Source organism: Diospyros lotus, chromosome 4, assembly GCF_014633365.1.
Source record: "Diospyros lotus cultivar Yz01 chromosome 4, ASM1463336v1, whole genome shotgun sequence".
Taxonomy (NCBI): Eukaryota; Viridiplantae; Streptophyta; class Magnoliopsida; order Ericales; family Ebenaceae; genus Diospyros; species Diospyros lotus.
In genome coordinates, this window is record NC_068341.1 from 11,845,416 (window position 1) to 11,917,504 (window position 72,089).

A 72,089-nucleotide genomic window follows, 5' to 3' on the forward strand; every position below is an offset into this window, starting at 1 on the left:
TGTCGTTGCAGAAATCACCATCAACACAAGCTTAGATAAATGGTTATATTGAATCCAAGTGAGCTTACAAAGGGTTTAACTGAACCCTACATTTATATTGAATTGAATCCTAGCAAGACAAAGAAGAAAAAGATATGTTATTTGGGATTATCGTTCTTACGCGGTCCTTTATCGCTCGTGCCATCGATTTTGACAAAAAAAGTAAATTATAGATGGAGATTTTGTCTCACTACACAGTATAAGAAATCGAACGCATGACTTATTAGTGCAAATTCTAACTTATCATGACCCAACCACTTGACCTGTACCTTGAAGGGAAAATATGTTACTTGCGTAGACAATTGGTGGTGACGATTTGGCAACTTAGCTGTCAAAAAATGATAAAGAAGAGCCGGAAAAAAGCAATTGGTGATGACGATGGCTAAATGAGGTGAGAGCAACAATAAAGACTTTCAAGTAAAAAAAAAGGAGAACATTTTAAATATAAAGGTATTTTAGTTATTCTTAAATATTTAATTAAGTTTAACTAACAATAGGAGAATTTTACAATATGGTCTTAAAATTCTAGAATGCTCATTATATTTTTTTTCAAGTGTCAAAACAATTCCATCAAACTTGAGGGTGTTGTTTGCAATTTACTAAAAAAAAAAGATAATTTCAATCACAAAACAGCAAGAAGTAGCTGTGGACGGTACTGTCTCTGATTTGATGCTAATATGCTCATTCAGGGAACTGTGGTGTGGTGGTTGCTTTTGGACTAGAAAAAGGGTGTTGATTTTGCAATGCTGTTATATGTATATGTAAATATATATATTATTCAAGTAGAAAGCTGTGCACTTAAGAACACATCCAAAATTAAACATCTCGTAAATTAAAATGAGAGTTGTTGGAGGAATTGGGGTTGGTGGTGGGAAGGGGTTGGGGGGTGGTTTTGTTTTGCGTAGAGAAAGTGATTTGTGCGTGGCTTAAGATTAACTTAAAGAGATTTTAGAGTTAACAAAACTCAAAGGCCTTTGCCTGCCAGCCAGCCAATCCTTTTCACTTCTTGCAGTTGGATCAAAGACAAAGTTGATTGCCTTTTACTTACCTTCCATCTTGATTTTTGCTTCCAAACTGATATTTTCATTTTAACTTTTATAAAGAACTAGTATTATTATTATTATAAAAATAATATGACAAAGGAATTACAATCATCAGTTTATACGAGTTTTATTTTTTTGGGGCATTTAAAGTTTTGTTTAGTTGACGTTGCTTTATCTTAGCAAGTCATTAACCAATTAGTAGTTGGTGATTGGATACTTACTTCAGTTCCCTATCCCCGCCCTATTTCTCCATTTAATTATTATAAGTATAATTTGAAATTAGTTGTCCGCAACGAAACGTGAATGGGAAGGTTCTCCCACTTTCTCAGAAGAGAAGAGAAGGGAGCGAGGGAAATGCTTCTCAACGGGTCTTAATCGCCTTTCCGTAAGAGGCATGGTTGCGTGCGCATTAACTCTCGCGGACTCGCTTCCACGTGTCAGAGCACGTAATTTTTCACCCAACGCCCCGACTTTTCATTCCCGAACTACCCCTCACTCAACCCCACAAAATCGCGAGTGCCGCTCTTTCCTCACTCGACCCAGAGAGTAGACAATCACAGTGAACGCGCCTCGACCGTTATGCTCGTAATTCTCCCCGTAATAACGGTCATATTTCCGGCCTTCTATTCTCTCTCCCTCTCTCTCTCTCTCTCTCTATTACTTCTCCTTCTACTACTACTACTGCTGCTGCTGCTTGTGTCTGTATGTTAGGGTTTTGAGGCGGTGAGATGAGAGTGAAGTGAGCTATAATGGTGGTTTCATCGAAATGTGGGGCTCACATTACCAGCTCCAAAAGGCCTCCATTGTTGTCTTCTGGCGGCGAAAATGGCGTAGTTGGCAATCGGAGGGCCAAATCCAGAGAAGTCATCTCTCGCTACCAGACGCCCATCGCTTCTCGAACGGCTGCTGCGATGTCGCCTACTCAGGCTTCGCCGGCCTCCGCGGCGATCAAGCGGTCGCAGTCGACAGAGCGGCGGCGGCTGGGGACTCCGAGGCCGAGTAATCTGGGGAATTCCAGTGAAATTTCGACCGCCGCGAAGATGTTGGTTGGTTCGACGAGGAGTTTGTCGGTTTCATTTCAGGGAGGGTCGTTTTCGCTTCCCATGAGCAAGGAGAAGCCGGCGACGGAGAGGAGGAAAGCGACGCCGGCGAGGGATGCGACGGAGAATTCGAAGCTTGTTGATCAACGTCGGTGGCCTGGAAGATCGCGGGATGTGAATTCTCTCACGAGGAGTCTGGATTGTACTGGTGATAGGCAGAAATTGGGTGGATCCGGGACTGGAGCTGTAGTTAGGGCTTTGCAGCAATCCATGATTAGCGAAAGAAGTAGATTGAAAGGGAACTCGACCAACACGGAGATTGATAAATCTGTTTACCATGCTGTTGATGCAAATTCTGATTCTGGAGCGGTACAAGAACGTGGGAATGTTTCTCGGGTGCGTGGAGGCCCACGGGGGATCATGGTTCCGGCGAGGTTCTTGCAAGAGAGTACTCACCAGCTCCGGCAAGTTCCAGAACCAGTTTCTCCCATGTCGAAGAACAATGGACTGAAAACAGTGGCTCCACCAAAATTCAATGCATTGAGCTGCAGGGGATTACCTTCCCCTGTTCGTGGGGCTGCCCGTTCGCCATCACCTAGCAAGATTGCAATAAATTCGGCTTCTTCTCCATCAGGGACTATTCCAAGTCCATCTCGAATCAGGAATGGTGTAGCAAGCAAGGTGAGTAATGAATTGTGGGACACTCCATCGATTCTCAGCTTTTCTGCTGATTTGAGGAGAGGGAGGGTTGGAGAAAACCGGGTTTTTGATGCACACCTGCTGAGGCTGCTGTATAACCGTCACTTGCAATGGCGATTTATAAATGCTAGAGCAGATTCTGCAATGTTGGTCCAGAAAGTGACTGCAGAGGTACAGCTCTTTGAATCCCATTCATTACGTCTGGACTTCATTTGTACCACAGCAATTTTATTTATGCTGTTGTGATGTTGGTCCAGCAATTTCATTTATAACTGAAAGCATCTTGTTTTAATTGTTATTTGGGACCATGGAATTTAATCTCTGTTGCTCCTTTGGACTTCCGAATCAAGTCAAATCTAGTGGTCAAGCTTGCTTAGACTTGAATATCTTTCTGATAAAACTTTTCACTGTTGAACACTCTAGAATCATATAAAATGGAATTTCCTCTTAGCTGCCAATTTTGATCCAAAGTGCAGTATACAAACACTTGGCTGATCACTACTTGTAGAAAGTTGCTGATAGTTGTACAATCATGAGAGATTTCCATAGATGGAAGGCCAACTATTTTGTTGTTCATTTCCTTGCAATCCTTAAAACCTCATTAAACCTTGAAGATAATAATTTTTAAAGTTGGATGGGTTGATGGGCACATTATTTTCTGGTCTTTAGGACATATGGAAGTAGACAACTTTGATTGCATTCATCTCATTTAACGTTGGCTGATCACTACTTGTAGAAAGTAGACAACTTTGGTTCAATGCTCTGTTCTTACATTGTAATCTAACAGATATTACACGAGTGAAATTGATTCATGTTTTTAAGAGATTCATTTTTTTCACTTTTGTTTGTATTCGTTTAACCTTTTTCTTACTTTAATCAAAGTTGGTTTCTTATAAAAAGTATGAACTGAAAAATTGGCCAATGTCATTATAAAGCTTTCAAGTCAAGTTGCATACAAAATAAAAGAGAATGAAATACAAGTAGAAATTTGAAAGATCTTTGTCCCCTAATCTTTTAAGTTAATTGATATGAAGTAATGCAAAATTTGTAAATATATGGATCTAGACTAGTTTTGGCCCATTCTCATGTAACACATATGAGTTGTAATGAGCTTGGCTGTTATGCTTGCCTATGATGTAAATGAATTAGAATTTTGAAATATGGCTTTATTTATGCTTAAAAACATAGGTATATTCTTGTGTGTAAGGAATGAAAATTCAATCTCTTTATGGATATATTTGCAGTTACAAAAGGGAAGTATGAAATGTCATTTTCTTTTTGCTGAAGAAGTGTCATATCACATGATAGATAAAGTAGGAAAATAAAATTTTGTTCTTCGTTCTGATTGGGAATGCCAATGTAATGCCCATTCAGGAGGGTCTGTATAAGCCATATGATTTCAGTTTAATAGTTGTGGGCCTAAGAAATGTTGTGGGTCTGTATAAGCCATATGATCACGAAGCACTCCTTTTGGTATTGTTGATTATCTGATGCTATTAGCATGTGAATAGCCAATGTTTTCTTCCAGACATGCATTTAGTATTCTTTGTCCAAGTTCACCAGAACAAGAAAACATAAGTGGACTCTATCAAATCTAAATAAGGTTGCAGGTGAAAGGGTAGTGTAGTGAAGTCAGGTGACCTTCTCACTAATCTGTTTTTTCTCTCACCTAGCATAATGAGGTACTGGAAGGATTTTTTTCTGAATATTCTTATCTGTACCAGGAAAGCCTATATAATGCCTGGGTGTCTACTTTGAAATTGCGGCATTCCGTTAAAGCCAAAAGAGCAGAGCTACAGTTGCTGCAGAAAAATTTGAAGCTATATTCCATTCTGAAGGGACAAGTAAGATCATTAATGCACTGAATTACTATATTCCATTCTTAAGGGACAAGTAAGATCATTAATGCACTGAATTACTTTTCTTTCATGGTTTAACTTTTAAAGTTTTTTATTTTCTTTTTTGGGGAAAATTACATGTAGTAACCCTAAGGTTTAGGATAATTGTAAGAACTACTCCTGATGTTTGAGAAAATATAGTGAGTACCCCTAAGGTTTAATGCTATATTACAATTTTCCCTTTGCCATTAGTTAACCCCTAGTTAAACATTAAAAAATGGCCAAAATACCTATTTAAAGGCTTTCTCCTTAATTCTCTCTCGACCAGCGGCGATGACAACAACACTGTTCTTTTTTCTTTTTTTTAACCTGGGGTATCTAGACTTACGCCCAACTAGTCCCCAGGGGTGGCAACATTTTTCCCTAATGCACCCCTAGGTAAATCCGGATGCGGACCCAGCCTATACACACTCGAAGTAGACTTTCAGGAAACGGCTGCCCTCCCTATGGACCCTCCTTTACGTCATGCAGATGGAACCCCCCTAAGAGGCGACATAGCACACCAAGACTACGCCTCCACAAGGATTCGAACCTCCGATGCTCTTGTTAACCTCCTCCTGCTTTACCGCTGAACCATGCCCGTGAGGGCAACATTGTTCTTTTCTCTCTTCCTTACATGATGAACAAAGACCAAATAAACCCAAGCGTCTTGGTTCATCGCACAAATGAACACAGATTTGGTTTGGGTTCATCTCTTTCCTCTTTCTTTCTTCTCATCGAACCTAGATCTAGTTTCAATAAAAAACCTAGATCAAACACCATCTAGGTTCATGATCGAACCCAAATACGTAATGGTCACCAATTGCTAATGACTATTGGTTTTTTTTTTTTTTGTAAAATAAAAGGAGAGAGAAAGAGAGGAAAAAAGAGAGAGAATGAAGGGTAAAATGATTATTTTGTCCTTTTCTTTATCAAAAGGGGAGGTTATTGCTATTTCTGAAAGGTGAGGGATGGTTCTTTCTATTATGTCAAACCTTAGGGGTGGTTATTGCAATTTTCCCTTTTTTCCTTTTTCTGCTTAACTTTTTGTAGTTTCTTTATTTTTTTTTTTTACCTTCAAAATTCATGTTCTATTACTACTACTCATATTCTTTTTAGCAATTTGTTGAACTTGATCTTGGAAATTTTTGTTTTGTTGACAAGTGTCTATAACCGATTACTGTCATGTGCATGTGATGCTTTTCCTGTGGCCCGCTCCTAGAATTAGTTTTAAGAGTAAATTTCAGATAGACGCTCTGAGTGATCCTCAATCTCAAAGACACCTCTTCTAGTTTCAATTTGGCATTATAGTTGCCTATGTTTTTCTTTTTCCAAGTAGCACCTCTTGTTAAGCTGGAGGCTAACATCAGTAGTAGACTTATTCAAATTACATTGTTTTGGCATAGATATGGCATGTGGATGTAGATGGTGATGCCAAAATAATATAATTTGGTACAATGCTATTATCTTCCACTTACCAAATGGTGCTGATAGAAAAGAAAATAAACCATAGGGACTTCTGATGCCAAATTGAAATAACAGGAGATATCTTTGAATCTAACTTAAACCAAAATTACTCTATATGCAAATTAGTCTAATTTTGAAAACATGAGATAAAGGCTGGATATGTTGTTGTTGTTTGAAAACATAAGATAAGGTTTTCTGATTCACACTTATATAGGTACTCACTGCTAAGCCTTTAAATATCTTTATGCATTTTATTTAAGTCCATAGTGGATAAGAAAAGGAAAGAAACTACAATGTGAATCAGATATTAAAAAGATTGTATTAGTAATAGCATTTTTTAATTTTAGTTTTTTTGTTTGTTCTACACCTGCATGTTTGTTACCTTGATTTTGTAAAGTTAATTCTTGTGCATTACAAGTTATGTCCTAACAAATTCACCTTCCAGTTTGACATCTTCATAAAATCTCTTCCTCTCTCTATCTATCTCTCTGAGAAGCTTGATCTTTTCATAAATCTCATCACTTCTTTCTACATCTGTTATTTTTGGCACTATCATCTTGAACAATAAATAGTTCTTATCTTCCAGTTTGGTTACTGTTATTTTTATCAAGTGTTCTCAGTGATTTTTTTTTTTTTTTTTTGTATTTTCTTTGTCAAATTAATACCCACCTACATAAATAAATATCTCATCATTCAGCAAACCACACATTCACACCTGGCACTTTGTTTTGCATTTACGTTGTATCACACCATCTTTATGTTTTTCGTACCATTATGTAGTTCATGCTTTTTACGTGCACATGTAAACCACCTTTTTTACTCACAAGCATCTTAAGAATTCAACTCAATACTTTCTATTGAATGCTGGTTTTGCTTGATAAGCTAGGAAGAATATCCAAATCAATCTGGTAATGTAAATTTGCACCTGCAAAACACCATTATTACTCACTCTCTTCTAAAGAAGTCAACTTTGAGGCTTGATTTTGCCCCTCTGGTATCTCATTTTGAAGAGCCAAAATATGGATAATTGGGAAATCATTTAGGAGATAGCTTCATCATCACCAGTCATGCTGCTACCAGGGTTGTTTTCTGTTGTGTGAGCAGCATGAACACTCTATGATGGTCTTTTGTGTTTTTTAGAGTTCTGATTGCATCTAGTTTATCAAAAATCTACTTTTTGTTAAAGGTTACAGATCTTGAGATGTTCAATTATTCATGAGTCATTAGTGGGCTTTGTTGGTTTTAGACATCTGGAAGCCCTTTGTTTTGAATCTAATCATATTTGCTGAATGCAGATTCCATATTTGGATGATTGGGATCTTATTGACCAGGATCACTTAGGCTCTTTGTCAGAGGCTATTGAAGCTTTGGAAGCCAGCACTCTTCGGCTTCCTGTTGTTGGTGGCGCAAGGGTATGTGCTTCTTCCTTCTATCTTGAATGAGAGTCGCTGAATTACTCAAGTGCATGAATGATATGGCATTTACAGGGCATTGACAAACCATTGTCTTTCTTGGTTCATGACAGGTGGACATTCAAAATCTAAAAGATGCCATTTGTTCAGCAGTTGATGTGATGCAGGGAATGGGATCTTCGATATTCTCTTTGTTGACAAAGGTATTCCAATCTTTAGATTTTTCTTCTCCGTTTGTTGTGGATGAGTTAAACTTCGAATATGTTTTGTTAGTGATCTGGTTCTGTTTAGTTATATTTTTAGCTTGGACACAACATATACAACTGGAATATGATGCGTAGGGTGGTAATAGCTTCTCATAAATTTATAGAGCTAAGTAGCTAACTATATGTTTTGGTTCACAGCATGAACCAATGTTGTTTCACTTTTACAGTGAGATATTGTATGGTTACTTAGACCTGTTGGATTAGAAGACTCTGCAGAAGATGTGCAGCAATAGTAGTTAGGCCAAAATGATTGCTTCCATTGGGAATTGGAATGGGGAAAGGTCCAACTTAAATTAATATATCTAGGGGTATGATCAGACTATCTTATTCTCAGCCTGTAATAGGTCCAAACATGGTCTGACAAGTCAGACTAACACCAGGGCATGTTGACCAACCATTACTACTCTGGTATATAAATATAGATTTTGAGCTACATCCAAATTGGATTGCAGAAATGCTGGTGGAGACGGTCTTTTAGCTTGGTACACAACTGGCTGAACCTTTAGCTTGGGAAACAGAGAGGCGTGATGAGATAGTTGCTTGTAGAGGCAGATTGTGCAGATGTCTGGATATCTCAGGTTGCTAAGGAACTGGGAATCTTGAGCACTTGTGGTTTGATAGCTTTGCTTGGGACGTCACTGCAATGGCAATCAAGTACCAATGGGATCACTTGATTTGGAGAGTACAAAGTCCCTGGCTTCAGTCCCATTGGGAGTAGACTCTAGGAGACAAGGTTATCTAAAGTATAGATAAAACCATTTGGGTTCTGTTATGGTACATTAGATCACTTGTGGCTTGGTGGCTCGCCTTGTCATGCCAATGCAACAGATTATCATCATTATCAAATGCAACTTATCCTAACAAAGTTAGCCTCTCGGTGGCAGATACTCATAATGGCAATTGACTTCTAAAAGTCATATTGATAATACAAATTCATGCAAAAGAAGAATGTGGCAAAATTTTACACCAGATACCCTTCTTGACACAAGTCTCTAGCAGGGGAAAGATGAGATAAAGCTTCAACACTCACCATCTTCATATGGAAAAAGTTTCATGAAATAGCGATGAATGAAAATAATTGGCATGTCGCTGCAACAGATATCTAGTGCCAATAGGACAACTTGATTTAGAAAGAAAGTTCTTGTTCCAGTCCCATTTGGAGTAGACCTAATTTACCTTGGGGACAAGGTTAATTAGAGTTGTGGTTTTGTGGCTTGCCTTGAGACGTCACTACCAACATATATCTAGTCCCAATAGGACATATTGATTTAGAGAGGAAGTCCTTATTCCGGTCCCAGTAGGAGTAGACTCTTGGGACAAGGTTAATCTGAAGGACAGTAAAAACCATTCAGGTTCTATTACTGGATATTATAGTGCTGCAGAACCATTACCCTGATCATTCTGCAGAGTTTTATCTTTTATAACTGCCTTCCATGTATCAGCCATTACCCTCTCATGCCTGTACTTTTTCCAACAAATTGTTAATAAATTGTAATGAATTGTTTGTCTCTGAATAGAAAGTTTTTAAACTGGTTCTCTAGGTGAGAGTACTGAGGCGAAATTCCCATTTGATACCCACTTTATTATGTTAATAAATTCTAGCATGGATTTCACAATTTTTCATCTACAGCTTATATCTTCATGATTAGGGTAAAACACATATTCCTGAAAATGAAAGCAAAGCAACAACAAATAATATTAAATAGTGCCACAAACCAAAGCGACGGTTACTAGATCAGATGTCCAACCAGGGATGCTGGTTGTGAGAGGTTGTTATGCAGTCCAAGGGAAAAAATGAAATTAAATATATAGCTGCCCTGCAATTTGGTCGCATATTTTTACATTTTGTAAGTGTGAAAATTTTAGTTTCTAGTAATACTTAACAGTAAGTTTTCCCCTCAGCCTTAAGGTATTCCCATAGCTTATATTATGGTTGCTCTTGGATTACTTTGCACTAAGTGAACTCTTTGGCTAGTTTAAGAGTCTATTTTCTACCTATCTTTTGCTCTTGGAGAGAGATTTGTGGTGACAAAACCTCTTCTAGTTCTTTTTTTTATGAGGATTGCTATGATTTTTTCACAGTTGTTAAGTATTGAGTTTTGAGCCCTATGAGTCTTGGAATTTGATCCTTGCTTGTGGAGATTCACAACATATGGCCTTAGAGTTTTTTGTTCTGCCCTCCTGTTCATGCCACCAAATGCATTCATTACTAATTCATAGCCATTGCCCTTAGTCTTGATATTCTTATTTTCCTCTCTATCTCTAATTCTTACACTATTTTTTTTTTTTTAATTCACCTGGGGTGTCTGAGCTTTGTCCAATTAATCCTCAGGGGCGAGTGACCTTCCCCCCTGATGCACCTCCCAGGTAATTCCGGAGACACCTCCCAGGTAAATCCGGAGACAAACACAGTCTATACACACTCAAAGCTGGACATTTGGTGCAGTCCATGCGGGACTTGCCTTCCAACCTTACTATTGCCTTACAGCTAAATGCTACCTTCTAACAATAATTTTGCCTTCCAAATCACCGTACTGATTCGAACCCCGATACTCCATGTGAAACTCCAGGTGTTTTACCACTACACCATGCCCGTGGGGGCTTACACTATTTTTGTATATAGCATTTGACACAAATTGAAATGAGAAGAAAAGGAGAAAAAAATGTATAAACCCTTTTCCATAGTAACCAAAGATTTTTCTAGAAATCTTTATAAATTTTATTCTCATTTTTTTAAAACAATCAAACAATTCTAAGAAATTTACTCTTGTTGAGAAAAACGCACCTCATAAAATATGAGAAACTCCATGATCTAAAACTGAATATTTTCTTGTATTAATATTGAAAACCACTCCTATTTATAGACTAAAATAATCTAAAACTAAATCTAACTAGTATTGCATAATTATCATAATTATAAATACTTGTGGAATCCTAATTAGATTTAGTTTTAGATTATTTTAGTTTATAAATAGTAGTTGTTTTCAGTTTTAGTCATTGTACAAAGTTCAGATTTCTTGGTTGATACAAAAGAGAATTCAAAGAAAGATTCTGATGGTTCTCATATTTTGAGATATCTTTTTGGTAACATGGTATCGGAGCCAACTCTGATCTAAAGCTCTCTTGTTTCTCTCTCTAGTCTAGTGGTTCAGATCATTATTAATCTACCTTCATGTTATGTACTTGGTTTGGATCTAGTTATCTTCAGAAACCTGATTGTACAGAATATTTTTACAAATTTTGTCATCCGTCAGAAGCTTACTGAACAAATGACAAGAAACTGTAAACTAAGCTTACTCGAGTATCAAAGGGAGATTAGTTGATTGAATAGAAGCTATATTTTATTTCTGTGACAATGAGATATATTTTTATACACAATACAGCACAAAATATCTCCAGAAAGATAGGAACAATTATCTCCTAAACTATAGGAATAGATTTACAAGTTTAAATTGAGAAATTTGATAGAGTTGTTGGGGCTATCTTCTTCATACTGTTTTATCTCCTTATCCTCACTTTATCTCCTTGAATTTCTCTTAATCTCTTTTATCTCCTTATCCTTGGCCATAAAAGATAAACCCGATCATCTATTTTAATCTTTCCAACTCTCACCTTCAAGCTGGTGAATAGATGTCAATCATTCAGTTTGCTCACACATAGATCAAATTCTGGTTTAGCCAAAGCCTTTGTAAGAACACATGCTTCTTAAGACTTAGTAGAGATACGAGGAAAGAGTGACAGCCCCACTTTCTATTTCAGACTTAATAAAATTTCTATCAATTCTCACATGCTTCATCCTATAATTTGAACTGGGTTGTGGATTATATTTATCACTAATTTTACTATCACTAAACAGCTGCATAGGAACAGTTAAAGGTAGATTTAAATCAGAAATCAACCTCTGGATCCAAATAAGCTCACGAATTCCTTGCGCTATGGCTCTTAGCTTCTACACTGCTGCAAGCTACAACATATTACTTTTACTTCTCCAAGTAACCAGATTTCCCCAAACCTTTGTACAATATCCAGTTGTAAACTTGCTATCTTCAATAGCTACTACCCAATATGCATCTAAGGAACCAACTATATTTCTGTCCATGGTTTTCTTGAATGGAAACCCTTTACCTAGACTTCCCTTGAGATATCTCAAAATCTGATTCACTGCATCCAGTGTCTTTTAGTGGGAGCATGCATAAACTAACTAATAATACTCACATTGAAAGCAATGTCAAGCCTAGTTAGAGACAAATAGATTAGTTTGCCTACTAGATGTTGATATCTATTCCGATCCATTGGTGGATCTTCCTCCAATACTTTTTGCTTCCAATTTCGTTCTAAGGGTGTTCCAGCTAGTCTACATCCAATCTTACCTATTTCTTTAAGTAAATCCAAGGTGTACCTATTTCCCAAGCCCGGATAAAGGAGGAGGGTTGTGTTAGGTAACCGACAGCCAACGTAAAACTTAGTCGGATCCAAAACATGAACTCTAGACAAATTATGAAAAATCGTTTGGGCGTGGGCGTAACCCTTCATAGCGACGCGCTACACTGCCCTCATGTAGTGACAAGTGAGCTAGGGCCGCTGCATCAGCGCCCGGATGTAGTGATAAATGAGCAAGGGTTCCCGCATTTGCTTGGACGGATGTGGGTAAAGAAGCTAGTACAAAATCAAAACCAAAATCAAAATCAAAACCAAAACCAAAACCAAAAACAAAATCAAATTCAAAGTCAAGGCCAAAAACAAAATCAAATCCAAAGTCAAGGCCAAAAACAAAATCATAGATTAAGGATTGGGTCATGGAACATAGGAACATTAACAGGCAAAGCTATGGAAGTGGTGGATGTGATGATTAGGAGAAAAATTAATATTATGTGCCTTCAAGAGACGAGATGGGTAGGGAAAAAAGCAAAAACTTTATCAGAAGCTGGATATAAAATATGGTACACAGGAACTGATCGAGCGAAAAATGGAGTGGGGATTATTATGGATAAAAGCTTAATAGATGAGGTAGTGGATGTAAAGAGAATAGGGGATAGGATTATTATGGTGAAGATTAGTCTAGGAAGAATGACTATGAATATCTTTAGTACATATGCACCACAAGCGGGGTTAGGTGATGAGATAAAAGCAAAATTCTGGCAGGACCTAGAGGGACTCATTCAAATGATACCAAGAGGAGAGAAAGTGATTATAGGAGGTGACTTAAATGGGCACGTGGGTAGAGATGGAAACGGATATAGAGAGGTACATGGAGGGTATGGATTCGGGGAAATTAATAATGAGGGTAAATCTATCCTAGATTTTGCTATGGCATATGGGCTCATTATAACCAATACTAGGTTCAAAAAACGGGACGAACACTTAATCACATATAAAAATATCACCTCAAGCACCTAAATAGATTACTTCCTCATGAGACAAGAGGATCGGTTATGTTGTAGGGATTGTAAGGTGATACCGGGAGAGTGTTTGACTACTCAACATAGACTTCTAGTACTTGACGTCCAAGTAAGAAATTGGAAGAGAAAAAATCACATAAAACAAAATCCAAGAATCAGATGGTGGAATTTAAAAGGGGAGAAACAACTAATCTTCAAAGAAAAATTAAGGGGTAGAAGGGAATGGAATGGAGAAAGACAGACAAACCAAATGTGGAAAGAAATGGCTAATGCTCTGAGAAGCACGGCAAAGGTAGTCCTTGGAGAGACAAATGGTAGAGCACCTAACCTTAAGGAGTCTTGGTGGTGGAATGAAGAGGTACAATTGAAAATTAAAAATAAGAAAACTTGCTATAAGGCGGTATATCAATGCAACAATGAAGAAAATCAAAAAAATTATAAAGAAGCAAAAAAAGGCAGCAAAAAGAGCTGTTAGTGAAGCAAGGTCAAAAGCATATGAGAATCTATATAAACGACTTGATACAAAAGATGGAGAAAGGGATATATATAAATTAGCTAAAGCAAGAGAAAGAAAAACACGAGATTTAAATCAAGTGAAATGCATAAAAGATGACAATCAAAATGTTTTAGTAAATGAGGGAGCGATTAAGGAGAGATGGAATGAGTATTTCACAAAATTATTCAATGATGGTGGTGACACAAGAGTTAGGTTGGGACATCTTAGTAACTCCGAAAGGAATGTGAGCTACACATTCTATCGACGCATAAGTTCAAATGAAATAAGGCAAGCATTAAAAAAGATGAAAAATCATAAGGCAGTGGGACCAGATAATATACCAATAGAAGCATGGAAATGCATGGGAGAAGAGGGCATCTCCTGGCTAACGCAACTATTTAACGCCATCCTTAAATCAAAAAAGATGCCAGATGAGTGGAGGAAGAGTACTTTGGTTCCTATATATAAGAACAAAGGAGATGTTCAAAATTGTGAAAATTATAGAGGAATTAAGTTAATGAGTCATACCATGAAACTCTGGGAGAGAGTAATAGAGCAGAGGCTCAGAAAGGAAACAAAGGTGTCAGAAAATCAGTTTGGTTTCATGCCTGATAGGTCAACAATGGAAGCTATATATTTACTGAGGCATCTAATGGAAAGGTATCGAGATCATCAGAAGGACCTATATATGGTGTTTATAGATCTAGAAAAGGCCTATGATAGGGTCCCTAGAGAAGTATTATGGAGGGTTTTAGAGAAGAAATGAGTCAAAATAGCCTATATACAAGCCCTTAAGGACATGTATCATGGTGTAGAGACAAGGGTCAGAACATGCGGAGGGGATACTGAACCATTTACAACTACAATAGGACTGCATCAAGGTTCTGCACTAAGCCCATACTTATTGGCCCTAGTAATTGATGAACTCACTAAAGATATTCAGACAGATGTGCCATGGTGTATGCTATTTGCAGACGACATAGTGTTGGTGGATGAAACAAAAGAATGAGTGAACACTAAGCTTGAGTTGTGGAGAAACAATTTAGAATCTAAGGGATTTAAATTAAGTAGAAAGAAAACATAATATATGGAATGCAAATTTAGTAAAAATGCAAGAGTGGATGATGTTATAATAAAATTAGAAGACCAAATCTTACAAAGAAAAGACCATTTTCGATATTTGGGATCAGTGATTCAAAAAGATGGAGAAATCCACGAGGATGTCGCACATAGAATTAAGGCAGGTTGGCTAAAATGGAGAAATGCATCGGGAGTGTTATGTGATGGTAAAATCCCATTAAAATTGAAAGGAAAATTTTATAGGACAGTTATAAGACCAGTCTTGCTGTATGGCTCAAAATGTTGGGCAGTCAAATACCAGCATGAACAAAAGACGAGTGTAGCGGAAATGAGGATGTTAAGATGGATGTGCGGACATACAAGAAAGGATAAAATTAGAAATGAAGTTATTCGTAATAAGGTCGGAGTAGTGCCAATCGAGGAGAAGATGAGAGAGACTAGACTAAGATGGTTTGGTCATGTGAGAAGGAGACTAAGAGACGCTCCTGTGAGGAGAGTTGATGAAATGGAACAATTAGTCACAAAAAAAGGTAGAGGTAGACCCAAGAAGACTTTGGGAGAGACATTAAAATTTGATATGAAATATATAGATCTAAATAAGGATATGACAAAAGACAGAAATACATGGAAGTCTAAAATTCATGTAGCCGACCCCACATAGTGGGATAAAGGCTGGATATGTTGTTGTTGTTGTTGTATTCTACTTCTTGCAATTTCCATACCTAGGAAATATTTGAGAGCTCTTGGATCTTTCACTTTGAAAGTTGCCTGCAGTTTCATTTTTAGATTCTCAATTTCGAGTTCATCATCTCTCGTTATTATCATATCATCAACATAAACAATAAGGCTTGATTGTTTTCCATACTCACCCCTTTTTATAAATAGAGTATGATCCGCTTTCCTTTGATTATAGCCAAGTTGTTTCATTACAATACTAAATCGAGTGAACCACGCCTTTGGAGATTGTTTTAAGCCATCAAATGATTTTTTAGTTTACATACCTTGATAGATTCCTGGTCCTCAAATCCCGATGGAGTCTTCATATACACCTCCTTCTCTAATGTGCCATTCAAGAGTGCATTCTTGATATATTATAGCTGATGTAATTTCCAATCCAAATTTGTAGCAACAAACAGTAAAATTTTATTAGAGTTCAATTTAACTACAAGTGCAAATGTCTCCTTGTGGTCAATCCCAAATGTTTGAGTGAAACCTTATGCCACAAGTCTTACTTTGTACCTTTCAACAATGCCATCTGGTCTATATTTAACTGTGAAAACCCATTTGTTAACAACAATCTTTTTTCCTTGGAGAGCCTTATGAATATCTTTTGGCACTTGAATTTCATCAACTTTCGTAATAAAATGTCTTGAAATCACTTGATAACATGGAATATATAAGATAGTTCGAAATTGGATGTTTAGTACAATTTCTTATCCCTTTTCTTATAGCAATTGGAAGATCCAAATCATCCTCTGCTCCTTCATTATTTTCAAATCAAGTCTTCTCCTCCTCTTGAGAGTTTGTTATGGGAGGACCTGCTATTGGCTCGGATTCATGACTTTGTATCGGAGCTCGTGGTCTCCTAGCCAAGACTAGTTTAGGGTTTGTATACAACTCTCTCCCTTGACTTGAGACTCGAGTAGTGGAGGAGTATTAGGCTCGGTTTGAGGCAATTCAGGTAAGGCTATAGGTACAAAAATAGTTGAATCCCAATGTTTGTCTTCTTGATTATCATGCTCCCCCTAGATAGAAGGTTTGATGTTCGTGAAATGAAACATCACAAGAAACAAAAAATCGTTTTGAAGGAGAGTGGTAACACTTGTAGCCTTTTTTATTAGGTGAATAACCAAGGAAGACACATTTAAGTGCCTTAGGATCAAATTTACCTCTAGTAGAGTGGATAGTATGAACAAAAACTTTACAGCCAAACACCCGAATGGAGAGGGAATTATGAACTCTAGAGGAGGGAAATGTAGACAACAGTTTGTTGATAGGAGTATGATATTGTAGAATTTTTTATGGAAGCCGATTAATGATATAAGCAGAAGTAAGAATGGCTTCCCCCAAAAAAGAATGTGGTACATTACTTGCAAACATAATGGCCCTTGCAACTTCAAGTAAGTGACGATTTTTTCTTTCTGCAATGCCATTTTGTTAAGAGGGGGTAGGCACTAGAGCTTTGGCGGAATATACCATACTCTTCAAGATATTAGTTTAGCTCATGAGAAAAATGTTCTCTCCCATTATCTGTTTGTAGAATATGAATTGAAGACTGAAAAACATTGGTAATGAATCTATAGAATTGTTTGAAGATGACATTCACTTCAGACTTTTCTTTCATTAGGTAAACCCAACAAACCATTGGCCCCCAGTTAAATTAGGTACTCTATATGAACCCCATACATCGCTATGTATAAGATGAAAGGGAGTAGATGGTTTATAGAGGTGGGGAGGAGGATGTGTTCTAGGTTGCTTTGCCAAAACACAATGTTCACAATGAAACAAAGAAGGATCTTTATTAATGAATTAACTAAGGATGCAAATGTTTCAAATAAGAAAAACTTGGATGACCTAGGACTTTGCCAAAGTTTAATGTTTGAATCTCAAACAATAGAAAGAATAGTAGGTTGTGTCTTACGTGTCGAAGGAGGGTTAATACTTGATAGGTAGTAGAGACCATTTTGCTTCTCGGCATTGTCAATCGTTCTCCTTGATGATAAATCCTAAAATTAACTGCAAGAAACGGAAAAAAATTATGGAGCAGTTAGAATCTCTAGTTATCTTACTTATCGTAAGTTGCACTTCAAATCTGGAACATAAAGTATTGATTTTAATTTTAAACCAGAAAAATCCATATCTCCTCTTCCTTCGGCCTTACACATTAATCCATCTGCCACAGTAATTCCAATATTCTCCTTACAAGGTTTATAGTTTATAAGCCTTGTTATTGAACTTGTCATGTTATCAGATGCGCCAGTGTCCACAATCCATACATCCTGCAAACTTTTATAAGATAAGGAGGAGGAGATAAGTCTCATACTACCTCTCTAAGTTGTTAGTGCAGCAGGACTTGATGAGACAGGTTCTGATTCTTTATGATCCGTCCTATATAAGTTTGGTGCATTCTTTTCTTTGCCCACTATTGTATTTCACATAGCAGTAGTTCAAAAAGTTGTGGGTATGCAATGGTGATTGTGTACACCGATCCTATTGGGTCTTACTTACATTTTCTTGACACTAATTTATTGATCCAGTATCTGAAAGTTGTTCCTAAATGGGCAAATAGAAATTTTGGACCCCCATTTAGGACAAACTTTCCAGATAAAAAATTCATTAATCTTTATTTATTTATTGATGGGACAATGAGGAGAAAAGAATGAAGAGAAAGAAAGGTGTTAACAAAATCAGCAAAGAATAAAGGGGGAAAAAAAATCCAGAATCCATTATTTTCTGGATGTCCTTCTGTTTCATGAATGTGTTAGATTCCTTTTTTTTTTTGCTGTGGAATGCATTAGATATCGATGAGCTCTTTTAAAAATTACAATAGTTGAAGTCCTAGCTTACTAAACTTATAGAAGTTGTGACTGGTCTTGGATGCTATCTTGAACTCTTAAGTCTTTTGCCTCTTTAGCTTTAAGTAAGAGACTGACTAGCCATTGAATATACTTGAACACTGCAAAGATCTCATTGGTATTTTCCCATCAACAGGTAGATAAAGTGAACTCATTGGTGTATGAGCTTGCAAACTCAACTGCAAAGGAACACGCTCTGCTTGAACACTGCAAAGATCTCTTGTCCACACTAACAGTCATGCAGGTAAGGGCAAACTTCCATTTCTTCAAGCCTCTTGACTTTCAACTTTTTAATGTAGGATGCATTTCATTCCAACATGAATTTTCATTCATGAGGGAAGACTCGGTGTGTGATTCTTTGAGTTTTCTTTCATCTTCCTAACTGTAGCGATATATTTCCCTTTCTGCAATTGTTTATTGTTACTAGGTGAAGAATTGTAGCCTCGGAACACATATACTACAACTCCGGCGCACACCCTGAAGCCTGACAACAGAATTGCTGAAGCTGCTGATGTGATTTGATCGCTCACTTTACAAGCTAACATTACGCAAAAATCACTATTGCCGGCCACAATGGAACAGCCGGCGATCGGAAAGTGTTTTTCTTTGGCTTGGAAAGGCTGAAGTGTGTTCATTTGCACCCCCTTTCTTCGGCTTGGAAAGGCTGTGTTACATATCAAGTGTGTGGTTTATTTTGTTTGTATGCATATAGATGTGGCTTCTTGATTTCAGAATAGATCTTAAGAAAAGTATTTGACACGTTTCAGACAGAATATATGTGTATATAAATATGTATAGATAATGTTTTCAATTTCTCAATTTGAATTGCTCCTCTCGAATTCTTTGTCACCCCCTTTTTGAATGCTTAACAATCATCTCATCTCGTATAAAAACTTAATAAGTTTTTGAAGATAAGTAATATTATTATTTTTAGTCTTCATATTTTTAATATATATAATTATTTAATAATAATAATTATTATTTAATAATTGATTGACAAATGTTGTTACACTTTATGAGATATTAGCCATTCTAATTCATAAACTCGTGTGTGAAAATATTACTTTATGAAAGAAGAGCACTTAATTATAAATCATAGTTACCATTAATAATATTTAAGTCGTCACCCTTTCTAGAAAGTAGAAGCGGCGAAGGGCAGGATCAAAGAATCTATTGGCATGATGAGCTCACTGCCTTTATCTTAATCTCTCTCAGTTTATTAATTAGTTTTGCCTTATGGTTGCTAATTATTTATATATCATCGCCACTCTTATCCTTGTCTTTAGGTCAGTAAACTAATTCAACTTGAGAACTCTTTGATAATAAATTTATGATCAATTCAACTTGTAGACTTTTGACAATTAAGTTATAAAAAAATGGAAAAAATAATGTGGATGCTGAGGCTGTTTGATACATGCCCAATTATTGTAATATATATATTTTTTATTTTTAAATAAAGAGATTCAATAATAAATTACCTTTATGAATTTTCTTCTTCAATTGGCATTATTCCATTTGTTTATTTTTCCAGCTTTTGAACTTTGCAAGGAGAACCAAAAATTAAATGAATCATCTTTGTCAAACAGTTATAATTTAGAATGTTATAAATTACTAATATAATAATCTTTGTTATATAATTCCAAGTGTTAGGTAGTTAATTATTAATATATTCAAGCTACGAGTATAATTAAAATAAGAATATTGTAGCGAATATGTAAATATATATAAAAAAAAAAAAGAAGACAAAATACAAATAAGATCATATTTAATAAGCTTAGAGAGTTACGCCTACTAAAAATAAAGATAAAGATATGTAAGATGCAACTAAAAGATTAAATACCGGAAATGAATTAATAAATATATTTATATATATATATGTGTGAGATAATTAGGGATGGAATGGAGTAAGTTTGTAATATAGGCAAAAACAATCTTAAAAAGAAAATTTTGATAGGAAATTTTTGTACACAAAAGTTAATGATATAATATATATATATATATTTTAAAAAATATATAATATAATTTATTAAATAAGAAAAATGAATTTTTAAAATACCCTCCCTATATTTTGTTTCAAAAAATAAAAACTAACTCTATTAACAAAATATAAACTAAAGATCTTCATTTAAGTTTTACCTTTAAAAAGTAAAAATTCAACTACATCTATAAATAGCCACCTGATGAATATTTATTTAAAATATTATACATATATATAATAAAACAGACCACAACTTTTCTACTGTATTTATAATAAAATGTGGTCTTAAATGTATAAGCTGTTGTATGATTATTTTTATTATTCTAAAGAGAATCTACAACTACTACTAAACATTTTGAATTGAAAGATTCCTTTGAGGAAAATATGTACTGATTGATAAACTATGGATAAATTTCATTAAGTCCCTCAAAATTTATCAGCTGGGGAGTTAATATTTTTATAGTTTTATTTTTTATTGAGAAATCTTTTGACATTATTTTTTGATTAAAAAATTATATTTATATGTCAAATAAAATGATCATAATGTTCAATTAATTTTAAACAATTACACACAATTTTACTATTACAAATTAATTAAAAATAAAAATATTAAACTTACCTTTAAGGAAAGTGGTGTCAATGGATGATTTTGAGAATAAATAATAGATAATAAAAAAAGTGAAAAATATGACCATTAACGTAGTCGGTCCCTAAACCTAAGCAAAATCTCAATTTATTTTTAAAGAAGTGTAAAAGTCAATTAGTTCATAAGCTAAGCAAAACCCAATTAATGTTTGAATTAAATAAACAAATTGATTTTCAATTTATCTTTAAATCATAAAAGCAAAGTAAAATTATAACTATTGAAACTAAAAGCATAAATATATATAGTGTTTAGAAGAAATTCAATAAAAATCATATTTACTTAAAAAATAAGAAAATTACAAAAATTGTGTATTGAAAAATCATATTTACTGAGAAAAAAACAAAAAATTCAATCAAAAATTCAAATTTTGGAGATTACTTTGATTCCACAATTCAAAGATAAATTGAAAATTAATTTGTTTTTGTGATTCAAAAATAAATTGAATTCCGCTTAGGTTATGAATTAACTGTCTTTTACACTTCTTTAGAGACAAATTAAGAATTTGATTCGATTTAGTGGTTACATCTGCACACTTTTTTCCTCCATATGGTGCGACATTCCTCCACTTAAAGATAAGTTTGGTATTTTATTTCTAGTTGATTTATTATAATAATAAAATTATGTATAATTGTTTTAGATTAATTAGAGTATTGTGATATTTTTTGTTTTATTTTATTTTAGCATGTAAATATAATTTTTTACCCCAAAAAATTAATATCAAATTGAGGTTCTCGATAAGAAATAAAAATAATAAAATGACGAGAGAGAGTGTAACACCCCGCTTTTTCTCTTACTGAACGTGTCACTATACTGGAGCCCAAATATGCATAAATTATTTTTTTCTTTCTTTGTCGGTACATAACGTAAACCTTAAGTACCGAGTTCCAAACAAAACCCCCAACAAATCATTAAAAATGTGGAAGTGATAATCGAAACCTGATATGGTACATAATCAATTCACTTTATTTATAACATAAAAATCCGTACCATAGTTAACATCATATCCTCAATATTGAAATATATAAATACATGGAGATTTCGTAATGTTCTAACAAGACTAATCATCAATAAAGTATCAGCTAAAATATCTCCAAGACAGCTTGCTGAATCATCGGCCATGCCATCACGTGCCGTCATATCTCAACCTGCTCATACCCTAACTGCAAGTTTAAACTGGAACGTGGAATGTTCCAGGGGCATAACCCATTAGAAGATAAAACTTCTAGTGAGGGTCCAAAACATATATATACGAATGCATGATACAATAACATGAACAACATTTGCCCTTAGTGTAATTTCCCTAGCCCGTAAGCCAGGCTAGGAATCCTAGACAAATCCCGAACCTCTGCAGGATAAGCCAAACTTTATTCCCTCAATGCCCTTGGGGAATTACGGCTACACTCTGGGGGCGACATCCCATTCCCATGCACAAATATTAATGTGACAATAATATCGTGTCATGCAATTATCACGACTTTCCATGTAATATGACAAAATGAATCATATTTTTCATAAATATTATGCATATATAAACAATCATATCTTTCATAAATATCATGTATAATAAACAATCATTTCATGTAGGATAGGAAAACTCACAAAACCATGTTTAGTATAAAATTACTCACCTTCACCCAAAAATTTAAGACACCTTGAAAAGCATGCATTGCCTCGTTATGCGTGCCCCACCTCAATTTTCGTGCTAACTCTCAAAAGTTGCACCAATCACATCATCTTGATCACCTCAAATTCCTTCATTTTCTTTCATTTTTCCTCTCCGAAAATTCCAATAAATACCTCGGGACTATTTTTTCAAATCTAATTTCACAACAATTCATTATAGGCTATGAACTTCAAGGAAAAAATACTAGACTTACCCGAATATTGCGTTTTCATGCAAAACGAGGCTCTTTGGTGTGGAAATCGAGACATTGGGAATCTCAAATCCCAATCTTTTTGCATGAACCTCTATAAAATAATTTTGCCAATTTTTCCCAAGCCCCACGCGCTAGCGCGTGGGCTGCGCGTGCTAACCAACGCGTGTGGCCCACGCGCCGGTCATCTTCTCCGACGCCGGCCATACCGGTGATACTGGTTTCCGATGCCACCTTGTAGCCCTCATCCAGTCGATCCTTTTGGCATTCCTTGGAGGCTGAAAGAAACACCAGAGCACAGCCAACCGACCACTTGAAGTCTCGGATCGGCCGTCCACCTCCAACTCCGGCGAGGCTTCGAATCGCCTTCAAACTTAAACCAAAATACATGAAACTTACTAGAAATGATCTACATCTCATGGGATTCAAAAGCCCCTTTATTTTGGAGCTCCAATTAGTTCGATTTCGACCTCGATTTGAAGCTCCATTTTCTTCAAACTTTCGGCCACTTCAAGTTCTATTTATAGGCAATCATCGAGCTTCAAAATGGCTTTGGTTGCCTTGCCCATCACCTTAGGAGGATAAACCTCCCCTAGATCGACCTTGAGGCTCCCTTATCCGACCATAATCTCGATTTGCAAGGTATCGACCATTCGGCCGAATTCTTTGGTCGATTTTTTTGCTTTTTCAGGCCACTACGATGGCTTTTGTCGGACAAGCTCTTTACAAAAGATGCTCCCCCAACCAAGCCTTGTGCAACCCTGTGGACAAAATCGGCCATGGATGACCAGCCATGTGCTGATCATTGGCCAACTTTGAAAAATTACATTTTGGCCCCTTAACTTTTGGTCTTTCTCATTTTGGCCCATTTTCACTTAACCCTTGACTTTCCATAATTTCATTTAAGACCCTCAAGTCCTAAAACATCAATTTAACCCCTGAGGATTCCGAAAAAATATCCTTTCGGCCTCCCTCTAGCAATTTCAAAAAATTACACTTAGGCCTGAATCTTCAGTTTGGCCTCAAACCCTCTCGTTTCTTCCTAAAACCACTGAAGGGTTGTTCCTTATGAAAAATCGATGCCCCCTCAAGCTTTCGTTGACTTCCGGGAAGTCGTCTACAATAATTCGGTATTGCAGCCTAATTGGCAGCTGCATTTTTGCTGTACCAAAAAATGTTCCCGATCCAATTTCTTTCGGCACCATAAATCCTATCTCGGGGTGCTTGTTAATGCCACATCATTATCCTTTGGCATCTCGGCTCCAAGGTACTCCCGGCAGTCGATTTGATCAATTTTTTGGGCTATTTAGATACTAATTTTCTCTAAAATCTTATTTCTCTAATAAATTATTTATTTTTAATTAACCCAAATTTCTCGGGTATTACATAGAGTGAAGTAGCAAAACTATAAACTTTCAAAAGATTTAATTTAATAAATTGTAGCCATAAATAAATTAAATGAATAGAGAGAAGGTAAGAGGTAAATAAATAAATGATAAATTCCCTTTCTTTTCTTAGGCAACAAGGTACGTAAAATTCAACAAACGAAAGACTTCAACGGGTCCTTTGGGATATGCGGGGAAACGCAGCCTCGGCGGAATCCATTACCATCCATTAATTAATGTAATGTATACTTCAAACCCCCACCCATTAATTGCTTTCTTTTTTTGATGAACTTAATTTCATATTGTTTTTGTCAGTTTCAGTTATGGCCAGTCGTCTCCATCTTTATTTAAATAAGCATATATATAGCTAGCTAGGTGACCACGTCAAATTAAATTAAATTATATATATATGTGAGATAATAATATAATTATGGTACCTTGAAAAGGAAAAATATTTACAAAATTGTAAAAGTACTAATTAATTAGTAGGATGTAATTGTTAAGTGTGATATATTATTTTTACTACAATATGATCTTCTTTAATTGCCCACAATTCCATACCTAATATTTATAAGCTCAAATTCGTTTTCTGACCTTTTTTATGTATTTTCTTACCAAAAATTAAAAAAAAAATTAATAGGAACAATGGCAAAAAGAAACATTTTTGATAACTATTAACTAACGGGTTCGATTCCCCGCTTCTCTTAGGCTCAAACGGTCGGAGAAATAAATGTTAAACCAAAGAAACATATATAGCCAGCCCACATAGAGATAGAGCTCATGTTATGCCCAAATGGAGGAGAAGAAGGTTCATTACATTACAATTTTGTTTTCTAAGACAGAGAGACTGAAAGGAAACAAAATAAGGAAAAAAAAAAGGGAAGAAAACAAAAATGGACACGCCGGAAGTTCCTAAATACATCGGAAAAGGTGAGAATTTTATTCACCTAAAGGTACTACTACATTACACTCGCCGGAAAATTTAAGCACCAACCTATCTAATTAGTTTAGCTCTCTGTAATCTACACAAAAAGATTCAGAAGCTTCGGATCTTGGGCTTTGAAATTCTGGACGCCGCAATCACCTCCTCCAAAGCTCATCATGGTCCCCGATTCTTCCCACTTCAACCACATGCCCGCCCCCGCCGGCTGCTTCTCCGGCGCACAATTCATTGCTCCGCCTCCTTTTCCGGCTCCAAAGATGATAGGATTGGACGGTGTAAGAAAAGGTCCAGGGGATTCGTTTCTTAAAGTTCCGGCAACAACTGGCCGCAAAGTGCCGCCGGTTAGAACGGTCTCCACGGCGGACTGGCACTCACGCCAATTCCCGGTGGAGAGGAGTCCGACGGCGCCGCCTACCGGATTCACCGTACGACCACACGCTTCGTACAGCAGCGATTGAAACAAAGCTACGCAACAAAACGTAAAAGGCAGTATCAGAGTTAATGACCTAATAAAGAGTAAGACTAACAAGTAGCATCAAGGATGATTAGTGACCGTATATGTATGGACAAAAACGAAAAGGAAAGTAAAAACAAAACGAAACCCACTGAGTCAAATCAAACAAAAACACCATCAAATAAAGCCGAAATCTTCTTGCGATGATCAATTCGCGGGGGAATAGAAAGGGTCGGTTGTCTTCCTCTTCTTCTTCTTCTTTTTCTTTCTTTCTTTCTTACGGTGAATATTGGGAGTAATTAATCCTACAAAAACATAAGATTTGGCTTGTCGCAGGTTCGGAAACAGGGCGAGCTAGCTAGCTAGCTGTATAGCTACCATAAGATGTGGATTAGGAAAACATGATGATGGATGAGAATTACCAGGTCGGTTGCTTTCCGGCACGGCGGCGATGAAGGAGAGGAGATCGCTGCGGCCGAAGAACTTGGAGAGAAAGAGGGTGGCGAAGCCTTGGGATTGGGGGCTGGGAATCCAATCCAAACAAGGCCTAAGAATGCAGGGTTCGCTGCATCGTCTTCTCAGGACACGGCAGCCGTTGCAGCTCATCTTCTTCTTCTTGGTTTGGGGCTCTGATTCTGCAAAAAATTTCTTGAGATCAAAGGAAGGGAAAAGAAAAGGGAAACAGAGAGAGAGAGAGGGGGAGAGAGAGAATAGAAGAGGAAGGAAGGACGCGCACAGGGGGGTTTAGTTTTGGATGGCATATATAAATAGTAATTCTATCCATTTTTTTTTTTATGTTAATTAGTTAATTAATACCAGGGCTAAAATAGTAACTTTGAACTGGGAGAGAGAAACACAACCCCAAACTTTTTCCATAGTTCGGCTAATTTATAATCATCCAGTGAAAGGAAAATCATTATTATTGTCTTCTACTTCTACTAGATACTAGATATTAGATATTTATATTTGGAAAAAGAAAAATCATTATTAAAAATAATATATAGTATTATAATTATATAATAATAGTAATAATAATAATTCTGTGGAGTTTTTATACAAATCAAATTTTGCAATATTATTAATTAATATGATATGTTTTGTTGGTATATAAAATGAAATTATAAAATAGAGGAAATGATCATCATAAGCAGAAGAAGAAGACGAAGAAGAAGAAAGGACATTAGGTGGGGTAGAGTTAACTTAGCTAGGGTTAGAGTGTGGTGGGGTTAAGGATGCGTAAGAGTAAAAGTGAGCAGTACTGGTGAGTGTGACCTTATTGTTGGGAATATATTTTCCAAACAATGGGCACGAGCGGCTTCCCATCAGAGCATCTCCACCGTAGGTTTGGATTTGTTTGGATCAATTAACAACTCAATTCCATGCCGATTAACTTCGCCCCCTTCTCCACTTACTTTGCCCACCACCACGTCACTACTCAAAAGCATCCATCCATCCATCTACTTGGGGGGAGGGAGAGGGAGGCTTACCACATTTTCTTCATGTCCCCATTAACGAATTCACATATATATATATATATATATCCATACATAATAATACTGTCAATTCTTTTTTCTTTTTCTTTTTATGTTTTTAATAAATTAATTGATTCTAAATAACAACTTTTAAACTCTGATAATAAAAGAGAAAGTCTATGGGGTTTCTATGATTTTTCCTCTTGATTTTTTTACTTCTATAATTCTTTTTAATATTTTATATGTTACTAAATGGATTGGAAGGCCATATTATGCATTTTTAAAATATAGACAAAATTTATTGCAATAATAAAATTGTTTTTAATTTTATTTAACTTCAAAGATCATGAGTTCAAGTCAAAAAAACAATCTTTTGTATTATTATACGTTTTAAATTCAATTATATAAAGGATATTTTAAAAATTTATTTATTAACAAAATTTAAAAACACTAAACGTATTTAAAAACAAAAAAAAAAATTACAAAAAGCTTAAACACTAGAACGATCTACACGCCCAACCACAAAGGGTGTAATTGGAATTTACCCTTTACATTCAATTCACCTGCACAAGTCAAAATTGAAACGCTGACTTCCTTCTAAAACACGAAGCTAACTATTGGCCTAAAAATGGTATTTTATTAAGGTTGAGTCATGTGTTTAAATTTTTTAATCAAAATAAATATTAAGAAAATAAAATTGTTTGTTCATAATGTATTTTTTAACATATGAAGGGCACTTTGCCTGTTTTATTGTGGCTGGCAGTGAGACATTATCCATTAACTAAACTAAACAACAGAATGATTCCTAGGGATTCACGGCGTATGCGGCGACATGAGCCGTCTAAAGGATCCGTTGCCCCAACAAACGGCACGCGCTCATTTTGTCTACAGTTTTCGCTTTTTATTTTTATTTTTGGTACTGTTGTTGTCATATTATTATTAATTTATTATTTTTGCTAATAATATCTTGATTTAGTAATATGACAGAAGTCCTAAAACTCTCACGTTTTAGATATAAATTTAATTATTTGTAAAAAAATTAATTTAAGTAATTGATATAAATTAATTCTTTACAATTTTGTAATTGTGATTTGGGCTATTACTAGTCTGGTTGTTTTGTAAGTGAGTCACGTAGATTTGATTGATTTAAAATTTATTTTATATAATGATCTCCGTGTACTTGACTCGTTTTAATATTTATTTAAAATATGATTTGATATTAAAAATTAAGGAAAATAATGGTTATGTGAATTGACTTAAAAAAAATAAATAAATAAAATCCTACAGTAAATGATTAGATCAGTAGCAAGGCAAGGCTTACCAGTTATGAATCTAATTCGAACCTTATTAAATTATATTATTATGATAAAAAATTACCTTTTTTTTTTTATTGAGGCAGGCAGGCAGGAAGCGTACTGAACGAAGGAAAGATTCCATTGGGTGATCCGCTGGGAGACGCGGAAAAACGCAGCCTCGTTGCTGTCGTTATTTTATTTTTAAATATTTTATGTCATCTTCTGCGCTTTTTCCTTGTTTGTAAATTTGCTATTTTTATTAAGGAATCTGTGATGACGTGGAACACACCCCCAATGGAAGACAAAAATGGGAGCATGCTGACGTGTAATCCACGGCTGTAAAATAAAGTCATGTTTTATAGAGCACTTGAAGTCCGATGTCATAATGGAGAAGCCACATTTTCGTCGTGTGGAAAGTACCATCTAATAATGTAGTGTCTGACTTTTTAGTTTTTATAGTTAATTTTTTTTTAATAAATATTTTATATTTTTAATATGTAATGGTTAATGACTAATATTATTACTTTACCCAAAGGTGAATATCAATGTGATTGAACTTGTAAAAAAAAAAAATTAATTTATAGAAACATAATCATAAAATTCCTTTAAGGCTTGCGCAGGGCAGACTTAAAAATTTAAGGAACCTTAAGCAGCAACAACACAATCAATCGTAACACTCTTTTTTTCTCTCGTCTTGCTGGAGTATTAAATAGGGTCACTCACTATTTGATCGACAACTATGTGTTTATCATCTCTTACTTTTGGTCTCTTTATTTCTACTAACAATTGCATCTCATGATCTTACGGCTCCCGTTAGCATTCGTCGTCTCCTTTTATTTGCATTCACGATCTCTTTTCTCTCGTGCTTCTCCTGCGTTAATGCAACGTAAACAAATGAAATAAAGAGAAAAATTTATCATGTAATAATTTTGATTCCTTCTAAGATTTTTTCTATTTCATTATTTGTAATTATTGTAATTAGATATTTGGTGGGTTAAATTAGAATGTAATTAAATGATAATTGAATACAAATTATGCCCATAAGGAAATATTGTTATAGTTATTTGACAATGACAGACGATTATTAAACATAATAATATCACCGTGACGCATTGGATGAAGAAATGGTAATTAATAATTTATGAAAAAGTTGAATTATTGAGTGTGGTTAGAGGATGACGCCGTTGGATGAATGTCACGCTCACACTCACTCAGTTACCTTAAACAATTACAAGTCGTCGTAGATCTTCCACAGTTTCTTTACTTGGGGAAGGAAACGATTAATTTAATTGGATATATTAATATTAAACTATAATACAAGAGTTATCAAATAAATATTAAATAAATATGTCATTTTTTAATGTATTGTTTGCGTGTATAGTTCAGTTCCAAGATGCAGACGGATTTTTTAGCAAAATATGTGTGTTTTGAATCCTGAAATTTAAATTTATTTGTATTTTAAATTCTTAATTTGATTGTGATTAAATTTTAAATTTAATTATGATTATAATATTATTAAATTTTATTTTAATTAAAATTTATTTCATCTAAAAGAATATATTCATAAATTATCTTTTGATCACTATATAATTTTCTGTATATATCTATAAATAATTTTAAGTTTATAAATAGGCATTCAATACTCTAGAAATAATCTTAATAATATTTTGGTAGCACTTATATCACTTTTATTGTAGTAATATTAGCTTAGTAATATTTTATTATTTCTATCAGTAATTTTTTTTTTTCAATTTGAATTTTTCACGTAAAATACTATATTTATTTCAATGTTTTAAAAATCGAACCGACCGACCGATTCGACTGGTTAAACCAGGAACTGGTCTGCCATCCAGTTCGATTATATATATACATATATTGTTGAACTTCATTTAAACCGATTAAAATTGGGATAACCCGGTGAACTGGATCAGAATCGGGAATCGAGTTGACCCTGAAGGGTATAAAAGAAGCCTGGGAGTGCAACAGCGTGCTGGAACTTGACGAGTGTCGACCGAGGGTGTCCATCGAAATGGCAACATGTTAGGACGAGTTGCTATGCGAATCTGTGATTCCGCGATGTTGGTTGTTGATTGTTTGATTGTGATTTATTTTCAATCCAAAATTCTATCACTACAAAAAAAAAAATGATGAACTTGATTCAAAATGAAAAGGATCTACTATTATCATATCATATTATTGAGTATTTGTACAAATTACAAAACCTTGGGAAAATTTAGTTTCCTGTTATAAATATAAGACAGTTGCTTCCTTCTTTATAATTATTAATGGTTTTTCTTTCTATGTTGTTGTTTGATTGATAACAAAAAGTGCTTTTGTAAGTTAATAAAATTAATTTTCTACTCAAAAGGATAGAGTGGCCAGGAATTTGAAGTTCCATATAGAAATAGAAAAGAAAATTATTTTTATTGTCATATTTTATTTTTTATTTAAAGTGAAATGCCAAATTGGTTATCAAACTTTGTTCAAAGAACAAATATAAAGAGGTTTACCAACCATCAAGTTTCTTTTTTAACGGTATCAATAATTAATGATTAATTACTATAATCTCTTTTATAAAAATTATTTCTGAATTGGCAAAGTGTCAAATTTGTCAGTGAACTTTGGGCCTAGAGACCAAATTCATCATTTAACTTTAAATGGGCCAAATAATTAGTCACTAAGTATGATACTATTTGTCTTTATTTTTTAAGCTGTTAAACTTTGATCCGATATATGTCTTTAAAAATATTTTTAATAAACCCTTACTTAAAGTTATTTCTAAAGATAATGACGTGGCCTTGGCTTATTCAAGTTAAAAAGATCATATCTTAGATAGTTTAGTATAACAAATAATTAGGTCAAGAGGATATGATATATTGATATGACGACCCCCTAAACACCCATCATTATTATATAATAAAGTTATTGTAATAAGTTATTATTTACTTTTATTTTCCAAATAATGGCATTTATTTCACACCTATTATTTTGTTAAATTGAAATATTTGTTATATCTTAAATAATTTAATGTCAGAATTTAAATAAAAACTTTATTACATCACAAAAGTTAATTTTTTTATAATTAATTTAATATTAAAATGAGAAAATTCTTAAAATCATTTACATCCAAATAGTGTTAACATCAACATCTTTTAGTAATTTGACAATTAGAATAACTTTTTTGGATTGTTGATCAAACACAGATAATAAATGCACTACTCAAATGATTAAGGCCAAATTTATTTATTTATTTATTTATTTTTACAAAAATAGCTCTCCTGACAAGAAACGATTCACAAGAATACCACCACAAACACTAATACATTTGGGAGGAAAATAAAAATAAAAAAACAAAAAAAAAAATTCTATACCGGCTAGTGTTAAAATTTCAAAAGCCCAGACTGGTTCTGCTATTTTTAGGCCTGGCCCAATTATTTTGCCTGCCCAGCTTAGACAAACAACATCACAGATTCATAAGGCCCAAGCCCATATTCACAGTTGGAGAACAATCCTCATATCAAGCCCTATTTTCGTCTTATTATCGTTCTAACGTGTCTACCTTCGAAATTAAGTGTTGGAATTAGCGCACCCCATAAATAATTGACAAATTATGCAATTATGGTATATGGTCAATTATAGCTTATCATTCACTTGACCAAATGAAATAATATCCCCACTTGAGAGAATCCTCTATCTCAGTCTTGTGTTTGAAATGTGTATTTCGAGATTTTTGATTACGAGTTTTTTTTATTATTTTAAAAAAAATAATTTTTAAAATAAAAACTAAAAACAAGTTTCCTTTGAAATTTTGAAAAAACTTATTTTATGATATTTTATTTAATAAATTTAATTATTAAATAATAAAAAATTAACTCTTTTTAATAAAATTCTATTATTAAAATAAAATAATAAATTTGATTAATAAATTACTGGCATACATCTTAACAATAATTTATATCAAATTATAAACATAATAATATACTATATGTTATCTTATAATTTTAATTATAATATAAATATACTGTATTTTTTAAATTTTAAATAAATATATAATTTTTTTTAAATTTAATAATAAATTTTCTTCTTTTTTCTCTTTTTTTTTTCTTTATCTTATTTTCTTTTTCTTCAGCACCCTGCATCTTCTTTGTCGCCGACAACCATTGTTGGCCAGAGATTTACACAATCATAATCTACCATTAGAAACGCCAAGCCAATGGGTTACACATACACAAAAATGACCTAGATTTAACAGTTGAATTTTCGTAGATCTAGTTTTTAATTTTCAATCACAAGTGAAAAATGCACTATCAGTCACTATCGACCACCATGGGCGATGATTTTTGGAGATTAAAGGCAATCACTTGACACCCAAGAGCCCATCGATTAATATACCTAAAAAAACAAACAAGATCCAATGACCAAATCTCCTTAAATCTAAATTTAAACGTTCGACCAAAACCAACACTCGTTTATATATGCACTGTCAATCGCCACCGACCACCGTGGGAAGTGATTTCTGGTGATCAGAGGCAACAACCTGACACCTAAGGGCTCATCGACTAACATATCCAAAAACCAACAAGAGAATAAAGAAAAAAAGATGAGAGAATAGAGAATAGATGATAGAAGAGATGAGATGAGACAAAACTAGCAAAAGAGCAATGAGAGAGCTGTCGACAGCAACTGCACCACCGGTGGTGAGTGTTGTCGACGACGATAATGGGCGCGATCGACCGTAGTGATAGCGGTGGCAGTGACAGTCGACGGTCGAAGGAAGAAAAGAGAGGAGAAATGAGAAAAAAGAGGAGAAAGACGAGAGATTGTGGGTTTGTGCGAGATTGGTTAGGTGGCTGTGTGTTTTTATTGTTTTGGGTGTTTTCAACAAATGTTATTTTGAGTTTTTTTTATAATTTTTTTTATTTTTAAAAATAATAAAATAAACACATTTTCAGTATTTTAAAAAATTAAAAACTTAAAATGGGTTAAAAATAACAGAGAATGAAATCTTAATTACTATAATTTGATATATTTATTCTTACTTTATATCCTTTTTGAATATCTTTAGATGATATTTCACTAGTTTTATTTAGGTTGCATATTTACACGAGGGATAAAAAGTACAAGAAATAGTCCTCTTTTATTTAGGTTTATCTGTTAAAGTTACATGACAATGAGTAATAAATAATTACATTAAAAATATATTAAATTAAGTGGATTCCATGCACTTTTTAAATGAATTAAAATAAATATGTAAATTTATTTGGGAAACAAGTACAAAACAATGTTTGGTAAATTATTCCAAAAATATCGTCGGGGAGAGGGGGGGATAGGACGCCTTGACTTGACATGCGGCATGTCTTGGTTAAGCCAACCAAAGCAGAACAAAGTCAGTCAAACCGTACGTACCGCCTAATGTTAGGAAAGCAAGATGAGCAGAAGCTTCCAAAGCTGGGTGGGAGTGGGATTGGCCTCCAACCACTGGAAATTCCACCACCCCCGGCGGGCGCGCTGTTTCCATTTTTCCCAATTTGCCAATTAAAAAAAAAGGAAGAATCCAAAATTTCCACCAACAACTCCAAAGCTTCCATCACCTTGCTTGACTAGCAGTTACATGGATTGCAACTTTGAAATTTCAACGTGGCTTCACAAACGAACAGTCGGATTAATTACATTAATAATAACTCAACTTTACATTTTATTATTGTTTAATCACTGAATTTTGAAATATTACCTATTAATCATTGATATTTCAAAACGACTACTGTTTAGTCACTGAACTTTGAAATATTACCTGTTAGTCATTGATATTTCAAAATTATTACTACTTAGTCACCGAACTTTAAAATGTTACATATTAGTCACTAATATTTCAAAATTATTATTGTTTAGTCACTGAACTTTAAAATATTACATGCTAGTCATTGATATTTTAAAATTATTTTTCACCCTTGACTCGATAGTCACTGAACTTTAAGTTCACGAGTGACGAATGAAGAACAATTTTGAAATATTAGTAACTAACAGGTAATATTTTAAAGTTCAATTTAACAGTTTTGAAATATCAGTGATTAATAGGTAACATTTTAAATTTCAGTAATTAAACAGTAACAGTTTTGAAATATCAGTGACTAACATGTAACATTTCAAAGTTCAATGACTAAGCAGTAACCGTTTTAAAATATCAGTGACTAATAGGTAATATTCAAAGTTCAGTGATCAAATAATAATAGAATATAAAGTTGAGTTATTATTGATGTAATTAATCCCAAACAATCACCGTGTTTTTGCCATTATGTAATAGGTAATTGGTGAACATTCAAATCCAATGCATAATCTCAATTTTTGAAAATAAGAGTATCACTTATGAAGTGAATAAATATGATAATCTTACGAACGAGATTATTGAATATGTTGTTACATAAATATAATAATAATTTTATTTGATTAAAAATATTTTTATCAACTTGTCTGAATTTGTGAAAATAAAAAAATAATTAGAAAATATGAGAAAATTCACTTTTCAAATATTTTGATACTTAAATTAAATATTAAAAATGATATAAATTATATTAAAATAAGTATGAAAGACGTATATTTTTAGGAATTAATGCATGTTTATTTATAGAAAAATACATAATAATTTTAACTAATTTAATATTAAAATTATTATAAATAATATTTATTTTAATTAATCATAATCAGATTGTTGAGTTTAAACTGAACAATCAGTTTTAGCCCAAATAAATATTTTAAACTGTTGAGTTTTTAATGGGTATTTTTTTATCACACAACAGAATATATAAAAATTGTTTGAATGTTAATTAGAGAATTGAAATTGATGTTATAAACGGGTAAGTAAAAATATAAATAATTTTAAATAAACAAATTTATTGGTAACATTTATCAATTACAGAATAGTAGTAAAATTATTTATAAATTAATTATTATTTAAAAATGTGAAGTTCAAATTTAAAAAAATAAAATATTTTAAATACAAAGGCCGCTCTTCAACGTCAATTAATGACTTTATTATTTTTTTCTTTTAGCCGTACCATTACTCCTAGTAGTTGTTATATTGCGTCGATTGCATCAATTGGGTCCCACACTCCCACCTCTCTTAAATAAATAAGAAACTTCTTTTAATTGATGATTGGACTACTCGTACACCATGGCAGTGGGTTGGGGTTGCTACTTTAATCCTTAATACTCTTATCTGCAAAAGAAAACAAAAAAAATAAATAAATAAATTTCGTCACCTTAAAAATCCCCGCACACTGTCTCGTATACGTGAAAATGGTTAATTATGGTATATGACAGCGCATCAGATAAGAGATATAGTGCATAATATCCACAAAAAAATTACCTTACAGAAAGATAAAACTCTCACATTGTAATTATCATGATTTGAACCTGCATCTTTATTTACAATCTGCTACCTGATTGTCATCGGTGGTACCCAGTGGGGGCTTAATCCTTAATACCATCACTCATACTCATCCACTTCTCATCCTTCCTTGTAACCGTCAATTATTTTCCACACTCCTCTGTTTATCTTCTTTCATCATTTTTATTTTCTAAATTATTATTATTTGGTGCAATTATTTAATAATACATTGTTGCCCACACACGCACGCAGTCTCTCTCTCTCTCTCTGTGCAAATATATATATTTCTAAATTCTAAAAGAACGGCAGTAAAAAAGAATTCAACACAAGGCTGAATGGCCAGCCTAAGTAACTGTTTAAAAGTCTTATATTTATCATTTACGCAATGTTACTATATAAATAAATAAATAAAAATTAAATAATTCTATTCTCAAAAGAATATAAGAAATTAGAATATTCTCATCGTAAGTTCAAGTTAACTTAACTAGGAGAAAACGCTAATTTTTTTTATATAATAATCCTTTTGTAAAAATTATAACAAAAATAATATGCACTCACCCAAAGTTGTTTTAAGGGATTTGTTTAAATTTGGTTCAGTTGCAGGATTTAATTAATTAATTAAATAATAATATGGATTAATATCCTCTGCTGGAGATTCAATCTAGTTTAGCAACTCCCCCTCGAACAACAAATTTCAAAAACAAAATAACAAATGGAATTAATTCTTCATTATCAAGAAGACGAAAATGGAGTACTGAGGCAATTCAGATATTATGTACCCAAAAAATTGGTTCTCCCTCGTCGAAGAACATTAAGAAAAAAAGAAAAAAGAAAAACCAGAGAGAGAGACAGAGACAGAGAGAGCAAAGCCACTAGATGTAAAGCTAATTCCCAAAACTTGGTAGGATTGCAACCCTAATTTCGATTCTTGATCTATTGATCTTCACTCTTCAGAGAGGTTTTTAGGCTTTCGTCGGCAACAGATGGTGGCGATGCTTCTTCGCCGGATGAGGAGACTCGACCTCGTCTTCAATGCTAAATTCACCCAAGGCAGGCAAGGCAGGCAGGTTCAAGTCAAAGTTCCGGTGGCTGTTGGTGGATCCTGCACCTTCGGACGAGGTGGCGCCGCCGCTTGCCCCGCCGACTCCGCCTTCGTAGTGGCGGCGCTTGTGTCCACCCAAGGCCTGTCCCGAGGGGAAGCACCTATGGCAGATGGAGCACTCGTGTGTCCTACCAGTGACTGCGATGATGGCGCCGGTGGAGGCGGTGGTCGTGGACTGGTCGTCGGAGCTGGCGAGCTTCCTGTGACTGGCCTTGTGGCCCCCTAGAGCCTGGTAAGAGGCGAAGGCCTTGTCACATACGCTACACTTGTAGAGGAGCTTCGACTCCGACGATGTCGAAGACGGCTCTGGATGGGAAGAAGAGGAGCTTCTGCCGCCGCGAGCGAGCATGATGAGGCAGAGAGCAAGATACTCTTCCTCGCTGGGTGTGGCCGCGTTCTCCATCCGCGGTCGTTTCGATCGCTTCCCCTTCGTCCAGGGCTCCAGATTAAGAGTCACGTTTTCACGATCAAACGGTGGCGTAGGAGTGCTCGGCGAGTTGAGAGCTTCCAAGGCCATCAGAACCCAAATTCAACACTAGAGAGAGAGAGAGAGAGAGGGGGGGAGGGAGGGGGTGAATTAAGAGTTGAAGATGGGAGTGTGGGAGAGAATTGGCGAGAAGAGAGGGATTTTATATATACAAGGGGAGGGGAGGAAGAGAAGATCGAGGAAGCTGCTGCTTCACAAGTGTGAGCGAAGCAAGTGTGTCGCCCGAGTAATTATACAAAGGAAAGCAATTAATAAATAAAATAAGACTCGCACTCGCTAATTATCAATTAATAATTTTAACAAATGTGATAAATTAGGTAGCACGGAAAGGAGTGGAGCACGCACGTCTAGTAAGTTGTCTTAAAGGTGCCAAGTGGGTGGCCAGAGTGGACTGAGTGAATGCAGACACATAAGGACCAAAAGACCCTTTCCAAAGTCAAAACAAACACCCCCCCCCCCCCAACGCACCCAATTTGACAGCAATTTACCAACAGCACTCTCTCTCATTTTCCTAACCGCCTCTGGAAGCCGCCAGAGTCAGCAGCCGTCCGCCACCGCCACCGTATCAAATTTCCTCCACTTGGTGGTACACCTAGCTCATAATTATCTCCTCCATATCTGCCTACTTTTCGCTTCCACCAACTATTATACACAATTGTATACAGATAATAGATTCATGCACCCCTCCAGTGCCCTACCTCGCACAAATGATCAGTATGGTTGTGTGTATATATATATATATATTTATTTATTTATTATTTTTATCTTGATATTTATTAAATTTAACAAAAATTACGAGTTACATGAAAGTAAATATATATATAAAAAAATATGTGTATCTAAGTAGACTTAACTTTAAAGAGGTTTGGATTTGTTTTGTAAATTTTTTATTTTTTTTATAAACTATAAGAGATGTAGAAAATATATTTTTGTAAATTTTATTAGGGAAGTGATGCTAATGAATTTTATAAAGGTATTTACGAAATTAATGCCAATTGGTGTCTCTATACCTATTGCCTAATCACACATAGCACGTTACCTAAAACAAAAAAAAAAAGAAATCACACATAGCACGTGGCAATTTATTGTAAGATTTTGTTGTGACTTGTTAGGCTAACGAACAGAGTGTGTGGTGGCTGAGATCATAATTTGGATAAATAATTGAAGTTAGTTGAGGCTATATTTGGAAATTGTGTGAAATGGAAAGTAAGGGAAGCAAAAATCATAGAGGTTACTGGTTATGATTTGAGTGTTTTCAGTTTATTTTTTTATTATTTTTAAATAACAAATTCATAATTTTGGTCCAAAAGGTGAAATCGCTCACTCTGGACGCTCCCACACCCGGCCCGACAGGACGTGGGGGAGGTTAATCATGGTGACCCAGCCGGACACAGTGGTTAGACTCAGGCTCACCGCGCACAAGGAGCCTCTCTCACTTTGGAGAGAGGTACCCCACACTACCGAGACTCGATCCTCGATTTTGATCCAAAATTTACCACGAAAGACACTTTATACCCTCTTCTTGACCAATTGGGCTGCCCATGCGGACAACAAATTCATAACTTTTACATCTGCTCGTGTATATATATACATTCTTTTTTATTGTTTGTTAAAGTTCGGCATTTTTAAATTTTAATTTTAAAAACAGTTTCAAACATCAGCTATTTAAATGGTCATCTTACATTGTTTGATTCTAAAATTAAAAAAAAATAATTTTTTTTATATATAACAAAATAGGTCCTGAATAATCTTCTGTACATACAATAATAATATTATTTTTTATTTTTCTATCTTCTGAAAAAATCTCCAAACTCTTGTACAAGTTCATCCTTTTTCTTTTTTATGTAATTAAAATCAAATAAATAAATAATTAAATTTATTCAAAAAAATATATCCCCATTTTCTCTTTTATTTTTCATATGCAACAGAACACGCATAGATGATCACCCGTATGAAATGCAGCTCCATTAGTAATTCTTCTTGTATCAAAACTTAAAATATTCTTTTAATTATTATTCAGATAATTATTCAATATATAAAAAAGAGTGAATAGCGTTATGCCTCTAGGACATAGATCAAATGATAAAAGAATGAGTGATACATCGGTGTAGTTTGGTGAGTCGTAAATTCGATTTTTCTCTTACGCAAGGACCAAACACCTAACCTACAGTTTACATTTCCTTGCATAATCGAGAACACTGGCATAGGTAGGGGTGTGTAATTGGTTATAACCGAACCGAACCGAACCGACTAGCATATGATAACTGAACCGAATCGATTGACTAACCCCACTAATCGAAACCTAAATCATGGTAACTGAACCGAATTGAAAAACAAACTAACCTAGAATACCAAAGAGACCGAACATTTGTTTTCGTCGGCCACTTGGCCGACAGATGATTCCAATGATCAAAACCGATCATTGTTCTGATCATTGGATTCCTTAAACCACAGTGATTCATAAATCCAAAAATGAGTTTGATCGGACGATTGATTTTTTGTAGATCTAAAAATTAATTCTATAGTTAAAAAACTCAACACGTTTTTGAAAAATAGAAGTTGCCGAAAACTTATCGAAGGGCGAGCACGGTGGTACAAATTGGAGGAGAGAGAAATGCACTCGTTGTAGGCGTTGAAATTGGCGTTGGTGTGTTGAAGGTCCAAGTTGGTGTCGACGTTAGAACGAAAGCCTCGGAGGTGGTTGCTTCGACAGAAACAACAGTTGGCGTCGAAGGTAGAGAGGAAGCATCGGAAGGGGCGATGGTGCCGCTGTGTATGAGAGTCGGAGATGATGGGGGCCGAGCAAATGGAAAGACCAAGGAGGGTCGGTTCGGTTCGGTTCGGTTCTGGGTCTTCTCTCTGATCTACGAAGCCTCGAAGAGCCTTTGTCTTCATTTTCGCCATCGACGACGGTAAGGAATGGTGGTTGTCTACAAGTTGCTATGCAAAATCACCAGGTGGAGGGAGATCGGGGATGAAAATGAAATGACGAAAGAAAGAGAGAAAGAGAGAAAGAGAGAAAGAGGGACGAAGAGAGAAGAGAGGGAAGAGAAAATGAAATGGCATTGGCAGTATAGACATGGGGTGCCACGCACGTGTGAGGGGGGTTCATGGTTTGATTTGTGTGTGTGTGTGTGGGGGGGGGGGGTTGGTTTATTCCTACACGGTTCGGTTCGATTTTCGATTATTTTGACCAAAATAATCGAATCAAACCGAATAATCGATTTTTTGCTAAATGAATAACCGAAACCGAACCGATCATTATGGTTAACCGAATGGGGGTTGGTTTATTCTTACACGGTTTGGTTCGATTTTCGATTATTTTTACCAAAATAATTGAATCAAACCGAATAATCGATTTTTTGCTAAATGAATAATCGAAATCGAACCGATCATTATGGCTAACCGAATTGAACCGATCGAACTGGTCAGTTTGGTTCGGTTAAATCGGTTTATCGGATTTTTTGCACACTCCTAAGTACAGGGAGTTGCGTAAAAATGATCATTTCGAAAATAAATAACGTTATTTTAGATAAATTATAATGTATTAACTAAATAAGATTATGTCGAGATAGATTTTTTCTTAAAGAGAAATAAACAAAGAAAAGAATAAATTTCTTGAATATTAATATTATTGTAAAGGGTGATGGTGGCCAATAGATATAAATACGTTGTGCTTTTAAATAAATTTAAATTATGTAAATATTAAAAATAAAATATAATAAATATATTTTTTCTGAAAATAAAATTTAATTATTCTAATTTTTTTAACTTATTGTAAAATAATAGGATCAAAATTCAATTAGAAGAGATGTAATTCAGTTGAAGGGAGGGAGCATATGTAGGGGTGTGCAATCGATTATAATCGAACCGAACTGAACTATATGTAATAACTGAACCGAACCGATTGACCCACCCCAACTAACCGAAGCCTACACCATACTAACCGAACTGAACCGAAAATGAATCGAAAATGAACTAGAACACAAAAATAAACAAGAGACTGCCTTGTTGTTGTCGCTGGCCACCTAGTCGGCTGGTGATTCCGATGATCGGAACCGATCATTGAATTCCCCCAACCACGGTGACCCATATATCCAAAAATTAAAAATATCTAATAGTTAGATTTTAGTAGATATAGGTTTCAAACTTTCAATGTAAAAGAGAAGTTGTATCCAAAAAACTGACCTAAAAACCATCGGTGTCATCTTTGTCTCTGGCCATCGGCAGCAGCTCGCATCAGCGTCATATTTGTCTCTGCCCATCAGTAGCAGCTCGCATCGACGTCATCTTCGTCTCTGGCCTTCGTCTTCATCTTCACCATCGACGACGACGAGGGATGGTGGAGGGAGAGAGAAGAGACGAAGAGATGAGGCGGCCTGATCTACGAAGCCTCGAACTCGAAGAGCCTTCGTCTTCGTCATTGGCGAAGACGAGTAATGGTGGAGGAAGAGAGAAGAGACGAAGAGATGACCATGAGGCAGTGCTGCTGCGCAACTAGATTTGAGATCTATGAAGAGATGAGATAAGGTAGTGCTGCAGCCAGCCAAATCTCAAAGAGAAAGACGAAATGGCGAGAGGGATAGAGTCTTAGAGAGAGAATGACGAAGAGAAGAGTGAAGAGAAGATGGTAGCAGACATGGGGTGCTGCACTCGCGTGAGGGAGGGGGGGCCGGTTCGGTTCGGCAGGGGGGGTTGCCACGTCCGCGTGAAGGAGGGGGGCGATTCGATTCGGGGGGAGGGGGTCGGTTCGATTCGGGGGGATGGGTTATTGTTATTTGGTTCGGTTCGATTTTTTGATTATTTTTACTAAAATAACTGAACCGAACCGAAGAATCGATTTTTAAGGGCAAAAATAATCGACCTGAACTATTCTTTTTGAAAAATCGAATCAAATCAATTAAATTTATCAGTTCAATTTGATTAATTTGATTTAACTGAACTTTTGTTCGCCCCAAGGATCTGTGATATTTAGTGCTTGCAAGGAAGCAAACCTAACGGTGGGGAGATTAGCTCCTCCTAACTCCTAACTTTTATGTACTCTGTCTCAAACTATATATATATTTTTGTAAAAATAATATTACTTTTTAAATTGAACAAATGTTACTATACGAAATTGCATGTCTCGTTGATTATAAATACAGATAAAGAAAAAAAAAGCCGGATCCTACAAATTATAATTATAAAAAAAAAAATAGAAGTATCACATTATACGAAATATTTCCTGACTAAATATTCTTGAAAGAACATGATTTAATTTACCAAATTCTTGATCTCTGTCTGGGCACTGCAATGGCATCTTGAAAAGAAATTAGGCAATCCTTGAAACAAAAGAAGAAAAAGATTAGGTTCTGGCTCTGGGCGATCAATTGGCATGGTCCGACGGCGTTTGGGCGGGTCGGTGGCCTTCGCCTCTGCCTAACAACGAGAGAAATTACCAGTTCACATACCATTAGGTTACCTAACAACACACCTGGTGGTGGTTCAATTCCAATTTACAAAAGAATTTAATTTCTTTACGTACCAATAATGGTAAGAAGTTATATTAATTTGGTTTACATCCAAGGCTTAGAAGAAAGTAAATTTATATACATCTTGTATGTAATTTATGAATTATTGTGTATATTTGTAAAATTATCTATTTCATTTTTAAAAGACAACAAAACAATATAGTATTTGTAATTTATCATAAAATAAAAATAGAAAAAAAGAAGAAGAAGAAAAGAAAAGCATGATGGGGGGGTGAGAGATTAGGCAATGGTGGACTGGAAAATGGGCGGGGCATGTGAAGTGAAGTGAGTGATTAGATATTCATTCCATTTGCGTGGTCCAAAACCAACTGCTAATCCAGAGCCTTAATTCACAGCACCTCCACTCCACTCCACACGTGACATGCCTTTCCATTTTTAAAACAACCCAACTCTCCCAACTATGCTTCTCACCTGCTCCCCTTTCTCCTCCCAAATTGGCCATACTCTTAAATTATTAATAATTATTCTAAAAAAATGATTAGCATAATTAATTTCTGTTGGCCAACTGACGAGGGCGCTATAACATTTGACAAATGATTATTTTAAAAAATGAAATAAAGAATTATACAGTATTTTTAAAAAGACTTGATCATGTAGAATCCAAAGCCATGGCATTTCAAATAGTAGAGAATAATATCATGTATTCATGGAGGATTGAGGATGGTGGATTGTGGCCGAGAGAGAGGTGATCAATATCATCGGCAAACGCGGAGCATCATCACTTTTCTACTATTTTCCCTCACTTTCTCGCATCATTCATGGGCCTTTGGTTCTGATAAAGACTTCCCCCCCTCTTTGCATGACCCATGAAAGAATATGTATGGGCGGCTGCTGCCCATGTGTGTGTGACACTCAAAACAGGAGGTCGATGAGTTTTATTTTTAAGTCATTTTAAGTTCAACTGAAGCTGAAGCTGAAGCTTCTCTCTCTTCTAGAGGTCTAGTCTAGTGGGTCTCTTCATCAAACTATCTCATATTTAAAGGTAAAATAATTAATAATATTACTACTAAAGCTTAAAAAATATTTCTAATTTTATGGATGGCACTCATAAAGGTTATCATAAATATGTATCCACTAAGCTTTTAATGTGATAAGTAGAGTTGGGGGAGTGATAAAAGAATGTATAGAAAATTGTAACACGAACCATGGATTGTTTTGTTTAAATCATCCCATATGAAAACTGTGTCTGTATCATATATAGTCCCATATAAAATTTTTATAAAAAATATATATTTATTAAAATACTGAATAATTAAATATAAGGACAAATCATCAAAAAAACGCCTTTAACTAACAGGTCAAGTAAAAGTCATCAGGCTGTCCCATTGCGCTCCCACCCAGTTCCAGTTATTTGTTTGCCCTGAAAGTTCCTCGAAAAGCAAAGCCCATGGACGCACTGGCGAGCCACTTGGCTCTCAAAATTCCGAAGGTCAGTATCGTCACAATCAGATATCAAAGGTATTTCCTCAATGGCAATTCGGTCAAATCATTTCAGCTGCCCAACTCCTCCTCCTCCTCTGCTAAACTGCTTCGACGACCAATCTCCGCCGCAACAGGCGCCGCACTACCACACAGAGATCACCGGCAAGAAGAAGAAGAAGAAGAAGTACAAGTGAGACTAGAAATGGCTGCTTCTGATCCGGAGCTCAAGGATGGCCGCATCGTCAGCATCTCATCGGCGATCCGTGTCATTCCCGATTTCCCCAAACCAGGTCTCGGAGCTATACGCATCTTGTAGATTATAGATCTACGTAGTTGCATGTATACTGTTTGCTTGTGTTTGTGATCGTGCCATAGTTTGGTGTTTGATATGAGTTTATTTCGGGCAGGGATTCTGTTTCAGGATATAACGACTTTGCTACTTGATCCAAAGGCGTTCAAGGACACTATTGATTTATTTGTTGAGAGATATAGAGGGAGAGGGATCTCTGTTGTTGCAGGTATTGATCCGCTCTTTTATACCTAGAGCTCTTAATCTCTAGTTTCTTCTGATTCTGGCATTTTTCACTGCGATGATTTTTTGTGCCTACCTGTTTGAAAAGTGCGACCAAAATGAGTCGCAGACGATATTATAGCTAACAGTACGGCAATTTGGGGCTGCGTTTAAATTGGAGAAAACACATGAGAAATGAAGAAATGAAAACTTTTATTCTTCCCTGTTTGGTTCTGAAATTGAAAGAAATGAGAGCATGAAGAAGAGAAAATAACTTTCATTCTCGCCTTCTTTTAGTTGTTATCCTATTTTTAGAATTCCTACTCGCTATTTTCTCCTTTGTTACCCTCCAAATACGTTATTTTCTTCTCAATTTCCTTTCATTTTCTTCAAACAACTACACAAAGACTCAACTTCTTTCCCTAGAATTTCTCTCTATTTTACCTTTTTCATTTTACTTCCAAAATTGAGAGAGAGAGAGAGAGAGAGAGAGAGAGACCATTCCAAGCCTTAATCTTATTAGGTGCGAATGGCTACATGAACTCCAGACCTTCAGCCATCTTTGGGAAAGAGAGAGAGAGAGGCAAAAAAGAGGAGAGAAAATGTAGGAAAGTAATTATCAGTTTTCAAGGAACTGAAGGAAAAGTAAGAAGAAAATGAGTTTCATTTATTCGATTTTAGAGAAAAGAAGAAAAAAAGCAATAGAGTAATAATTGTAACGAAAATTAGAAGGAAATCTAAACAGAGGTAATGTGAGATGAAAAATGACATTTTCTCCTTAATGACCTTTTCTTGTTCAACACCTAATGGGTGTGATAACTGCTGGTATATGAATTGCATAGAAAATAACAAATAAAGGAATAAAAGACTATGAAAAGAGAATTGCAAGAAGCAACAAGACTGATGAGGGAGAGGTGATGATCAAAGCTAAACTGATGCTTGTGAGTATGTAAGCTGAAACAAGAGTCCCTCTCCAAGTAGAGCTAACCTAAAGGCATTGAATGGACTGCTCAGGTGATGTGTCATGATGAAGTGTCATGATGAATCTTTGCCTCAAGTCTTCAAGCCTCATAATTCCAAAATTCTTGTTAGAGTATGATTTCAGGATATTCTGATTGTTAAAGCATTTGTTCTAGATTAGAGCTTGTAATATGAGGGGTATTTTATGTAATATGTTTGCTGTTATGTTTCTAGAAGGATTTTATTATTTTTCTAGGGCTGACCGAGGTTGTTGTAACTGCTCTTTGGGCAGTCGGTCAAGATGAAGTCTCCCGCCTTATTTGCTTATAAATAGAGGCCGTGGGGAAGACTTCATGGTATGCTTTCTTTGTGAGTTAGCAAGCTGTCTTGGGATAAGATTAAGCAAATAGGAAGAGAGTATATCTTTCTTGTATCAACTCTATATAGCTTTTAGGTTTTTGGGATAGGTGAGAGTTGAGTTTGAGTGCTTTGTAATCTTGTATTAACATTCAAGAAAGTGGAGAAAGTGGGGGCGAAAGCCAAGCTGGATGTAGGTCTTCTTTAAGACTGAACCAGGGTAAATTCTTGTGTGTTGTGTGTTCTTGATTGATTCTTGATATGTTTTCTGGTTGCTGGTCATTTGCGAATTAAGGAGAGATTTCGTTTGAGTATTTTGAGTGATCCTATAAGGGTGAGATCTCGGTTAACAATTTGGTATTAGAGCTGGTCACCTCTGGATTGGATCAACGCCTCAAGAATCTCAAGTCACAGAAGGCAATCTTAGGAAAATCAAGAAATGGCGCCGATTGCCTCTCGGTCAGATATTGACAAGTTTGATCGGAGCAATGATTTCGGCCTATGGAGGATCAAGATGGAGGCACTACTTTGCAGTCTCGGACTGGAAGATGCGCTGGAACAAGAAGAAGCAGAAAAGGGAGAATCAATTGAGAAAGAACTCCAAGCCCTAACCGCAGAACAGAGTGAGGCGCGGGTGCAAATTAAGAAGAAGGCCTATAGCCTTCTTATTTTGAGCCTTGGAGATAAAGTGCTCAGGGAGGTATCTAGGCTGAAGTCTGTGGCAGAAGTTTGGAAGAAGTTGGAGGATCTATACCTAAAGAAGACCCTCTCCAGCCGGTTATTTCTCAAAGCCAAGTTTTTAATTTCAAGATGCATGAAAACCAGAAACTCCAGGATCATTTAGATGACTTTAATAAGCTATGTTTAGACCTAGAGAACATAGATGTTAAGTATGAAGAAGACGACAAAGCCTTAGTTCTCCTATATTCTTTACCCAAGTCCTATGAGAATTTTGTAGATATCCTTCAGCATGGTAGGGATAAACTATCTTTAGAAGATGTTATAGGGGCCTTAAACTCTAAAGATTTGAGGATAAAAATGGACAGCAAATCATCTCCAGCAGATGCATTAACTGCAAGGTCTAGAAATCCTAAGAAAGACTCTAAGAACAAAGGTAAATCAAGATCTAAATCTAAGAATGGAAAAGGGCCGATTAAGTGTTATTATTGTCAACAAGAAGATCACATTAAGAGGCATTGTCCTAAGAGGATGAAGGACTACGCCGAAAAGGAAAAATCTGAAGGTGGGGTAAATATATGTGATACCGGTTATGATAGTGCTGATGCACTAACTGTTAGTGACAATTATGACAGCCAAGATTGGGTCTTGGACTCAGGCTGCTCTTTCCATATGACTCCTAGAAAGCAATGGATCCAAAATTTCAAGGAAATTAATGGGGGAAAGGTTCTGTTAGGAAATGATTTTGAATGTAAGGTCCAAGGGGTAGGAGATGTAAAATTAAAGATGCATGATGGGACTCATAAAACTCTCACTGCAGTAAGGTATGTCCTAGAACTTAAGAGAAACTTGGTTTCTCTTGGGGAATTGGATAGATGTGGATATAAATACAAGGGTGAGGGTGGAGAAAATTCAATCTGTTTTAATGATGAAAATATTAAAAAATTAGCTCTGATTCATAGACCAAATGGCATCTTAATGGTGAATCAGTGCTAATTTTTTAATATTTTTATCATTAAAACAGATTGAATTTTATCCATATTTTACATTTTCAAATATTTACTACGTTTTAGATGTTATGTTCATAAATGTTGCTAAAAAATAAAAAAATAATTTTAATTTGACATACCCCTTCTGTGTCCATGTTTTTCTTCTTTCCAAATTTCCGTATCCTTGCTGAATCTGTGATCTTATTCTTTCTAAATTGCTATATCTCTCATCCATATACAATTCTGTATGCTTTTTTAGTCACTGAGATCTGCTCAGCTGCTCATATCCTAGAAGATTCAATACTTTGAGTCAGCCTTTGTGTAAACTTAAATCTGCACATTTGTGAGCTTTAGATGGTTACTTGAGTGTCTTTGTCAAAAGAGGTAGAGGACAACCGAGAAAAACGTTTATAAAGGCCTTAAAATGAAAAAGTCATAGATAGAAATGATTGGTGAGCTAGAATTCATTTAACCGATCCCACATAGTAGGATTAATTGTTGTTTTGTTGTTGTAGATGGTTACTTGAATCATTCTATTGAATTCAATTTCCTGAGACATACAAGCCATATGTTAAAAGCATTTAACCATGTAAGATATAGCACTTCTCTGTGCATGATCTATCATGGTTTTACTTTTTTTTTCCTTTCTGGCTATTACGTTTTTTATCGCTTCATTTTTTCATTTTATTTACAGTAAAACTATTCTTGTAAACATGTAAGATATATTGATCTTGAAGACATTATCCAGGTATTGAAGCAAGAGGTTTTATATTTGGGCCTCCTATTGCACTTGCCATTGGGGCAAAATTTGTCCCTTTGAGAAAGCCCAAGAAGTTACCAGGTACATCTTCTGCACCGATCTTCTGTTCTATACACAAACTGAATAGTTTTTCTCTGATGGTCTTGGATGGTCAAAAACCCTTGGTTAGTACTGCACAATTGCAGTTTGAGATCACAAGACATATTACTCCCTGAAAATACAGTACACCATAAAATTTGCTTCATTGTCAAGATAGTTAAGTATTTCCCATTTGTCTATAATGGTGGATCAGTACTGATCCCATATGCTGTTTCTGTTGCATGGCATCAGCTCGGGTTCTCAGCTCAGTGCAATGACAAAGCTGTATCTCTGTACCATTATTTATGTTCATATTTGCTTCACTAAGTTCAGCTATGGTACTTAAATCCTGTTGATCTATCAAATTGATCTTTAGATTTTAATGTATTAATGTGTAATAAGCTCCCAATTAACCCCTCTTAAAACTAAAACAAATATAAAAATGAGGATACACGAATAAGGTTTATTTGAAAATTTATTAAAACAAGTTTGTAAATGAGGTTAAGTGGGGCGCCATTTACATCCCTAACTGTGTGAATACTTTTGCCAGTGTTTAGTGATGCAGATTTGAAACTTACCTATTTTTTTTTTTAAATATACTGCATTCATTGTAACAGCACTTAAAATTTCATTCCTTTAATCATCCAGCCTTGCTAGATTTTGTATAGTTCCTTTAATCATCCAAGGATCAAACTGTATCTTATTAGCCTGTCTGGTTCCAATACTCTTTTTTATTTGATGCATTTGATATTGGGCCTATTTCAGGTGATGCTTTTATTTTGTTCAAATTGAGATTTGTTAGCGGACAGCACACCTTTTAGTCCTAAACTGACCACCATAAGTTGACCAAGGTTTTTGTTTCATGTACTTTAGTTGAGCATTTTGTTCTGGTCTTCAGACAAATGTTGGTCCAAATTGTCTTGAAAGACTTGCATGGACATCATGAATAGTTTTTTCAACCTTCTGCTTTCTTTCAAAAGTAGCCCATAGCCAATTCAATAGTTCCACCAGATATATCATACCTATCAGTATAACCCAGCAAGTGTAAGTTTTCTAACCATATTTATCGTTATATTGTCTTATAAGTTTATATTTTGTTATTGCCTTTTTCTGTGGTTATGTTTTCTTGTAATGTCTTGCTTCCAGCAGAAAATATTATTTATGTCTAAGGTAAGACCATGGATCTTTTTGTTTTTTTTCCCTTTTAGTTTGCAAGGTGTTGCAAAACAGCATATATAATTTCATTGATGATGGATATGGACTACCCCCTTTCATGGTTCAATCTTCAGTGAAGTTTCTGTCAGATCTGTTTGGTTTTTTATTTTTTATTTGCTGCTGACTGCTGGAATGTATGGTGTTCCTCAGACGTTTTAGGTTTTGCACAACTCTTGATTATTTGATTGCTTTCTCAGGTGAAGTTATCTCAGAAGAATATTCTTTGGAATATGGAACAGATAAAATTGAGATGCATGTTGGGGCTGTACAAGCAGGGGAGAGTGCCCTAGTAATAGATGATCTTATTGCAACTGGGGGTACATTATGTGCTGCCATCAGGCTACTTGGTATTGTGTTACTTTTTGATTGCTTCTGTTGTTATGCCTAAATGCCTGTTCTCTTATTTTTACCCTAAGTCCTAAAGGAGCAGTGTGCGGGCACCTCTAATCAGATTTTAGACCCCTCTGCTCCCTATGGTTTCCTTCTACTTGAAGAAGGAAGATGAAATGCCTGCATCTTGATTAACAAACCATTTGGACAAAAACTCTGCTTCAAGTCTACTTCTGGTGGTCAGAGATGTGTCTAAGCTTGAAGAAAATTTCAATCTACAATTTTTAGACTGTCTATTGAAAAGGAGCAGGATAAGGAAAACATGTTGATTGGATTATTTCTTGCTTTATATGTCATTGAAGTCTGCTGTCACTCAAGGTTAGTTTTTCATGCAGAGCGTGTTGGTGTTCATGTGGTGGAGTGCGCTTGTGTTATTGAATTGCCAGAGCTAAAGGTATGTATTGCTTCAATTCTTTTATATATATGTATATATATTTGCTCCAAATTTCAAATAATGCTATGTTTCCAAGCTTAACAACCACAGACGGTTCTAACAATTATAAATGCTGTACTGTGTTAGATAGGAACACTTATTAGACATTTCTAAATACATGCACTACACTTATCCAAACTTGTCCAATTGGTCTCTTAACTATTTATTACTAGACTTCTGGAGGACCTCCCTTGTCAACTACGGTATCTTGCATTAAAAGGATAAGTTAAGAATCAATTAAAAATAGTAAATATGTAGATTTACAATGATAATTTCTCCCTCTTCCTAACTTTTTAATTTAAGAATTTTGAATTTTGAATTTCAATTTTTTTTTTTTGTGTGGCTAAACCACAACTTTTGATAATATATATTATAACTTTTTGATTTCTAAACTTTTTAATTTGTAGAACGTAAGTTACTTCTATGCTTTGGATATATGATATATAAGGTATAATTTGACATGTCCCTGCGTATCATGCTTGCCAAAAACTTCTTGAAAATTACCATGTTACCAGTTCATGTGGCGTCCCTGTCCCATCGTCGTATTGGTGCTTCCTGTATCCCAATTATGTTTCTGCCAAATTGTTAGACAACTGGATCTTGTTATGGGAAAGTGGATATAGAACCACGAATTATAGAAAATCTTGGAAGTTTTGAAGTGCAGACTTCAGAAATGAGTTTATTTTGTAATTTCAACATAAATTCTCATGTTTGAGAGGAATAAAGAATCTCATTAACATCACCTTTACCAAGCCTTTAAAAAACGGGTTAACAGTGACAGTTTGAAAACTTTTTGACATCATCTTGGGGGGTACTCTATTGAACTGAAACCACGGTTGCATAAACTGTACCATTCTTTTGCTTCTTATTCTTTAGAATCTTTACTTACTGTTGGTGTGGACTTTTTGTTTCATATCAGGGTCGGGAGCGGCTAGGAGACAAACCCCTGTTTGTCCTTGTAACCTCAACTTGACCTGAGATTCTGTTGTAATCTGCATGTTTTGCTCAAGTTTGTAACCTACTGGGTCTTAAAGCTGAAAAAAGGAGACCAGAAAGGGCAAGAGAAGTTTGGTTGGAAATAAAGGTGTTTTCTCATTTGGCGATAGCTGAAAGCCGTAGCTGCGATATGTAAGTGGGTTAATCTCAAAACTTTGGCGAGAGCAGAGGATGGTTCCTGAAATCCTGCTCTGTTGTGCAATTGACTGCAATTGGAATATTGTACCCAGATTGAGACATGTCTTTCTATTTTTTTTTTTCCTTTTCCTGTTTCTTTTGAGAAGGTTCAAGGTGGCACTCATATATATATATATATGTATATCTACATATGGAAAAGTACTATTTGGTTGTGATTTTAAAACTTTTTTTTATATTGAAATCATTTGATGGTTGACACAAAACTTGTGAAAAATAATTCAAGTTTTTAAAATTATTTTTAATTCTTTCTGAGATATAAAAGTCTTTATTGGATGGGAAACAACACTTAAAAGAGTTGAAGTGTTAATGGCAGTCGGTTGATGGAGTCCACTGGATCTGGTCACAAGTTTTGGGACTTGAACTAACTGATTGTCAGATATCTAGCCTACCTAACTGGGTCGACCTTCAGTCAACTTGGAGGAATCATTCAAATTAGTACTGAATTCTAATTTTGGCAATCCACCTCATAGTTGATTTGTGCATATGACAGCTGATGATAAGGAGCACATTTTTGGAATGAATGCTAGAAGAACTGCAACGGGGTAATGAAAAAGCCACATCTACGTCTACGAGGGGTCTCAGAACTAATTATAGAAAGTTCGAGTGAAAATTATGAAACAGAGATAAGCTAAGTTTTAGTTTTTTTTTTAGATTACGCCCTATTACTGACGTCCTCAGCCACCTTGTCCCTAGAGTTACATTGAGGAGATAAATCGAGAGATGTGCCCAAGTGATCAGGGTGGTAGACCTAAACACTACTAATATCACTCCTAAGGTCTTCCCCCAGAAAAAAATATTTTACTTTCCCCAAAAATCAAACCCACACTAAGAATATCCAGACAAACTTTTCAGCCTACTCTTTACCACTTGACTTAGTATAAGGAGGGAGCCACCTTATACTAAAAATTTACTTTTTATTTATATATTTTTAAATATATCATATAAGAGAATGTTGTGATGTCTTCATTAGCTTAAGCTTTATAAGTCACTCATGTTAGACTAACGTTTTTTATTGGTTAGTAATAAAATGAATACACTTCTTGTGTAGTTACTGTGGATCAGATTCAGATTTATCTTCCTTACTAAAATTGTGGGATCAAGCTGCGGGGGCTCTCACAAGGGAAGGCATTCCAAGTAATAAAATGAATATATTTATCATAATAAAATAATATATTTAAAGTTCTTATGAAGTAGCATAAAGTCCAGTTTTTATTTTGCTTTTTAAAAAAATATTTTAAAAAGGATAATTTTATCTAAAAAATTAAATTAACTTTAGTAGCATTTGAGAATGTTAGTTTCCTAAGACTCAAGGTAGCAACAACACTCCTATACATAACAAATAATTGCCAATGATAAATTTTCAGGGTAAACTCATATTTTTGTTCATGTACTTTTATATTTTTTTCGTATTGTCATTCAAATATTTTGTTATTTCGATTATACTTTTAAATTATGCATTTTCGAGTCAATTATACACCTCGTCGAAAATGAGTGGAAGCATGCAATACATGCGTGCTGAAATGCCCAAATATCCCTCCATCCTCTACAACCTTTGAATATCGCCAATCGCTATTAGCCCTCGTATTTTCCGTTGACTTCTTCTTTAGTCCTAGTTAGTGGTGCTATGACTATCCTACCACCTATCTCCTACCGTCACAATCAATTTATTTTTCAGTCCTAGTTGGCAGTGTTTGTCGACAATCACCAATCAACGTCGATTGAAGAAGTCAATGAAACCCAGGCCAAATTAAAGAAATCAATAGTCATTGTGACTGAAGAAATTGATAGTCACAATTGCCGTTGACTTCTTCTTTAGGACCACCAACGAATAGATAGTAAAAGGCATCGTTGTCATCTTCTCCAATCATAGTCTTCCTAGTTGTCGGTGCCTCTAATTGTCTGTCTTTTTCTTCAATTGTAGCAACCTACCGTCCATTCGACTAGTTTGTCTTTCCCTAGTGATGGCTCTTTCATCTCTTTGCCTTTTGTCATCGTCGACGTTGACCTTTGCACCTTTTGCCACTGCCGACACCTTTTTATCGTTGATTGCCCTTCACCATAGCCCACAATCATCTTTATCTTCTGCCATAGCTATTGACCTACACCTTCTCATTCATTCTTAGTACTTGATGTTGACCACCTCTCTTGCCTTATCGTTGGCTACTTCTTATCCTACCACATTATGTAATACCACATGTTCGTATGAAGTTGCCACGTAATTTCGATGAGTTTAGGATACCGAAAAATTGACTTAATAGCAGTTATTAGTACCGAATCGGCTGCAGGGAATGCCTCGGAGTGAAAGTTAGAATTAAACTTATATGACACACACCAAGAAGGGGGGTGAATTGGATATTTTAAAAATCTTTGATAGAACTTTGAAATCCTTTTGATGGAAAATTCGATGCAAGTGAGGATTATTGAATTGCTTGAAATAATAAATGAAATAAAACCACAAGCACAAGAGAAGAACACAAAGGATTTATAGTGGTTCGGCTTAACCCAAGCCTAATCCACTACCTTAGCTCCTCACTAAGGATTTTTCAAACCATCCACTAAAACCCCCTACTTAAACCAAGTAGGTCCTCTAGTCCAAGACTAGGAATTACAACCTCTTGCTTATACAAGCAAGCCCTCTAGCACCTAGCTAGGAATTACAACCACTTGCTTCAACGAGCAAGTCTTCTAGCACAAAGCTAGGAAAATAAGAACGATATAAATGAAAGAGAGAAGCTAAGAGTTAACACTCTTAGTTACAAGTTCTCTCACAATGAAAACAGGCTTAATAATAAATTTACAATGATAGAACAACAAAGCCTTGGATAGAAAATACAATAGTGAAAGCGCAAAGATTGTAAGCTTCGAGTAAAAATGATTTTAACTCTTTAGATCAACTCGTTCCCGTCCATTAGTCTTCTCTTGATCATCCATGACTTGTATTTGTAGGCTTCCCAAAAGATTGAAGAGAAATGTAGCCGTTTGTGACCGTTGGAGTTGAAAAACTAGCCGTTGGAAGCTTTCTGTAAAAGATATAGTCGACAGAAGAAAATGCATAGTTGACTATTTTTACAAATAAAACAAAACATAGTCGACAGACAAAAACTCATAGTCGACTATCCTTTTGAAAACATTGAAAACTTAACAAAACCTCATTTTGATTCTTTTGAAAGCAAGTTGGGATTATCAAAAATATATTTTGAAATAAAACCTCACTCAACCATACTCAATATTTCTTCCATAGGATTTCATACCTTGCTTCAAAATTCATATATTACAAATTTGTTTTCTCATTTATATAATCCATAGAGATTGATTTTCATATAGTCATTATCAAAACCATTTTACTAAGAATAAAATATCAAAATTGTCTAAGGAAAATTATGTGATTTTGATGAGTATTCCGAGATAGGATTTATGGTATCGAAAGAAATCGAATCGGGAATAGTTTTCAGTACAACTAAAATACAGTTGCCATTTAGGCTATAAAATCGAATTGTTGTAGGAGACTCCCGAAAAATTAACGGAACCCTAGAGGGGCTCCAGTTTTGGGTAATGAGCAACCCTTCAGTGATTTCTAGATGACACCACAACCCGGTGAGGACACTGGGGCGAAATCGTCTTTTTAACTAAGTTTCGAAATTATTAATTTTATGTTTTCTGTATTAAAATGTAATTTAATTCAGTGTTTGAGGATATTATTGCAATTAGAGAATTATTCTAGTGAGATTAAGAAGAAAATTGAGGTTTATACGTATTTTCCTTTAATAATAAATTAGTATAATATATAATTATATATTTATATGCGTGTAGTGGCACGTAATGGCCACACCCCCTGCAATTTCAAATCCCATGCCATACTCTGCAAACCCATAGCAGCAAGTGAAGTGATTCTCACGCCAAGAGGGTTTTGCACGCAAGGAAGTATGGGCAAAAGTGGTGAGTGGAGGGTGGAATTTGGCTATAAAATGGGAGGAGATGTGGGCAAATGGAAGCAAGGAGAAATGGCAGCGAGCGTGGGCGAGCAAGGCAGAGAGAGAGAGAGAGAGAGAAAGAGAGGAGATCATGAGGGAGAGGTCAGCCGAGGCAATGGTGCGCTGAGTGGCGGAGCAAACCGCCACAACAAGTAGCGAGCGGCCATAACCGCGAGCTCCCAAGGTTGCGGGCGGCCATGGCCGCACGAGCAGCAACCAGTCGAGGGCCGAAGATCGAAGGCGGTTGCGGTCAGCTACCGGCGAAGCTGTGCAGGCAGCGGGGGCGACCGGGGAGGCGCGCGGTGACGACTGGCGGGAGGGCCGGGTGCTGGCAGCCGCAAGCGCTGTGTGCGTGGAGGGTGCTGGTTCGGCAATGGAGAAAGGAAGAAAAAGAAGAAGAAGAAGAAGAAATGAGAGGAAGAAGAAGAGAAGAGAAGGAAGAAGAAGAAGAAGAAGAAAGGAAGAAAAAAAAAAAAAAAGAGAAGAAGAAGATGGAGTTCCAAGTCGCGTAGGAGGGAGGAGGAGGATGAAGAAAGGGAGAAAAAAAGAAAAAGAAAAGTAAAGAAAAAGAAATAAAAGAAAAGGAAAAATAAATGGAAAAATGTCGAAAAAATCCCAAAAGATAGGAAATTATATTTTGGTAATATCCCGGAGATTTTGGCGAGAAAAATGGTCTGGACACGCATTTCAAGGATAGAGCATGCATACCGAGGAAGTCAGAGATACTAAGCTAAGGTAAGTAAAATTTTCTAGAAAATTCCAAAAATTCAAGAATATTATTTTATGAATTTTCGTAGAAGAATATTTGAGAAAATATTTTAGAAATATTTAATCTAGATTTATAGAGGAAAAATAGGAAGAAATAGAGAGAAAATTATAGAAAATGTCCGAAATTATGGAAAATAGATTTTAATGTTTATTTAAATAATTATGGTAATTAGGATACTTTGAGGCTAAAGTTGAAGAGATTCATGCAAATTTTGAGATTGGCACGCAAATCGAGACAAGGCACGGATATCGAGGTAGCCCGATAAGTTTGAGAAGGTAAGTGGTACTCCCCAATTAAAATTAGTTTTATGGAAAATGGTTGGGTTGTAAGTGATTTATGTTCCTCGAAAATGTTTCCATCATATTGACATGTCCTGATATGTATTCATCACGTAGATTGCATACATGACATGACTATGAAATGCATAAATACACGTTGATATCATTGATCACTCGCATTTGAGGTCCTAGGGAGTACGAATTGGCACCTCTACTTTACCAAGGGTGCACCCATACACCTCGGCTTCGAAAGAAGGGGGCCGCAAAAATAGTAGGTAGCATGAGGGGTGCAGTTGACACCTACGAGGTAAGATATTGCATACACACATGACATAGCATTATGTACCCTTACTTAGATGATTCATCATCTAACTTGGATTTTTGCCCCTGGAATATTCAAACGTTCTAGGTGGAGATTGTAGCAGATTCGAGGATAAATGAAATGATACTTAGCAGGGTGCATGGAAAATGAAATGTAGGTAATGTAGCCCATGTATTTTAGATTCTGCTACTTTAGATTCTGAACGTTTTGAGGAATGTTGAAGATGTAAGAATTTATTTATGATTAATGTTAAGATATCAAGTTTCGATCTTTGCTTCCGCATTTGATGTGTATAATGATTCTCTTTCGAGATTAATAATTGGGAATTTCGGGATGGATTCGAGAAATGATGTGGTTTAGCCTTAGTGTTTGAAAGAAAAAAATTTATTGTTCCGGAATTGTCCCAATTTATAACGCGCCCGAAAAAGCGGGGCGTTACACACTACCTACCCAGCCTTGTTGCCAGCCACCATCTTCGTCAATGCCTCACCTCCTACAAACCTCCTTTGCCCTAACCCATTTTCTTTTTTATCATCTACATCCCAATCATCACTAGACACTAAAGGAAGAAACTGTGGCAGAGATGATGGTCAACAATTAATGAGAGTTTGCATGTGCATGAGAGATAATTTGAGCATTTTAGTGTGAGTGTGTTGCATGTTTCTGGCAAGGTGCAATTGAAATAATGAAAAGTTTGGGTGGGGCACATAAAAAAAATGTGAAAATATAAAGGTAAAAATATGGGTTTAGCCACAAAATTACTTTTCAAGAAATGTAGCATATGTATGGATGATGATAGAAATATTAAAAAGAGAAGTAAAATGTGTTCTTGAAACAAGATTTAGGGTTTAGATTTTATTTTTGTAACAAGAGATTGATTAATTTACATTAATTTTTGAGTCCAACACATTTTATAACACTTCAATATGTTATGATTTAGGGAATTCAACTATTTTTAATTACACTTAGATGTCAAAATTTTTAAAATTTTATTTTTACCCCTTAACATTACATTCTTAATAAAATTAAGCCAAAATAAGTTATTAAAATAACCCACAAAATGTAAATCTAGATTACAACTTTAAAATGTATATGAAATGGATAATCAAGTCTTAAGTTACTATAAGATACATTTACATTTCCAAAAAAAGAAATATAACCTAAGTTTAAGCCTCGAGTAAAATGAATATATTTAAAGATATAAGTTACAAAATAAAGAGGTTGCTCAAAATAATGGAATCCATAAGTGAAGTCTAATTAATCTATATTTTCTTCCCTTTACTAGTATAGGACTCTTGACATATTTGAATATGTTGCATTAAATGTTAAATCATTTAATAGGGTTGGAAAACATTTTTTTTGTATAATTATGCGCTATCACTCGCCCTCCATCGAACTTGTCCCAGGGTTATCACGAGAGAGCTAAATCAGGGATGTGCTTGAGTGACCAGGGTTTGAAGTTGCGTCCACTAACACTTACTAAGGACTACTCTCAGAATGATGTAGATTTGTTTCCCCTAATAATCGATTCCACACTAACAGCCTCCAGCATGACTTTATAGTCCCCTCATTTGCCACCCAACTATGCCCCTGGGAAAAATATTTTTTTTATATATGATGTGTCAACATTATGTGACTCTACTCCTTAGTAATTGAAGTTCAACATCTAATGCATTAACCCCGAGTCAAAATACAATAACCTTCTAGACTTTCCATTCCAATCATAGTCAAATAATAACATACAATTAGTCACGTGCTCAATACAAAATTACATTACATACATTTTGATTAGTGCCGTACTTGAGATTTCGGGCCCTGAGTCGAAATGTAAAAAATGGACCCCCAAATCATAGTGTACATTCAAATTCTATTTTTCATAATAAAATATAAAAAAATATTCATACCATATCAGAATAAAATTGAAAATTTTATAACTGATCAACTAAAAACTACTCTCCTTATAGTTTTGGAGGCAAAAATATCAATCAAATTTACATAATCAACTTGTTCGAGCATTTTTTTCTCAATAGACAACATAGCCAATCCATTCAATCTGTCTTGTGACATAGTTGAGCCGAGATAAGTCTTGATCAACTTCAACTTAGAAAAACTTCTTTCTACAGATGCAACTGTAACAGTTATAGTCAGCAAAATTTTGTAAGCAATACAAGCATTTGGGAAACACCCATCCATTCTGTTCAAATAGTTTACCACATCAATTGCTTTTTTTGTTTTTGTAGATGAAGAGTATTTCAAGACTGACAACTCCAAAAACAAATCATTTCCATCAATATCGGAATGACCATTATGCGTTAAGGATTTTTCAATATTCTTACAAGACCCCAACAAAATATCATCATTAGCATACTTCAACCTCTCCAAATTAAATAAAAATCTAAATGTTTCCTCATTTTTTTGAAATTGTTCAAATCTAGTTTGAAATGAAGAACGAGCCTGATTAATTATGAAGAGGAAATAATTTATTCTAAAAGAATCTTTTGCTGATTGTGTTACCTCATCACTGCCATCTTCATCAAATTGTTTCTTTCTTCGAATCATGCATTTTTCTCGAAATACAACTTCAACTCCTATTTCATTTTCCATTTGTTTTGCTTCAACCATAGCCTTATCAAATTCAGATTCTCTATAGTCATCAAGAAACAAAAGAAGTCATTCTAAAATATTGATAACAACATCAATATCCATATTTTTAGCTTGAAGAAATTTACTTGCAGTGTTAATTGCATGCAACAACTTGTACCAAATTACCATACCAGGTAAGAACTCAAAATTTTGAAGTTCATATGTTGCTAAAGACTTAGCTTCGCTCCTTATTTTAGGATCTTCACTAGTATCTGCCAAGTCAAATAAAGAATCTCTTATTTGTATAGTTTGCTCTTTTATAGGCCTAACACTTTCAACATGACTTTTCCAACGTGTTTGTGACAATGGCTTAAGTGTAAGACCTTTTACATGATCTTTAAAAATTTTACACCGCTTGGTAGAAGAAGAAAACAATGTATAGATGTGTTGTATCACTCCAAAAAATGACATAGCTTTAGGACAACAATTTGCCCATATCACATAATGTCAAATTAAGACTATGACAACCACATGGAGTATAGAAAGCCCTCGGATTTATTTTAAGTAGTTTTGTTTGTACACCTTTATGCTTCCCTTTCATATTAGATCCATTGTCATATCCCTGACCTCTTATATTGTCAATATCAAGCTCAAGATTGGTCAGCATGTTTTTAAGCTCAGTAAAAAGTCCAAGCCCTGATATATTATTAACTTTCAAAAATTCTATCCAATATTCTTCTACCGTTGTAGAGTTTGCTGAATCATCCACATATCGTATTACAAGAGACATTTGTTCCTCATGACTGGCATCTGGAGTACAATCTAATATGACCGAAAAATATTTTTCTTGTTTAATTTTTCTAACAATTGAACTTTTCACCTCATTTGCTAACATTTGTATCAATTCATTCTGAATTTTAGGGCCTAAATATGTGTAATGAGTCTCATGTGCTTGAATACGTCGAATGTACTCTTTCATAATTGGATCAAATTCAACAATCATTTCAATCATTTGCAAAAAATAGACCACTGTTTTCCACATAAAGCTTCTCACAATCTCCTCGAAATGCCAAGTAATTTCTTGCCAATCTTTGGACAACAGTTATTATCCTCCTCAACACATGCCTCCAATGTTCTCCTTCTTTATTGATTTCAGTTTGTACACTTTGATCTATTGTTTTATTTTTCTGCAGTCTTGCTTCTAATTTAATCCAAGTCATGCAATCTATATGCTCCTTACTTGATTCATGATTTTTAAGACTTCGACTCATATTATGCCAATCTTTGTATCCTTCATTTCCCAACTGACCAATTTTACTCATTGTTTTTTTCACTCTTAAATAACTTACAGTAAAAGCAAAAAATCGTGTCCAAATGAACTGAATATACTAGCCATCTCCTATCTTTTGTTTCTCCATTAGGCAATACTTGCTTATATTGGGATAATTCAAAATGCCTGCCAATACTATCTTTAGGAAACAATACTCGATCAACTCTTTTTGGACCCTTCTCTACTAAAAAATCTCTCATATTTCGATCAATCTTATCTTAACACCCTAGATCATAAAAATTAATCAACAAATCTTCATATTGAACATTTTTTTCTTCTTCCTCATTCAATTGATTCACACATTTTCTTTTTCTTCTTCATCGTTCAATTCTTTGATATTAACGTGATCGTCTTTGTCTTCATTAAATTCATCTACCTTTTCACATTGTTCATTGACATTGTCATTCCAAGTTTCTTGTTCCTCCACCAAGATTTCATCCAAGTTTTCAACTATTTCTGTCATCTCTGTTATTTTGTTGCTACTAAAGTATTTAAACATATCATCAGCTTGACATTGAACTAATGATTCTTCCCTTTGTTTTCTTTTTCTTTTTTGAATTCCAGACATATGTTTAGAAGACATGATTTGTGATTATCACTTAAGCCTAACAAAAGGAAAAAAAAAAAATTATTATAACAATACACAACTCACTTAAGTAATAATAACATTAATCTTAATTTTTAAATTATAATCCAACAAATCAATAAAAATCACAAATCAATAAATGCATAAAATCCTAGTTATCGATAACCCATTACTAAAGCTTCTAATTCACTAAGATTCTAGTTAATCATAATTGAGTTTATAAATTTAAATTATCAAATAAAATAGAAATAATTAAACCCAATTAAATATGTTTGTTGGGTCTTGATTTCAAACTATAAAATCAAATTCTGTATCACAAAACTTGTATACCTAAGGCACACAAAAAATATTAACATCTAGAAATATATAAACACACATATATATATTTACAGAATATATATTTATAGAATATATAAACATTAATATATATATTTACAAAATATATATTTGCACAGATTATATATTCTATATTTACAGAATATATAAACATTAACATATATATATTTAGAGAATATATATTTATAGAATATACAAACATTAACATATATATATATTTACAGATTATATATTCTATATTTACAGAATATATAAACATTAACATATATATTTACAGAATATATATTTATAGAATATATAAACAATAACATATATATTTAAATTTGTAGAATATGTAAACATTAACATATATATATATGTACAGAATATATAAACATTAACACACACACACATATATATATATTTACAGAATACATATATATTCTGTAAAAAATAACAAAAATATAAATAACAGAAAAAATAGATCTCAGTGGTAGATCGCACCGCTGGCCACCGTGGCTGGTGGTTTTCGACGATCAGAGACAACCACCCGACACCCTAATCCCCATCGACCAACATACCAAAAAACCAATAAGACCTAACGGCTAAATCTCTATAGATTTAAAATTAAACTTTCGGCTTAGTCCAAACCATGTGTATATACATATATATCATGCATTTATATCAAAAATAATTGCTAATAAAACTAAAAGACATACCTTTTTGTAGATAAAGGCCACTTTCGCAATAAAAATACGATTGGATCTAAGATCAGACGGCTAGATTTCAAAAAATTAGTGATTTAGAGGGTTGTTCTTCTTGAGAGAGTGAAAGAATGGAGGAGAAAGAATTTTCCAGAAAGTTACTGCTGCGTTCATCAATTTTTTTTTTTTTTTTTTTTTTGGGGGGGGGAGAGATTTATGTGGGGGCAAAATAGTTATTTTGACACAAAGGTAAAATAGTAATTTTTGTTTCAAATTTAGGGCCCCCTTAAATTGGCAAAATCATGGGTCCTGAGACAATGGACTCTTAATTTTGCCTATGGGTCCGGGCTTGATTTTGATACATCACAATTAAAAGTAAATACAACAATTAACAAAATACATGAAATAAGTTGGGTTATGGGAGAACCATTTACCTTAATTTGCTAAACGAGGACTAAAATTGTTTTTTCAATTTGTGTGTTTAAGCCTCGAACTACACAACTAAAATTTTCAATTTTTTTTTTGAATTTTTTCATACCTTCACACATTTGATCACACGTTACCTCACCCGCCTTCTTCCTTGAGCTTGTGTGTTGCACATGCTTTCTTTACCAATCTTTCTTGATTTTTAAGTCATTGTTAACGTGTTGCTTAACCCAGATATTCAACTTTTCTCATTTTTTTTCTCTTTATTATCTTCTTCTTCTTCCTTTTTTTTTTTTTTCCACTCTTGCTTGATAGAATTGGTAGCATGACAGTCCAACATCATCAAATGGTTCAAACTCTAATGAATTACAATTTTTTTAACAAGGCTTGAAACTCTATCAAAATTTTATTGAAAATTACTCAAAATTCTCCAATATGTTCCTTCCACTCTTAAGAACAAAAACCCTCTCTTGTTGACTCTAGAATCACCTCAAAACGCCCTCAATTTGGTGTTTCTTCTTCAATAAACTCTTCCTCTATTTGTAATAGGTGTGGAACGACCAACCACCTCTTTAACCAATCAAATCGAGGCCCATTTTTATTCCACCCAAGGTTGTATAGGCCATCATAGTTGATGCCTGTTATTGTGGAGGTCGTCTTGACACTTTCAATGTGGCAAATAAGGCTGTATTCTCTTTACTATTTTTAACTCGTTTTGAGTTTTCAGTTTTTCAAAATACTGAAAACGTGTTCTCTTTATTGTTTTTAAAAACGCATTTTCGAAAATAAGAAATTTTTTTGTAAAGGAAATCCAAAATAGCAAAAAACTATTTTGGCAGTTGTTGACACACATTTTTGTAACACCTAGCATCAAGCGATAGGAAGGTCCGGAACAACTTACTCTAATGGGCTTACGCGAACTTCCTAGGAGGGTCACTCATCCTTGGATTGCCCCAGATCAAGCACGCTTAATTTGGGAGTTCCTTGCCAGCATTCAGCCCAAAAGATATCTAGATGGTGTTGTTTCATTCCTTACTTATTCTCGATATATACTACCATTCTCTGGACTCTTGGGGTATTACACACATCGTGTCATCATCATGGGGCCCACAGCTGCTGGTCAATTCTTTAACTCTCGCTCTTCAACGGCCAGGAGCCCCATCGCAGTTATGAGCCCCTCAGTGGTTACTCTCTGGGCAATCGATATGGGACGAACTCGATGCATCCACACCATCCCCTCCGCAGGTGTGGTGGGGCTCTATCGATCCCTCCCTTATTGGGGGTTGTAGGGACTATTAGGGGGAATTCCCACAGACGGCGCTAAATATGGACACACATTTTTGTAACACCCCATATTGAGCGATAGGAAGGTTTGGGACAACTTACTCTGATGGGCCTATGCGAACTTCTCGGAGGGGTCCACCCATCATTGGGCTACCCCAAGTCAAGCACGCTTAACCCTGAAGTTTTTACCTACATTCAACCCAAAAGTTATCCAGCTGGTGTTGTTTTCTTCCTTATTTATTCTCGATATATACTACCATTCTCTAGGCTCTTGGGGTATTGATTAGTGGTTAATTTTGTAAAAATTATGTTATAATTACACATTTCTTTTGATATTAAAAATGGCTTAAATTAGATATTAATATATATTTTATGGTTATATGCAAATTTAAATTGAAAGATGAATGAATGAAGTTCTAAAATAAAATTTAAAAATAATAATAATAATAATAATAATAATAATAATAATAATAATAATATATAAAATTATATATAATACATATACATCATTATATGCATGCATGTTGTAACGTCCTGTTCGAGCGATAGGAAGGACCGAAACAACTTACCTTAATGGGCCTACACGAACTTCCCAGGGGTCACCCATCCCTGGATTACCCCAGGTCAAACACGCTTAACTTGGGAGTTCTTTGCCAACATTCAGCCCAAAAGGTATCCAACTGGTGTTGTTTCCTTTCTTACACTATCCTCGATATATAATAACTTCTCTGGGCTCTCGGGGTATTACATTCTCCCTCCCTTAAGCACATGACGTCCCCGTCGTGCGACCTTACAACCGGTCCTAGATCTCTCCCCCCTTGCATGACCGATGTGGGATTCGCCTAAGGTGCCTACATGCACCCCCCATAGGGGCCTCACGCCCCCATCGGGACGCAGCCTCCTCGCTGAGGTTTGCCCCACCACCGGGCTCAGAGGCTCGGGGGTCGGCTCTGATACCACTTGTAACGTCTCGTTCGAGCGATAGGAAGGACCAGAACAACTTATCCTAATGGGCTTACACGAACTTCCCAGGGGGGTCACCCATCCCTGGATTACCCCAGGTTAAGCACGCTTAACTTGGGAGTTCTTTGCCAACATTCAGCCCAAAAGGTATCCAGCTGGTGTTGTTTTCTTTCTCACACTATACTCGATATATACTAACTTCTCTGAGCTCTCGGGGTATTGCATTCTCCCCCCCTTAAGCACATGACGTCCCCCTCATGCGACCTTACAACCGGTCCCAGATCTCACCCCCCTTGCATGACCGATGTGAGATTGGCCTAAGGTGCCTACACGCACCCCCCATAGGGGCCTCACGCCCCCCTCGAGACTCAGCCTCCTCGCTGAGGTTTGCCCCACCACCGCGCTCAGAGGCTCAGGGGTCGGCTTTGATACCACCTGTAACGTCCCGTTCGAGCGATAGGAAGGACCGGAACAACTTATCCTAATGGGTCTACACGAACTTCCCAGGGGGGTCACCTATCCCTGGATTACCCCAGGTTAAGCACACTTAACTTAGGAGTTCTTTGCTAACATTCAGCCCAAAAGGTATCCAGTTAGTATACTCGATATATACTGACTTCTCTGGGCTCTCGGGGTATTACACATGTAATATATATATAATATAATCTAATATATATGTGCCATGTGTAATACATATATATATAATATATAATTTATTAATAACATTAAATTATTTTTTTGTAGGCATGAAGAATTCAAGCCCATGAAGACTTAAAGTTCATGAAGAATTCAAGCCCATGAAGAATTAAGGCCCAACTTGAGCAACCTATGGAATATATCATTTGGAAAAGGCCCAATGATTATTTTTAATCCTAATGAAGATTAAAAACCCAATTATAGAAATCTATTTTTATTTTTTTGTGAGTGCTTTATTAGGTGTATTTTTTTAGCTAAAATCCATTTAACTATTAGGTGTGTATTATAGCTAAAATCTATTTAACTTTATGAGTGCTTTATTAGGTATGTATTTTAGCTAAAATCCATTTAATATTAGGTGTGTATTATAGCTAAAATTCATTTAACTTGAAGTGTATGAGTGCCCATTAGATATAATTATGTCTAGTTGAATAATTAAAATTGTGTGGTTTGTATTGCATCTTGTGGCCTATAAATAGCTCACTTGATTGCATTTGTAAGTGTGATTATTATTCTTGAATTAAAGTTTAATTGTTTCCTTAGAATTCTCTCTTTGAGAATTGCTTTTGTTCTCTTTCATTTTCTTCAGTATTTCCTCTTGTGATTTTACTTCATTTCTTTCTTCTTTTAAATTCTTATGTCATTTATGGTTACTTTATTATTCACCGCCTAAATGGCCGGTTAGTTTATGTCTTTAAATTTCTGTAATTTTAATTCTTGTCATTTAATTGTTCACTGCCTAAATGGCCGGTTAGTTTCTACTATTTTAATTCCTGTCATTTAAATTCTGTTATATAAATTATGTCATTTAAATTCCTGTCAATTAATTTTCAAATGGAGATGAGTGGCTAAATCTAATTTTGGGTTAAGACAAGGACAGTGTCCAACGCTAATGATTCCTAAAGAAAACTGCGCTTTAAATGAGTAACATTAATTTAAACTTCAGTATGAGTGTGTTTTGATTATTGAGAAATCACTAGGTTTGGATTGAAGCGTAAGCCTAACTTAGAGCTTTCATGTCACGCATGAGAGTTACTAGAACTGGAAACGCTATCATACCCAAACCCGGATGATTAATTTAGTTGTTTTGTGTATTAATTGCAATTGAATTTATGATAGTTGCTTAAATTAGAATCCTGTATATTATGTATGGGGATTGCTTAAACTAGAACTATCATTATCTCTAATTGCATTTAATAACAAACTCTCATATCTGAAATTAAATTAATGTTGCTAATCTTTTATGCTAAAATTTGGGAATCAACGGGTTGACACTGAAATTGTCTTAACTCAAGTAGTATCCAATTTCATATTCTCACGTTCAGTATTTATTTCAACTTCTGCCTTGTTTTATTTTTTAGTATTTGTTATCTAAAAAATCATAAAAAATTTTCGTTATCAATCCATCTAAATGCGTGTGCATGTGTGTGACATTCTTTTTCTTTTGCCATAAATAAATCTCTCAGTGGACGACCTAGACTCATCCAGAAAGTATAAATTTAAATTTGGACTACAACTGCACTCGTACACTGATGAGTATAAACCTCTCACCTAAATAAAGAAAAAATATAAAATTTTTATTGTATTTTGTTTTGTGTTTTAATTGCAGGCTGAGAGTGCAGTCAAATTTTAGCGCCGTTGCCGGGGAGATTTAGGCAAAAACAAAAAGAACAAAAAAATAAAAAAATAATAATAATAAAAGAATAAGCATCTCCTGATAAAATCGGTAACTCTGTTTCTCTTTTACTTTATTTTTGTTTGTGCATTGTATATGAGACTGAGATCAGGTAGAATTCTTAAACAACATTTTCATATCATTTTGATTCTTTACCTACAATTTGATTGTCAACTTTACACTCATGTCTCAATACTACTACAATCTGTCTGCACAAGATACTTATCATGATGAAAATAATCATTTTGAATCCGATTTTTCTAAACCTCTTAAGGATTATCTATACCCTCCTAGGCAAACCACTTTTAATTTGCAACCAGACACTATCCATTTGTTACCCACTTACCATGAAATTAAGGTTTGGTGTGTTATGTGTGAGACTTCAACTCATTTGACGAATGATTGCCCTATAATACCTGCTTTTAAGGAGGTATTGTATGGTCAATCCAGTTACACACACACACACAACTATGAGGGAATGTATTACTAGAACCATGAGGAAAACAACCATTCGGACTTTGATGCATATCACCTTAATTCACACTTTCATCCAAATTTCTCATGGGAAAATGATTTTGTAGCCCAACCACATGAGCACTTTCTTTCCCAGCCTCAATCATTTCAAACGAATGAAGGGTCTACATTCGATGCATATCAACCCCCTCATGGGAGTTCTTTAGAAGATACCTTCAATCTATTTATGCAAGGCCAAATGGAAATTTTTACACAAATGTCCAAATGTCAAGAACATACCATTACAGTTACAGAGGACATTAGGAATCAATTGACACAGCTAGCACAGACTTTGAGCATGTCAGAGCCTGTCCATCCCAACTCACTCCAAATCCCATTAATAAAACCCATCATCAAAAGTAAAAGTCAGGAGCAGGACATAGGAGTGACTGTCTTAAGGAATGGAGAAATAATTGAGAAACTTGATGCCCCTAGGACAGTACACCCTTTGGTGCAAGAAGAGAGAGTGGTTGATCATAGTGAGGTAGATGTCAATGAAGCCTTGAAGGAAGAAAAAGACCAAAATGATGTGAGAAAAGAAGAAACCTAGGAGGAAGAAGAGGATAAAATTCGAGAGCCAAAATGTGAAGATCTTATAAGTTTATCCACATTTAAGCCTAAATTTCTATCTTTTAGGCTAGTCGATATTATTGGGGATAAAATTAAACCAAACATGTGTAAGGTGTTTGTGCAAATTAATGTGTCGTACTCTGATGTAATAAAACCAACACCGCCGGATGATATATTTTCAAAATATGTATGTGCATTCATGAGAAAAATCAATTTACATAATTTTGAAAATAACTTTAAAAGTGTAGTGAATGGGAGATATTATACGATTAGGTGGGCAACCACTCATTTGATCCTTAACTGGAAGAAAAGAAAAGAAAAAAAAAACTCTAAAAAAATAATAAAATAAAAATATATAATAAAATAATTTTTTTTAAATATATATATATAAAGAAGTATATATATATACATATAAGTTGTTCCTTTTCTGCATTACTTAAATAGTGTTTCTCTGTGTGCAGTCTAAATAAAATTCTTGCATATGAGTTCATGCATTGAAGACCGCCAAGTATGCCTATCTTTTATCCTTTTATTGTCATTTGAGGATAATGCGCAATTCAAGTCGAGAGGTAAGGTGTACTTAAGAATTGATTTATTAGTGTTTGAAATTGATCCGTTGTGCAAATAATTTTGGTTGACTTGATAATATTGTCTTGTGTGGTATATATGATTTTATAGGGCCCCTAAATAATAATAATAATAATAATAATAATAATAATAATAAAATTAAAAATAAAAAAAATAGAGAGAAGGGGGAGACCGAATTGACGCTGGTAGTAGTCATTTTTCTCGGGCAGTGCAATCATATTGGCCTAAAGAAAGATGCACACTGCCAAATGTTAAAAAATGAGGCGTCAAGCGTTGAAAAAAAAGAGGCACACTGTCAAATGTTGAAAAATGAGACGCTAGAGGACGCCAAACCTGACGGTGCAATTATGGCATACCTCGAGCCAAGTGTAGAATAGTGATGCCCATTGCTCTATAAGAGACTCCATATCTGTATAAGGCAAGCCACCCTTCTTGAGCTCAGTTTTCTCTCCTTTGTGTTATTCTCTGATCAGGTACTCTCATCCCTTTTGTAAAGTTTATAGTTCTTTACTTTCTTCTTAGTAGAGTTATTTTTTTTTTTTTAAAAAAAGATCTTTATCTCTCAAAAATTCACAAGTACTATCCATCTCTCCCGCAGAATGATTTGAAAAAAATTTATGCTGCTAGGTGTGAAAGACTTAGGCTGTTGATGCGTAATAACATCCCTGAAAATATTCGTTGGCTGATTGAAACAAAAATTCGATTAGCTGGCTAAACTTCACCTAGTTTTAAGCACTTTCCAGGCTTAGGGAAGAGTAGTTTTGCGAAGAAAAGAAAAGCGAAAAGAGTGAATGGTTATTACAAATGTGCTCGATGGACCTGTAACATACGATGCAAATTTGTGGGGTTTACGTCCATAAATCGAGAAGATAAAATTAGTTTCATAAAGAATGGACTGAGTAAGGAGTCTTTGGATGATATCCGATTGACTCTTGAGACGCATCCATGTGGAATAGTACAAAGAGAACTTCTTGCTTTATGGACCCAGTTCAGAACTGACCACCAACGCTATAGTCTTGGGAATCTGATTAAAAACGACCCTGTTTGCCAATCTATAAGAAAATTGGATGGGAAGCCTATCCCCACTTCATAGAAAGTGTTTAAGCCGTTTCTGGACGTAAAACCAGAGGAATATGTGAGCCACAATCACAACTACTTATACATACGCATGATTTTTGTTTGTATTTATTTCTTGTTGAATTGTTGTATAGTTACTTTTGATCGCCAAACCTTTTTTCAGGGCATACAAAAGGAACAAACATGGAAGGCCAATTAGTTCGTCGAATCAAAACCATATGTGTACTTTGTGGCTCTCAACTTGGGAGTGATATTTGTTACGCACTTGCAACATATTTAGGCAAAAAAAATAGGAAAGAAAAAAATTAATTTGGTATATGGAGGGGGAAGTCGTGGATTAAATGGTTATGTTTCACAAGCTGTACATCTTGGAAATTCATCTGTGGTAGGTGTAATGCCAATCCCTTTAGCTAAACCACATATTTTCGGGATTACACGCGGTCAACTTATAGAAACGACTTATATGTCTGAGCGCATGGCTTGTAAAATTTATCAGTCAGACGCCTTCATTGCTTTACCAGGAGGTTTTGGAACACTTGAAGAAATATTTTGTATAATCTCCTGGACCAAGAGTAATCTTCATACCAAACCCATTGGACTTTTAACTGTTAACCATTTTTTTGATGGGTTGCTCTCTTTTCTTGATCAGGCTGTGGATCAAAAGTTCATTTCTCTTTCAGGAAGAAAGATTCTCATTTCCGCATCCACCATTGATGAGCTGCTAGAGAAATTACACGCTTATATTCCACAGCACGATCCTTATGAGCCTCGAATAGACTGGTCTAGGGCAATTAGTAACAAGCGCCAAAGGGGTTCGATTAATTTAGATTTATCACTGTGAGAAATGCTCTTTATTAAGATGGCTGAGTAAGGAGTACTTTTTGTACTCTTGAGACGCATTTTGTTTATCTTATAAGTTGCATCAATTTTTATTTTGGTATGAAAATATAAATATATATATGGTGTGCTCATTTGTTGTTTAAGTTTTAACAGTTCACAGCAAATCTATGGACTTGTGGAGTTACAGGTATTCCTAACAACCCTAATTTATTACTGCAATTCAAGTTGGGGGGTGTAAGGTCTAGTTATGAATTATTTAGTTCATATTTAACTGTGAGTTTGCTATTGCTAGTTTGTAGTCTTGTGTGAATTGATTATCTTTATCTGCTCTTATTAAAAAAAAATAAAAATATTTGTTTTAAATAACGCTATTCCTAAAGTTTTGAAGTTATGCACTGATAGCCGGTTAAGTTTGCAATACGAAACATGAATGCATTGATTTCTTATTTGAAAACGTAAATGCATTAGAATAAGTAATTTGCATTCATCGGGGATTCAAAATTTAAAAATTGATTATCGGTCATAAAGTCAAAGGTAACAGTAATTAGCTGATTAGTACACTGTATGATCCCTCAACAGAAGTGGAGACTATTACTCAAGTGAGTGTTTGAGCCTAATAACTGTTAATTCTAAGTGAAATAACACTTACTCTAAATATGCTTTATTAT

General features: G+C 35.0%; 4 protein-coding genes across 4 annotated transcripts; 2 read left to right on the top strand and 2 right to left on the bottom strand.

Annotated features, from left to right (window-relative positions):
- Positions 1-1,608: 1,608 nt before the first annotated feature.
- On the top strand, positions 1,609-19,242 carry LOC127800709 (QWRF motif-containing protein 2-like). Its single transcript, XM_052335486.1, has 6 exons — positions 1,609-2,992; positions 4,546-4,665; positions 7,461-7,577; positions 7,691-7,780; positions 18,530-18,637; positions 18,821-19,242. The coding sequence occupies exons 1-6, from the start codon at positions 1,832-1,834 to the stop codon at positions 18,872-18,874; spliced, it is 1,650 nt and encodes a 549-aa protein (XP_052191446.1). The 5' UTR covers positions 1,609-1,831; the 3' UTR covers positions 18,875-19,242.
- A 5,787-nt stretch (positions 19,243-25,029) lies between these two features.
- On the bottom strand, positions 25,030-26,420 carry LOC127799031 (LOB domain-containing protein 38-like). Its single transcript, XM_052332724.1, has 2 exons — positions 26,096-26,420; positions 25,030-25,684 (listed from the first exon to the last, which is right to left on the bottom strand). Exons 1-2 carry the CDS (start codon positions 26,277-26,279, stop codon positions 25,299-25,301), a joined length of 570 nt encoding a protein of 189 aa, XP_052188684.1. The 5' UTR covers positions 26,280-26,420; the 3' UTR covers positions 25,030-25,298.
- A 10,110-nt stretch (positions 26,421-36,530) lies between these two features.
- On the bottom strand, positions 36,531-37,633 carry LOC127800036 (zinc finger protein ZAT10-like). Its single transcript, XM_052334425.1, has one exon. It carries the CDS (start codon positions 37,441-37,443, stop codon positions 36,787-36,789), a length of 657 nt encoding a protein of 218 aa, XP_052190385.1. The 5' UTR covers positions 37,444-37,633; the 3' UTR covers positions 36,531-36,786.
- Positions 37,634-44,273: 6,640 nt separating this feature from the next.
- Positions 44,274-52,094, top strand: LOC127800654 (adenine phosphoribosyltransferase 1-like). Its single transcript, XM_052335394.1, has 6 exons — positions 44,274-44,656; positions 44,774-44,884; positions 48,610-48,702; positions 50,112-50,261; positions 50,640-50,698; positions 51,657-52,094. The coding sequence occupies exons 1-6, from the start codon at positions 44,332-44,334 to the stop codon at positions 51,708-51,710; spliced, it is 792 nt and encodes a 263-aa protein (XP_052191354.1). The 5' UTR covers positions 44,274-44,331; the 3' UTR covers positions 51,711-52,094.
- Positions 52,095-72,089: the final 19,995 nt, after the last annotated feature.

Bases quoted from the DNA above. Each gene is read 5' to 3' on its own strand.
- LOC127800709 (XM_052335486.1), top strand. From the start codon at position 1,832: ATGGTGGTTTCATCGAAATGTGGGGCTCACATTACCAGCTCCAAAAGG. The intron at 2,993-4,545 runs GTACAGCTCTTT...TATCTGTACCAG, and splicing joins TCCAGAAAGTGACTGCAGAG to GAAAGCCTATATAATGCCTG. The intron at 4,666-7,460 runs GTAAGATCATTA...TGCTGAATGCAG, and splicing joins ATTCCATTCTGAAGGGACAA to ATTCCATATTTGGATGATTG.
- LOC127799031 (XM_052332724.1), bottom strand. From the start codon at position 26,279: ATGAGCTGCAACGGCTGCCGTGTCCTGAGAAGACGATGCAGCGAACCC. The intron at 25,685-26,095 runs GTAATTCTCATC...TTTGTTGCGTAG, and splicing joins GCCGGAAAGCAACCGACCTG to CTTTGTTTCAATCGCTGCTG.
- LOC127800036 (XM_052334425.1), bottom strand. From the start codon at position 37,443: ATGGCCTTGGAAGCTCTCAACTCGCCGAGCACTCCTACGCCACCGTTT.
- LOC127800654 (XM_052335394.1), top strand. From the start codon at position 44,332: ATGGACGCACTGGCGAGCCACTTGGCTCTCAAAATTCCGAAGGTCAGT. The intron at 44,657-44,773 runs GTCTCGGAGCTA...TATTTCGGGCAG, and splicing joins TCCCGATTTCCCCAAACCAG to GGATTCTGTTTCAGGATATA. The intron at 44,885-48,609 runs GTATTGATCCGC...GACATTATCCAG, and splicing joins AGGGATCTCTGTTGTTGCAG to GTATTGAAGCAAGAGGTTTT.